The 72,089-nt window shown below is 40.7% G+C and overlaps 1 protein-coding gene across 6 annotated transcripts; it reads left to right on the top strand.

Annotated features, from left to right (window-relative positions):
* The first annotated feature begins 41,830 nt into the window (after positions 1-41,830).
* LOC117540977 lies at positions 41,831-67,066 on the top strand. 6 transcript variants are annotated; one of them, XM_034207985.1, is made up of 6 exons: positions 47,815-48,017; positions 48,756-48,785; positions 54,073-54,132; positions 54,211-54,349; positions 55,351-55,522; positions 64,484-67,066. In XM_034207985.1, exon 6 carries the CDS (start codon positions 64,739-64,741, stop codon positions 66,521-66,523), a length of 1,785 nt encoding a protein of 594 aa, XP_034063876.1. In that variant the 5' UTR covers positions 47,815-48,017; positions 48,756-48,785; positions 54,073-54,132; positions 54,211-54,349; positions 55,351-55,522; positions 64,484-64,738; the 3' UTR covers positions 66,524-67,066. The 6 variants fall into 6 exon arrangements, with proteins under 6 accessions (XP_034063878.1, XP_034063876.1, XP_034063875.1 ...); XM_034207987.1 differs by lacking the exons at positions 47,815-48,017; positions 48,756-48,785 and adding an exon at positions 41,831-41,937; XM_034207984.1 differs by lacking the exon at positions 48,756-48,785.
* The last annotated feature ends 5,023 nt before the right edge of the window (positions 67,067-72,089 follow it).

Genomic DNA, 72,089 nt, shown 5'->3' with positions numbered 1-72,089 from the left:
TTGTGCACAACTTCTAGCTTAAACCTTTAATGTCACTTCGTAAAATAGCAGCAATTAGCTTGTTATGGAAAACGTCTAACTCCCTCCTTTCACATCATAAATCATCTTCTTACTGTATCTGGTGTAAAGGCACTTGTTCTTTTACAAAGTATAAGAAGGATTAAACTATCTGAAAATAGCTAAATATTACTCTTTATTAGGGCCCGAGCACGGAGCGCTAGGACCCGACGGCGTCCTAGCACGAAGTGCGAGGAACCTATTGTTATTGGAGGAATTCTTCTTCTTATTATTCCATATTTCAATGCTTATTTTCAGGCCTTTAGGATGCTTCAAAAGTTGTATAATTTTGCACGGACGCCAGGACCGGTAAAAAATTCAATATTCTGGAGTCAATGGGTTAAATATTCCAACCTGCTCACTAGCGCCACCTATCAAAATCCCATTTCGGAATAAATGTACAAAGTCGCACCGTAACTCCGAATGACCTGACATTTTGCACACATATCCGAGAGGACCTGCTCTACAAATAATCCTCTTGGAACCCTAAGCTCCGCCTACATTTAAAAAAAAAAATTGGCATAATTTACATAAACAGTTAAATATTCACTTAAATTTCAATTTTCAGTTTTTCAACACCAAACTTCGTATACCGCATCGGTGGAGGGTCCGACACATTACCCTAGGAGATGAGCATGTTGAAACGATAAATATTTCCGCCATGAATTAAAACGTACTCGCAAAAAGGCGGGGCTTAGAAAGAAATGCTCATAACTCATCAACAATGTATCCAAACATCACAGATTTTGGTAAATAGGTTCATTCTGTCTTGGGGAATAGGCACACCAAAACATTTTCATTTTGGACAAAACACCACCAATTTATAACTCAAGAGCGGATGGACTAATCTTTTTTTTTTTTTTTTACACACTCTAGGGGCGACTACGAACTCAGATTGAAAGTGTCGCAACAAATGCAGAATGTGGGCGTGGCCTATACATTTTTTTTAAATTGCGATAGCTTAAAATGAGCTTCGGACGCAAAACTTGAGACACACGTCAGAGCCCACGACCTTTTCGAGAATGTAAAAACAAAACGTAATTTTTTTAAAAAACTGCTCACTAGCACCCCCTATTGTGTGGTAGTCACATATAGTTTCTCAGAACTTCACGAATTATGGCACAGACATTCTTCATGGAATTGCGGACATATTTGTACATACATTCCATTAGCCTCGCCAAGAAGTCGGTCATTTTGAAAAATGTGCGTTTTTCATGCATTTTAAGCACATTCTTGCGAACTCCTCCTAGGGGAATGATCGGAAAAATTCCAATCCAGGACACGTTCAGCCCCTATCCAATATGATGCTAAATTGAGAAGAATATTTTTGATAGCTCAATCGTGGAGGTCGTAAGCTAACAGCGAATACACCATTTTTAACGATTTACATGTCGCAAATTACTCCAAACTACTTGGATATAGTTATTCCGATATTCATGAAACGCTGTATACATATTGCTATTATGATTGCACACATATTTCACTTTGCCTTCCATTAGCCCCGCCCCCCAGAAAGTCGGCCATTTTGAAAAAATTGCGTTTTTCAGCCATTTTAAGCACATTCTTGCAAACTCCTCCTAGGGGAATGATCAGAAAAATTCCAATGCAGAACAGGTTCAGCCCATATCCCATGTTATGCTAAATTGCGAAGGAATAGTCGATCGCTCAAACAAGGACTTCGTAAGCAGTGGTGTAGTGGGGATTTTTTTACTGGGGGGACGCTATTTTAATTAGGTCATCCCAAACAATGCCACACAAGTGCGCATGCGCGCAGTGCACTCACAAAACGGGCAGACAGGTCCACAGAAACTACCGGTATGCTTCCTACTTTAGTTACTGTACTACAAAAAGCAGACGGCGCTGCGCTCAACAGACTCAAAACCATGGACACACTGGCACATAAGTTACATAAATAATTTATAGGCCTAAATTGCATAAGCTACAGTATTGCAACTAAGCAGACAGTGCTGCTTCTCTCTCTATCTCTCTCTCCACTTTCAAAATCTATTTGAAACTCATAACAAACAAACAAAATGTCCAAAGTTGTCCTGAAATTAACTTATTAAATAAACAAAACGAAAAATATACCCATACTTATGCAAACAACATTGAATCTGGACTTGAAATTATTCTGATTAGGCCTAGCCTACATTGCAAATAAGCAGACAGCGCTGCTTTTCACACACACACACACACACACACACACACACACACACACACACACAAACACACACACACACACACACACACACACACACACACACACACACACACACACACACACACACACACACACACCTTGGGTTTTGAAGACTGATACATCCGAAATGGATGAACAAACTTTGCAGCCCAGTTTCCCAGCTTTGCAGTCTATCCACGGACGCCTCTTGTTTCCTCCGCCACATCTCCTCCGTCCATACCTCTGGGAAAGGTGAGCTTGAGCTAGCCGGGGGACGTTGCTAGCGCAGCTAACGTGCACGTTAGCTAGCATTATCCACGTCTTTAGGCGGCTCTTCTGATGATGTATTACTAGCAGCTTCACTTGTAGCTTCGGTGCTGCTAGCCTCTTTCTTCTTGTGAATTATATTCTTTTTAGAAAATAAGTCAAGTAAAACATGTTAGCCTGCCATTATAGAGCTTTTTCGTTAGTGTTCTTGAGGGAAAGAGCTGCCGCAAAATCGGCGGGCGCGGCGAGCTGGCTCACCGTGGGTGTGTCAGTGACTATGGTCAGTGACCGCGGGGTCAGTATGAATCATACTTTTTTAAGGAAATCGTTTTTATTTTTTATTTTAATTACTGTGAAATGTATTATGTTTTCGTCATTATTACAACAAATACACACTTGCAACTGATAACACTGGCAATGATTTTATATTTATTAGACTTAAAAAAAAGATCATGCTCTAAATAAGTGAGTCCAACGCCCACTACACCACTGTTCGTAAGCGAATGGAGAACTTTCCATTTTTGACGATTTACATGTCACAAATTACTCCAAATGACTCCAAACTACTCGCGTATAGTTTTTCCAATATTCACGAAACGCTGTATACATATTGCTATTATAATTGCACACATATTTCAAATTGCCTTCCATTAGCTCCGCCCCCCAGAAAGTCGGCCATTTAAAAAAATGTGCGTTTTTCATGCATTTTAAGCACATTCTTGCGAACTCCTCCGAGGGGAATGATCGGAAAAATTCCAATCCAGGACACGTTCAGCCCCTATCCAATATGATGCTAAATTGAGAAGAACATTTTTGATAGCTCAATCGTGGAGGTCGTAAGCTAACAGCGAATACACCATTTTTGACGATTTACATGTCGCAAATTACTCCAAACTACTCGGATACAGTTATTCCGATATTCACGAAACACTGTATACACATTGCTCTTATGATTGCGGATATATTTCAAATTGGCTTTTATTAGCCCCGCCCCCGAAAAAGTCGGCCATTTTCATGCATTTTAAGGACATTTCTGCAAACTCCTCATAGGGGAATGATCGGAAAAATTCCAATCCAGGACAACTTCAGCGCATATCCAATTTCATGCTACATTGAGAAGGAATAGTCCTTCGCTCAAACGGGGAGCTCGTAGGCTAACGGAGAATGTACCATTTTTGACCAATTATATGTCAGATAAGCTACTGAGCCCTGCCTGTCTGCCTGGCACATCAACTCTCACACACACACACACACACACACACACACACACACACACACACACACACACACACACACACACACACACCTACTGTTAATCCAAAAACACCCTTTGCTGGCGGCATATTCATTACAACAGACACCTATACACTCCCTAACCCTACTGTTTATTTGTAGATATCTCCTGAAGCCTACAAATAAAGTGTGACATGTAGGCCTGTTACATTTATTATTGAGCAATATATATTATACACACTGTTCTGCTTTCTGCACTGACCTCAGCAGCTGTTCTCACTGTAACATCACCTAACATCCAGGGGAGATGTGATTAGTGAGTAAACAAACGGTAAAGGGCAGAAAGTCTGATGCACATTTGATCATCTCAAATAACTTATAATCACAACGGGAACAGTTTGCAGAGCTGTGCTTCGTTGACAGAAGTCCAGCCATGCGTCACACCTCTTTTAAACATCACTGTTGGCTGAAATCGTCTCAGGAGAATACTTCAGTGTACGCTCGGTTATAGCTCCTCTAGACACACTCCTCTCGCCTCTCTCCTCTAAATCAGTGTATCCTCGGTTACGGCTCCTCCAGACAGCCTCCTCCATAATCGATCCTCGACGAGCCTTTAGAGACATTTGTTTTCCTTCGAGACGGCGTGCCGACATCCGTTTCCGGGTCGTTGCCGGAGGACCTCGGAGTCTGGGACGCGAAAATTATAGAAATGAGAAACGGCTCATTTCCCAGGACTCACGCGCGTCTGCTTGACGCCGGGACGACCGGCTGCCCTCCCCGACAGGCGCACGGACGCGAGGGCCCGCTCATCACTGCGCGCACAAGTGCGACCGCAGTTTTAATTTACTTTTACTGTGTCTCTGGTGTAATTTATGAATCGCTTGGATCGTGTGCAGAAATCCCATCGATTGCACCTGGCAATACGGCTTCTACCTGTCTATTATCAAGCTGAAAAATGAATACAGAATTCCAACATACTGTCATCAAATGTCTTTCTATTATGAATTTAAATTAAATGTATATCCCCACAATGAACTAAACAATACAGTCTATGGCTTTTACTTCTAATTATTTAACAGGCTAGTTACAATATGTTGTCTACATTAAATTCGGTCTCATTACATTACTATGTTTTAGCTTAACTTAACTGTAATATGTTCTTTCTACATTTCAAACCTCAGTTACTCTAATGTCTGTTAAAATATTACAACATTGTTTCATTATCACAGGTCAACTTCTTCGGTATTCTATTCTGGAATTACAGCTCTCACAGTAGCCCCTTGGCCATTGATTCTGTGTTACCTGTTATAATTCAATCAATATTAGAGACATGTCAACATTCACCAAACAGTATCTTATCCCCAGATATGGAGCAGGTTCATTCTAAAACTATCATTCAATGCTCAGTTTGAACATCTGGGTTGGGGCGGAAGGTTTCTGTCAATCCTTAAAAGAAAAATTGAAATTGTGAATTTTACAGCCATGTTGACATTATACATTATACACACTCCCCCCTTTTTACACATTAACTCATGTGTAACAAAACCCTGTAATGGGGAGGGGGAAAAAAACTGTCAGGTAAATATAGGTTTAGGGACATAACGAACATTATTTACAATTTTACATCCATTATCATTATTTCCACAGTAAACACTTCAGTGAAAATAAGTGTTTCTCTCCGTCCTTCAGATTTTAGTTTTACATTTGCAAATCGCCAACTCCTGTGGGAGTAAAATATCAAGTAGATTAGAAACGGGTCACATGTGCGGTTTCCCCTTTTTGTGGAATTTTTAGGAATCCTCTCATTTCCCTTGGAGCTCCAAATTAATATGTTAGTCCAAAAACATGCTTGGTTAGTTATTGTTTTAGAATCATGCAGTTACACTGATCACATGCCGGCATTCATTCACACTCACACTGTCTGGTTGTCAAGTCAGGTTTGGTCAGGTACACCCCAGTCAGTCATTGACAGTTCTTTTGTCACACTGTCAGTCAGGGTCAAAGGTCATTTGGTCTCGGTCTTTTGGCCATGTCGTGCTCTGCAGAGTCTTTTCAGAGGTATTTCAGCATAGGCGGGTACCCTTTATCTACAAAAATATGTCATATGTGGAGCGCCATTCCTTATTCATTCACGATTTCAACTATGATTTTCAAGATGGTTCTAACTTTTCATTGGGACTTCTGCCTCCCACCTTTCCTGAAACTTGGTACAAAACTCACTTCCTTAGAGTACTACTACTACTGCAATTCATTTACACCTAATTAGTATTAAAATGTCTAATAGATCTATTTCAGAAACTTGTGTACATAACTATTATCTTGTGTCAAAACATTACTAGGATCTGTGTAGCTCTGCTATGCATTTCATAGCTCATTATACTCATTTATCTTTAATTCTGGTCTACTTAAAGAACAATGTTAAACTCTTTAGCAGTGTGTGGAACCTTGGGTGTCCGAACATGCAACAATTACTCCCTACTTTATCAAGGATTTAAAAACAGAAGTAATTTCATATTTCCATCTCAAAGCCCTCCTATGGTAATAACTATGCTACAATGGTGAAATCAATACTTTAGATTGGAATACTATATCTGGCTTGGTACCAGCTCTCCCTTTAACATTATCCATACAAATAAAGAGTTGTCTTATAGAGTGGTTCCTAAAACTATCCTTTTAATGGTGATCAATATTGTAACAAATGAGATCACTACTTTATTCACACGTGAATACAAACAAGATTTGTTAACATGATGTAAATATTGAAGAATATGGTTCTACTCTGTCATGTCTCCCCCTTTATCCCTCAGTGTGTTTTAGGATGATTCTCATATTACTTTAATAGTTTCCTCTTTACTGCTATTTTTAATTTACCAATTGATTAATTCATGGTTAATAAATATTTCTGTCTTTACGTATTTTTGAAGTTAAAAGTTCTTTAAATGTGTGTTTTGTGAATAAGTGTGTTTATGTGTAACTCACTCATTCCCGTTCTCCTTTTCTCCTCCTCTGGTTTTCTCAAGCCGTGACCCCGGCCTACTCACTTCTAATCGACCATGCCAACTCCTCTGATTCTGTCTTCTCTTCAGTCCATCAGCTGTTGAATCCATCTGCTGTAACTCTTTTAGGCAGCCATTGGCCCAGTTACATCTGCAGCCCCCATCATGCCACTGTTCTTGTACTGCTTTGCATTTCATCTCCTCCTTTACAGTCTCTCTGCTGTTTTTATGGAGGGCGGATTTTGCTCTCATGTCCCACACTTTGCTCTTGTGCCAAATCTCGTGGCTCAGCTTGGAACTTCATGCCCCATCTGAGGGACTGATGAGAGTATCTCTCTGTATGTCAGCATGCTGTTTGGTTCTGGATGCCACAGGTGGAGATAGTTCTGGCTGCAGTTCTGGATGTAGTCTTGTTGTTGTTGTTGCTGTTGTTGTTGTTGTTGTTGTTGTTGTTGTTTCAGCTCTGGTTCTCTGTCTGTTCGATGGAGAAGGAGGAGTCTCCTGTTGGGTTAGGTCTTTTGTCTGCTTGGAGGGTCGGGATCGTAGCCTTTCTAACTCAGAGGGGGAGTCCAGGTCTCGGGACGCATTACCTATAAGAAGTCTAGCACACTGAGGTTAAATAAATCCAACCCTTTCCACTCTGTCTCTTTCTAATCATACCATCTGTCTTAGTTGTTAAATGCCATCTAAACAACATAATTAATGTCTACTAATAATATTACAAAAACTCACTCTAAAAATTGTTCCATCCATTGTTACATATTTACCCAACACAACTCTGAAATACTTACATGTTTCCAGCATCACATATTCCACACACTATGAAAGAACATCTCCATATCTTCTCCAATATTTTAAATCCCACTGTTACTTAGAACAATAGTAAACCTGCAGAGCACACTAATCAGATCACAGTAATGAAATCTGAATCAAGTGTAGGCCTATGTCTACTTTCCATTATACTTATTACTTTTGCTGAACATTTATTTATATTGTCTAAATTCCTTGTCTATGATGTGCAAACAGTTTGAGTGTAAAATGTGTTTTTCTCAATGTATTTACACTGTACAGATTCTTGAGTTTACTCATCTCCTGGTGCTGTCGTTGTAAAAAAAATTCAATTCCTTATTGTTTTGTACCAGTTTTCCAAAATCAGTTCTAACTGCCGTGCCGTTTCAGGAAAGGTGGCGGTACGGCTACACAATGTGTAAGTGGGTGCCAACATGTTTCTTTTTAACTTTGATCCGGAGAGCATCTGCAGTGCGTTCTACAACTTCCCATGGTCCACTCCATACAAGTTGCAACAAGTTCATCTTGTGGATTTTTACATGTACCCAATCACCTGATCCAACAGAAATATTCATCATGGACCTGGCATATGCTTCTGCCTCAATTTTTTCTAATATCTAATACTGGTTCTCCTCTGTATTGTGAGGTGCTACCTTGTGGTGGATATTGCTGAGTGGGGCAATCTCTGGCCAGATGTCTACAATCTCCACATATGAAGCAGCCATTGTAAGAGAATATTTTCCTTTGATCTGTTTATAGAGTTTCTTATTGTTTTATAGAATCTGTGATACTGCAAACATCTGCTTGTAGTCAGTCAGAGACTCCTGTGTAGGTTGAGGCTTGTCTGGATCTCTTTGAGACAAGTAGACTATTGTCTCACATCTGCTACTAATTAGGTATACGCAGGCTTTCTGGGAGCCCGCCTCTCCTCGTGTTGGTTAGATGTTTTGTGTCTTTTGGGGCAGAGATTACCTTGGTGGAGCACAAGGACAGTGTGAAACTAGGATGATTTCCCGGCCGTATGTAATTGTCTGTCTCTCAATAAATATCAGTGTATCTACAGGTGAATCCAGTTTCCCTCATTTGATGATGCGCTCAACATTGCTGCAAAGAAGTTTTTACTTCACAATTGGCGTCGCGAACAGTTACCAACAAATCGTCGAGCTGGTGAGTGTAATTTCAAATCTATATTTTGACATTGCCTCGCCAGACTCTGTGATTGACGGTATAAAATTACCTGTGGAACAGATAGATGCAATATTTTTGGTTTCCTCTGTGTGTGTGCACGGCAAATATTCGGAGAGACCTTAAAGAGGGCATCAGTAATGTGGAACTTCAGTTTAAAAGCAATGTAAAGATTTGTACTGAAACGAATCGCCGAATTCTGGAGATTTCAACGGTTTAACTAGTTAAATCAACTCGCCTCGAAATCACCCTGTTGCTGCTGCAGGAAGAGGGTGTGGGTAATTCCCCTCCCCCCCCCCCCCCCCCTGTGGGGAGCAGCACACACGAGGATAAACACAGCACAGTGTCGTATCTTCTTAAATCGCACCATTATGAGTTTTGGAACTAAACAGAACTCTTATTAACGGGAAACGTGATACGAAATATTACGTCACGCTGTGTTTCATAAACTGAGGGGTTGTTGAATTTGGCTGTTGTTCAAATAAAGGGTACTGAATTCATTAAAAGTCTCTGCTCTCCGGATCGGGGAGGGCAGAGCACCACTAAATTAGCATAGTGGTTGTTGATTGAGAATAATGTGGTTATTACTCTTCAGCAGATTCCGTTCTTAGAATTAATTAAATTAATTAATATCTCTGCTCTCGGTCGGTTGAGCAGTTTTACCACTACATTTGCATAGTGGTTTTGATTGAGAATAAGGTAGTTTATTGCTCATCAACTGAATTAATGTTTAACAACACAGACTTGTATTTTCTGTTAATCACACCATAAGCTCAAGAACTAAATTGAGCTATTAAATGGGAAGGGTGGTGGCAGAATATTACATTCACACTGTGTTTAATAAACTTACGGATTATTGAATTGGATTTTGTTTAAAAAAAAAAATAATTAAAAAAAAATTAAAAATAAAAACAATAAGTAAAAATAAGTACTGATATTTCCCTACCCCCGCTGAAGTTTCCCTAATTCGGATTAAAATTAAACTGGATGAGTTTAGCTGTCACCTGATATTTGTTGCGGGTTCATGTTTGTTTTGTATAATTGTTTCGTGTTTGTTTGTATACCTGCCGTCTTGTGCATGTTTTTTAACAACTAATAATTAATCAGTCCACAGCCAAGGTCAAATGAATCTAAATTTCCGCAAAAGGAAAATACATTTTAAAAAAAGCCTCTGTTTTACACCCGGGAACCTCAGAGGCATAACTGCGGGTCATCTGTCTGCTCAAATAGGTCAATGTTGTATTATTTGTTTCATTTATTCTTAATCTATGTATTGTATGGTAATAATGAAAATAAAATAACCTAATGTATTGAACACATTCCGAAACAAAGCAGATAAGACAAGACTTAGACACAATGGTGATTGAACCTTTTTGCACGATTGATGCAAAATGAAAACTTTGTCATTATCTGTTTCCAACTGGCCACTGGAATCAGATAATGGATATGAGTTGAAGTTCAATTACAGTTTTAAATATAGTTCAACATCCTTTTCTATACTCTGCTTGGTGCTGCAGAAGAAGAAAATAAAATAAAACGCAAGACACGGGGTCAGAGACAGGCGTGACCTCTGGAAGGAGAAGATAATCTGAAGCAGACCACGGCGCGACCCATTGGGGGTTTTATGACCACAGCACAAAGAGGAACATCTAATTGCAGCAGTCAGTTTTTTTTTTGGCAGAACTTTTGAGCATTTTGAAAATGTCTTTTCTTGCCTCTGTGCAAGGCTTAGTCTTTCTATCTGTATAGCCACTGGTGTAAAGTAACTAAGTTCATAAACTCCACAAGTCCTATACTTGGGCACAATTTTGAGATACTGGTACTTTATTTGAGTATCTAAAATGTTTTGCTGCTTTATTTTTCTACTCCACTACAGTTCAGTGGTACATGGTGTACTTTTACTCCACTACATGTATTTAATACCTTTAGTTACTTCACAGATGTGGATGAATGATGTGAAATATAACCAAGTGTTGAATCAGATTTTAGTTCCACCTGGAGTAAATCCACCAGCTACCCTGCAGTATACAAAGTCATTCAAACTAGCTGCACCTTTACCAGCTTTGAGAACACTTTAATGATCAATCATTATAAAACATATCATATATATTATTCTGAAATGGACCAATCTGCACAACGACTACTTTTACTGTCGCTATTTTCACTATATTTTGATGACAATACTTTTATACTTTTACTTGAGTAACATTTTGAATGCAGTACTTTTACTGTAACTTAGTATTCCTACACTCTGGTACTTCTACTTGTACTCAAGAACAAGATCTGAGTACCTAAGCTAACGTTAGCCAGAAACCTTCCATTTTGACACAAAGAACAATGGGGTAATTTCAAAGTAATTCGAAGTAATTCACACAGCCTCTTCCCTATGGGAGGAGCAGCAGTTTCAGCTTCATTTAAATATGTCGCGTAGTTATAGATGGATTTATTTTTTCCTCTAAAAGAGAGAATGTGTATTTTATGTTAGTATTTCAAAAATCTCCTGGGGGAGAATCCCCCCAGACCCCCTGCGGGGGTTGGGTTTTCAGCATGTGAACTCTTTCACTTGTGAGGAAATGGCAGGATTGGCTCCAGGTCGCCTTTTTATTTACTACAAGACAAATGTTTTTATTTTATTTTAATTTCATACAGTTCAATTTGGATTGAGACAAGGAAATATTCTAAACCTCATGCGTGGCGTTTCACTGACAAGGGGGCGATATAGCGTGTATGTAATTACATTTCAAATACTGATTTGAGCCCCACCACTGTATGGGTTAGCCCTACCATAGATTATCTAACACAAATACTCGGGAGCCGTTAAGTCAATAAGTTGCTTATCGCGACAGGCACACAATAAAACAGTGGAAACAAACATGTGTTTGACTTTCATTATTTAATGAAACTGTGTGCCCTTTATAGTCTGTGTCCAATATTGTGTATTTGTATATATATATTATATATATATATCCTAAGTATATGCTAAGGTCCCGCTACGGACACGATAGCAGTCGCTTCGTGCGCATGTGTGTAATTAAACCCATGATATCAAAATCTCACTCCAGCCAGGTACCCAAAGTTAGCAACCCTGTCCATACCCCAATTATATTTTATTGATGACAAGTTTGCATCCCTGCCTGTTATCGTTTTCATCACGGAGCTGGAAAAATGGTGTATTGATTACTGATCTGTGCAAGTCCAATTTGTTAACTGACTTTGGTTCTAATGTTAATGTTAATTTGATTTCAACCCATAAGTAATTATTTAAATTACTCAACATTCCACATGATGGATTAGTGTTCCACATTTTTCCCACTAATTTGTTTATGATTAGGCCAATGGTAAAGAGAGACTTGATGACCCTGTGTCCTTTTTGTTAGCACGTGGTTCCATTTTGTCTAATGGCGTTGGACAGCTTCACTAAGAGTCACCCAGTTCTACCCTGCTACAGTCCGGCTGAGTGCAGTCACAGAGATGCTATGGCTGCTCTACATGACATTAATGGTTTGGTCCGAGAATGGACACCATTTCCTGCTCCCAGAGAGAATGACGCTCCTCACACTGAACAATACAGCCATTGACACTGTCTCACGTGGGTCTGCTCCCCCCCACCGAGCCATGAACTGGAAGCTGGAACACTTGGAACTGTCACACCAGCACCAACCCTTGGGTCAGTTAGATGAGACTAACGGCTTCACTTAGGGCATATGGGTCAGAAATATGACTCTCGTTACCACGGAGTGGGTTGTTTGTTTTTTTAAGGCTATTCATACTGCTATGCAGAGTGAAGAGCCCCTACTATTTTAACAAATACGATGTCAGGGGCCTCTTACTGTCTACTTCTGCATGTATTCACATTATATGGACCATGTTTACACCTGTTGAAACTAGGGCTGCACGGAACTCAGGCTACAATACAACCATTTTGTTCTGCTCTAACGATTCAATTTATAAATTCTACATCAAAATAGTTCGTTTTTATTGTTTCCAATGATAACGTCACCTTAAGTGGAGGAATGCAAACCTGTTTTAAAATGTAAGGTTTTGAATTTCTTTGACATTTCTCAGTAATGACACCCTCAGACGCCCACTATCATGCCAGTGGTTCCCAAACTTTGTTGTGCCCAAGGCACACCAAAGGACAAGTAAAAAAAAAAATCTCAAGGCACACCTATTGTGAAAAGATAGCCCTTATAACACGTGTTATCACTCATATTATGTAAAGTATCTGTAAATGTGCATAATTATTTACTAATGCCAAATAAAATGTGACAAAGACAACTATATTACGAAATATTTCCGAAATTAATTTGAAACTTTATCAAATTAGGCTTCATCAAACCAGCAACACACTCATTTACACCAGACAGGTCACAAAATAGAAAATGAGGCAAAGGAAACTCAGCAGAAATTCAGCACAGACAACTGTCAATGCAAGGAAGCTGCATTGTCCATGGTCCGGAACTACAAATTATAAATGTATTACTTTAAAAAAATGTAATATATTACACTACTTCGTTACTATCTACATAAAGTAACTCGGTACTTTACTCGTTACTTTCCTCGCCGAGCACGTACAAACTGCGCATGCGTGAGTGGCAATAACTTTTCTTACCAGCAGGCGGTGGTAGTCAAGCCCCCAGGTAGTGCGCCGGACTCAGATGAAAATATTCGTGCTGGCCATACGGCGGTACTACACTTCCGGTTTAGTTGCCAGGCCCGGAAACACTTTTCCCATTGACTTACATGGGGAAAGAGTGGTCTGTAACTCGTTGGATAATTGTTTTAACTAAATAAACTACCCAGTATGAACACTTGTATAGCCCTTATTAAAAAACATTCGTTCCTCAAGTTGTAAAACATTTGCTAATAACGTTATTCTGAGAGTTATTTCCCTCTGCATTATGAACGCGCATCTAATCCACGGGACCGCGCAGCCCGGCACAGGGAGGGTGCTGGAGCCAGGCTCTGGCTGGAGCTTTTGGAGCTACAACGAGCGTTAAAGGCAGAGAGTGAAATTCAGTGAATACACGTAGTTTACAGAGATGCTGTATGAGGAACCAATGTAAGTTGCGTTTATCTTTACCCATGGATGCACAATGGGAACGGATCCATATCGTCTTACTGCCATCCCACGGAGCTGTAATAATGGATATATTGCACATGTTTGCTGTAATTCATTGTCATACTACATGGGCTGTATGATTGAATCTTGTACCGTAAATGTTGTATTAAATGGAGTTAATATTACCGATATCACTACATCATTACTAGCTTGCCGCTAGCTGCTAACTGCCGCCTCGTTCATATCAAATCCATGGCGGTAGTGTGTATTTGTCATTTAATACAGGCAACAACCGGAAGACAGAGAAGAAGAATAGACTGCGTGATATAAAAATAATGGGCATACCTCCACCCCTCGATAGTTATCGCTGACTCAGCCATGTTTAGGCAGCACTGCACGTGGAGATGTGGACGCGCAAGTCGCGCAGATTACGTACATAAACCTACAAAGTACTGATATAGTAAATTGAAAAATAAATGATTATTTTTGTGTAGTTGTATATTGAAAAAATAATGTATGGTTGTCACAAAATCCCACGGCACACCCGGATTTGCCTCACGGCACACCAGTGTGCCGCGGCACATCGTTTGGTAACGGTGGTAACTCAGATGCTTACATGGACTTGTATGTTTTTCCTTCATATCTAACAGAAATAAGAGATAAAGAGATGGGAAAGTGAGTAAAGAGGGATAGGAAGGAGGAGAGATATTTGCGAGTTGCATACTCACTCTGAGTTTTCTCGATTAATAGCTTATATAGACAATACCATGCTTAAATAGACTCCTAAGTTATTATTTCATATGTGACAATATGTAAGAAAAGGGAGGGAAGAGTCAAATTATATTGAGAAATTGAGAAATTGATTTCATATTGGAACATTCATTTCTCAAACCTATGTTTTATGGAAGAGGAAATGTACTTCTGATAAACTAATCCTTGATCAAACGGTAAATGGTGAATTAATATAAAATGTATAATCATTGAGAAAGGGTTATTCCACAGGGACTAGCTCACATTTAACTTCAAATAACATTTCTCTGCTTTGGACTGATGAGTATATGATTCTTGCATGTTAAATGACTAACACAAACCTTACATTTATAATGTGCATGTCTCAGGAAGGCTCCCAAATCATTCTGAGGGGGCCTATCCTATTTTTGTAATTGAATGATAATGTGCTAATCCATTACCTTGAGTTGTCTGCACTCAGGAAAACATCCCTATCAAGTGTTAACCCAATAACTAGGACAGCTCTGAAGGCCAAGGGTCAGAGAGAGAGGATCACACTCTGCGGCTGCAGAGAGCAACTTATCCACGGGCAAGGAGGTCGTTCGAGATGAGAGGATTCTAATCTTCAACTTTCTGATGAGATGGGATGCTTCTTCATTTTCGCTCGCAGGACGAGCGATGGCTTCATACAAGGTTTCTATGTTTCTTGGAGGAGCAGATGTTTTCATAACCTCTCCCATCACAGGGGGGGGCATCTGGAGGTGCCACTTGGAATAGGCAGGTGCACTGCTCTCAAGCAGATAGCAGAAGGAATAGCAGGCAGATGAGCCTCTGTTTCACTGGGAGATCATAAAGTGCTCACTGAATTGAGCCACAAAAGCAGAGCAATTGGGGGGGATTGAGACATGGCGCTCTGATGAAGAAGAGTTTTGAGCCAATCAGCACCTCAGTGCTAATCTACAGATAATTGAGTTATGGCGCTCTGATGAAGAAGAGTTTTGAGCCAATCAGCACCTCAGTGCTAATCTACAGTATCAGGATGCCTTTACACACCAGACATTCTGTGTCATAAAGAGAGGAGGAGAACATGTTCTTCTAGCTCTCGTACAAAGATAACATTTGAATTGAATGACCAGATGATTACAGATGTACAATTAATGATTGTTTTTATATTCCCAATGAACAGATATGTGTTAAATAGTGGTGATAAATATATTTTATCAGATTACACTTTCACACTAAACTAATTAATTAATTGATATTTTCAGATTTATAAGGTATTGAACAATAAGATATTTCTAATATTATAACAGACAATGTTACTATCCTTAATCATTACCAGGTAAAACAGATGTTTTGATATTGATCTCAGTTGATGCTCTGAATAAAGAACAGATGTTTTGATATTGATTACAGTGATGCTCTGAATAAAGAACAGATGTTTTGATTTTTTCCTTTTCAGGTTGTTATACAATAAAATGTTTGATTCTTCAGATTGTTAAACATTTTGAGAATTGTTTAGCTTTCCCTTCAGATTTTGAAATGACATAATGATTGATAGTTGAAGTAATGTAATTAATTAAATATCATGCCTTACTCTTGAATAAAGCGTAATGAAGTAAACGTAAAGTAATGTTAAAGATTGAGGACACTGTAACTTTACAGATGACAGATTGATCGATTCATCACTGTGAATTTATACCTTAACTAGGAACCTTAGCTGGATCTCTCATGATTCTGATTTAATACCTCAATTGGATTTATTATAAATCCTAAATTCTAATTGTGTTTTAATAAGTAATTGCCTTAAAGTAAATCTTTGAGATGTAAGATGATTTAGAATTTGTGTTTGATGAATGAGATTAACTGAGTGATAAATGATAAAAGATCTTATTTTTGAAACATATATTTTGCTATAATATTGTTGTATTTCATGTGTTTATTATTGTGCCTTTTGACAAAAGATGCCAAGCACTGAAGAGAGATGATTTTTATTATGATTGACTGTGTTCAATCATGGTGATTGAAATGTTTTCAATCTTGTTCTATTTTTAATGTAATGAATGTATCTGAGCCCACCCAACTCTGAGGACGCCTATTGATTTTAAGTATTGACTGAAATATTCTTAGACTAATGTTAATTGGTTATCAATAGATTGATAAAAAGAGTGAATCTGTAAGAGAATATTTTCCTTTGATCTGTTTATAGAGTTTCTTATTGTTTTATAGAATCTGTGATACTGCAAACATCTGCTTGTAGTCAGTCAGAGACTCCTGTGTAGGTTGAGGCTTGTCTGGATCTCTTTGAGACAAGTAGACTATTGTCTCACATCTGCTACTAATTAGGTATACGCGGGCTTTCTGGGAGCCCGCCTCTCCTCGTGTTGGTTAGATGTTTTGTGTCTTTTGGTTCAGAGATTACCTTGGTGGAGCACAAGGACAGTGTGAAACTAGGATGATTTCCCGGCCGTATGTAATTGTCTGTCTCTCAATAAATATCAGTGTATTGACAGGCGAATCCAGTTTCCCTCATTTGATGATGCGCTCAACATTGCTGCAAAGAAGTTTTTACTTCACAGCCATCATCCCTTCTTCCTCTCCATTGTCCCTTTTGTTGATGCTGTATGGGAGTGTATACCTGTGCTTGCGGCTGTACTTGGGTAGGAAGATACACAGGTATTTTCTGTTGAAGATACTGTGGTGCTTGTGGCTGTACTTAGGTAGGAAGATACACAGGTGTCTGCTGTTGAAGATACTGCGGTGCTTGTGGCTGTACTTGGACAGGAGTATACACAGGCGGTTGCTGTACTTGGGGATAATACTGTTGTGTCTGAGGTTGGAATTGTGTAGGATTGTATTGTAGTACTTGTGGTGGGTTTTGTATTTGTTGATGCGGACAATCTCTGGACCAATGGTCCATCTGACCGCATGTGTAACATCCCACTTTCTTGAAACCCTTTCCTCCGCCTTTTCCTCTGAAACTTCCTCCACCTCTTTGTTGGTACTGCATCTGATTTTCTGGCACCACCTGAGCTTGAACTGTTAGCGGTGCCTGCATTACTGTCTCCGTTTCTATGGTCTTCTCTGCTGTAGTTGCCATTTGCCTTGCCGCTTTCTTGTTTTTATCTTCACGAGTCTCCTTGCTTGGATTTTATCGTCCTCATCAAGTCCCGTTTTTTCTGCCTGGTGTCTGATATCGTGGTGAATGAGATGTTGTCTCCATTGTTCAGCGGGTTTATTGTCCAATCCCACCACTTCTTCCAGACGTGCCTGCACTGCTAGGGGAAGGGCTTTAATGACCGAGTTCTTCCACACCATTTCAATAGCTGGAGAAAGATCATGTCTTTCACCAGTGCAAGCCTCCCACACTTCTTCACATTTCTTCAAGAATGCATGCATGTCTTCCCCCGGCTTCTTCTTCAAGCTGCTGAGAGCATGTAAACTGCGTGTTGTCGGGTAGATGTGACGAATAGCAGCCCAATAATTCGACCTGATGTAGTTGAATGGAGTGTCATCTGGGTCATTTGTGCAATTGGCCTCGGAATCTATTGCTCTCGCTTCAAGTCGTCCTTCAATCCGTCCGAGCAGGGCCCTCATGTCTCCCAAGCACAGGTGGTCTTGGGCTGTGTATCTCTCCAGATCATTCACCCACTTTTGACCTCCTTTGGTGAGTGGAGGTAGCTTTGACACTAATGCTTCCATGTCCCTGTGAGTCCATGGTTGGTATTGAAATCCTCTTCTTCCAGCCGCTATCAATGGCATGGAGGTATGTGCACCGGTCTTGGTTCTTCTGGTTTTGGGGCATGTCCCAGGGTAATGTTGCTCGTTTTTGTCGCTACTATTATTCTCAGGAGGAGATGCAAAACTGCGTTGTTGCTGTGACTGTTCATGGTATAGGGAGTGTCTACTGGTTTCAGACTGTGTACCGCTGTCGTCATTTTCATCTCCCTGTCCATTGGAATAGTCAGGAGAGTAGTTTGTTCGGCGTTTTCTTTGAGTTCTTCGTTCTTCTTTTTCTCTCCTTTGTCTATCTGCCATCATGTCCTGGAATCTTACATCTTCTTGTCGTCTTTCCGCCAGAAGTTGTTGGTATTTATCTTCCTCCCTTTGTCTTTCTGCAATAATGTCATTATGGGCTTCATCTGCCTTCCGTCTTTCTTCAATAATGTCATTATGGGCTTCATCTGCCTTTCGTCTCTCTTCCATTCCTCTGATGAGTTCTGCTTCCATTCTTCTGTTGAGCTCCTCTTCCATTCTTCTGTTGAGTTCTTCCATTCTTCTGCCGAGTTCTGCTTCCATTCTTCTGTCGAGTTCCTCCATTCTTCTGTCGAGTTCTTCTTGTCTTCTGTCGAGTTCTTCTTGTCTTCTGTCGAGTTCCTCCATTCTTCTGCCGAGTTCTGCTTCCATTCTTCTGCTGAGTGCTTCCTCTCTTCTGCCGAATTCTGCTTCCATTCTTCTGCTGAGTTATTCCATTACTGGCAGATCTTCTGCTGCTACCACATGTAAGCTGTTTGTCAATCCCTGGCTAGTATATTTTAGATGGAGAATCAGATTTGCAACCATAACTTTTCATTTTTCAGCTTTTTTCATAGCGTTTCTAGCAGGTCCATACCGAGGGGGTTGTCCGGCTTTGATCCATGCTTTTTCCTGTTGTAGGTATTCAGCATTCTCATGTTCAACTACAGCTTTTCTATGGGCTTCCGTTGGTCCAGGTTGATCATCTGCTGGAATCAATCCTCTCGTTTGCCACTGCTTGAACAGTTCCTCTATTTGGTTCCATGTCTTCTGTCTTTTAGTGGGAACTGTCCCAACATCTGACCAGGTGTTTACTCTCGCCTTAATATTTGCAGTTGTGCCTGGCACTGCGAGTGCTCTTAACTCTGGCGACATGTTTCTTAAGTACACGGATAATATTATTAAGTTATGAAACATGAATTACTAATCCTCTGAATAGTACCCTTGTATTCTTTATAAAGATATCCTATGTCATCTGAACTTAACTTTAAAATCTGGTAATTTTTTTTTGTTTACAGAATTTGGAAAAATAAATTTAAATGTTGTGAAACTGAGATTGGAAAATCAAAATTAGACAAATTAAATTAAAATTTTGAAATGTTGCAAATTTTAAAAATCTGAATAAATAAATAAAAATGAACAGTGTATGGTTTTGACTTTGTAATATGAAAATTGGAATATGGTGCAAATCCAAATAAACCGTGTACAGTGTATACTCAAGTTTATGAAATTATGCAAATGTCATAAAATGTGTTAACTACAATACTTCAATTCAAAGAAACCACATGTAATCTTTATCTGTTTTCAGAATAAAAGTATTAAGTTAATAGTTAGTGAACTTCAGGTTTTTCAGAATAAAACTGATTTAAATTAAATAGTGTATTTAATTCAAATTGCGCCATATTTACATTGATTTTAATTTCTAACAGTCCACAGGGGGGCTAGTGGAGTACTTCGTGACCACAGAGTGTGAACGTTGTGATCAGCTGTTTTAGCGCAGTTCTCCAGTGAAGGGGGGGAGTCTCCCTCCGCAACCGGTTGGCGTAGTTTTGGCACAATTCCGTTGTACAGACCGACGTTAACAGCAGCCCTGTCTGTGCACACGGAGACCGACTCTGTCGTCCGGTGATCTAACCGCCTTCTGGAAAAGCTTCACAAGTACGTCGGTACGCAAATGCGCTTTGTGACACAAGTGACGGTACGCATTTCAGATTACGCACATAACCTGCGTACCAGTTATGTGCACCCCTGTACTACAGCAAAAGTATTCTCCGTCGGGACTTCCTGCAACAACACCACGCCGTTATCTTGATTCTGATTGGCCAGAAGACAGTCATTATCAAAGATGTTCTATTGATTACATGTCACTTGTTAGACGCTTTTATCCAAAGCGACTTACATACTCAATGCTGTGGCCAATCCCCACAGGAGCAATTTGGGGTGAAGTGTCTTGCCCAGGGACACAACGACATGCTGACTGCAGTGGGGTTTGAACCTGTGACCCCCTGATCCGAACACCTACGGACCCACTACGCCACACACACCCCTATTGAGAAGACGATCACTACGTGACAAAAGTTTTCAAAACCGTTTCTAGTCTTCAGTATTTCCAGACAAGTGGCTACTGAAATCAATCTTACTAACAGCTGTCTGTGCAATTTACTCCGCGCGAGTTGGCAGACTTTATTTTGCTTACTTTAGCATCATTTTTCATGGTGGGGCTAAGCCATTTCTTGGTATGGGTGTAGCCTACCCCAGCCATACCCTGGCGCTGCCACTGGTGGCATGTATGGGGCGGGCCATTCTGCACATGCGTTAAATGCGTTAAATATTTTAACGCAATTAATTCAAAAAATGAATTACCGCCGTTAACGCGATAATTTTGACAGCATTAATTAAAAGTATAATCAGGGTTGGGTTGTAACGGAATACATGTAACGTTACGTAATCAGAATACAAAAATCAAGTAGGCTAACTGTATTCAGCTCGCGTTACATTTGAAAAACGAGTAATCTGATTACAGTTACTTTCGTAAACCTGAAGTGAATACATTTTGGAATACTTATTGGAATTATTGGTGGAAAGATTTCCTCACAACATTTAATATTCATTACTAAAGGTACAGCCAAATCATCACAGCGCACAAAACCTATTACCGCCGCAGATGGACCAAAAAAGGGAGCGTTTGAAAAAAAAAGGGGCGGGTCCGCTCAGTGAAACAATAACAACGAAACATGGAGGAACAAAAGTCTGTGTTTAAGTCGTGTGTGTGTAAAGGTGTGTGTGGTTAAAACACATCAGCCTGCGGTCGCTCTTTAGCCATATGATTCTGAAGGTAAACACAGCGAAGGCGGTGCGTGAAAGGCTGTGCGTGAAAGGCACTGTGCGCTCCTCTTCTCAGAGGCTGAGTTAACCCTCCAGCTGCCTCCTGGTGCTGCAGAGATTTCATGAAGTGAAGGAGGTTTTCCTTCTATAAAACAGCTGTGGGCTGTGAGAGTCACAGACATGAATACATAGATCAAGACAGACAAACTCTCCTGTTTTGCCGATCCGGTGCTTAAACAAATATAGCTCTACACCCCTGGCCGAAATATCCTTAAAATGAAGTCCGAGTTCGACATTTTAATTTATGTCCTGCCAACACTGGCAGGACAGAAGGCGACACGCCCATTCTAAGGCGTGTCCCTCACTCCTCACATCTTAAACTGCATCCCCAAAAAGTTAATTATGTTGTTACATCGTTTCAGATGCTATGTTTCAGTTGTGCTCTTGATAAGCCATTAAAACAGTAAAACACGTTCAGTTTGCTTTTTGTGTCTCCTGTACACCAAAACATACCATCTGTGATGGAAAAAGAAAGTAATCCAAAAGTAATCTAAAAGTAATCTGATTACGTTACTTTTTTAAGATGCGTAACTGTAACTGTATTCAGATTACTTTCAGAGCCATGTATTCAGTAATCAGTAACGGCCCGTCCACACAGCGGCGTGCGTTGACGCTTGCCGGCGGGCGTGTCTGACACTCGACCAACAACCAATCACATGATCCGCCCCTGAAACACAAGCAGCGGTTTGATTGGCTAGAGCTTGTACTGGCATATGATTCGATTGGCTGACGCTTCTGCCGAGGCGTCAAAAGTTGAACATTGCTCAACTTTTGCAGCGAGCCATGCCAGCAACGCTCCGCGTCGCCTCCCACGATGCAGTTCGGCTAAAAGTGACGTCACCCCATTCAAAGTGAATGGGCAGAAGCTTCAACGCACGCCGCTGTGTGGACGGGCCGTAACTGATTACATTTACAAAGTAACCCTCCCAACCCTGAGTATAATTAAGTAACAGCAAAAAATCAATAACTAAAATAATGCACATATTTGAATCTTTGCTGGGTCCACTGTTGAATTTACCACATATTATATATTTTAGCAACCTGAAGGCATTTTAAGATTTATATGCAAGTATTATCTGAAAACTCAATACCTTAGATTATTATGGAAAGTTTTGCTGAATAGTTTCATGTTCACTTACCTTAGGCAACGTAAAATGTGCAGACCGGGAGCAACAGATGTAGGTTAGCCAGCTAGCATCACAGAACAGCAGTGCTGAGCATGTTAGCTTAGCTTGGTAGCCTCAGCTAGCTCTGGAACTTCCAGCTCGGTGGCAGCAGGTCCCGCCTCGGCTCAGCCTCTTTGCCCTTTTTTGGATCAGGCTGGAGCAGGCGGGAGTTAGACTCTGACGCAAGGCCGTAACCATGGAGTCAACATTGGGGGGGACCAAAAATGCAATCAAAATTTGAATACTAATTTCCTGCCATTCTAAAGGAAAATATATAAAAATGCACTAACACATGGGATACTTTTAAACCTGTTAAACCCCATGCCTCCGCCCGTTGGGGCAAAAAACAGCAATATTGACAAAACTGTGTCTCAGGCATGGGCGTAGGAAGCATCCTCAATGTGGGTGGGACAATTTGATGGGGGGTGTGGGCAGGTGGTGGACCTAACCTCCTCTGTGTGTGTGTGTGTGTGTGTGTGTGTGTGTGTGTGTGTGTGTGTGGTGTGTGTGTGTGTGTGTGTGTGTGTGTGTGTGTGTGTGTGTGTGTGTTGGTGTGTGTGTGTGTGTGTGTGTGTGTGTGTCTGTCTGTCTGTCTGTCTGTCTGTCTGTCTGTCTGTCTGTCTGTCTGTCTGTCTGTCTGTCTGTCTGTCTGTCTGTCTGTCTGTCTGTCTGTCTGTCTGTCTGTCTGTCTGCTTTCCAGCTTAAAATATGGTATAATACTTGTATCCACTGATGCGATGGTGATGGCTATACACTTCTTAACCAAACAGCCATGTAGTATATTTTTTGGGTAATTTAAACATTTCCGTAGCAAATGAAGTGGTCACAGTCGTCATGGCGATGAAGAGACCACTGTCATTAGTTGACCCAAGGTATATTGACATGTGGGGTGGTGGTAACCCTGGCTCTATGTTGACTCCATCACATACTCTTCAGCATCACTTTCCCATAAATGTTGGATTTATTGAACACAACACAAATATGTGTAGTCTAGGCTGCAGAAGGAACATTTGCTTATTGCTAGATGTGGCTTAATGCATCTCTTTTTAGAGTTAATCTAGGTTTATGCATGGTCCTTGTTTATTAGAGATTATCTTTTTTTAAAGACTTCCTCACTCCCAAAAAGGGAACATGAAGTTGGCCTTGCAGGAAGTAGGTAATGGTGAGATAAGACTCTTCCAGAGAGACATTCTTCAGTGGTGTGAGCGCTACAAATGGTATTGCATTGATTGGTATAGAGGAGGAAACAGAAATCACAGAGACAGATATATGAAACAACCCAAAGCTATCCGCACAGCTACATTCAACGACAGACCACCTCAGTCAGAATGCTTTGTGGGTCAACGGACCCTTTAACATTTTTGCTCAATGGTCACAACAATGAACAAATGTCTCCATTGTGAAATAATGTATGTCATTCAATTCATAAGACATGTTCTGGTAATAATTTCTAAAGGCACGGGCACCGAGGTTATCTGAAATCCACTCATTTGAGAAGTGAAATGTCCATCTGGGACAAGGACATGATTTCTCGTGTTTATTGTATCACCACAATATGCTCACTGCATCAGAATGGAAATCACAATCAGCTAGGACTATCTGGACCCCCCCGCCCCCCCAACTTTTCATTTGTGTTCCCCATTAGTAATCCAATCAGGCACACTCGCTCCTGCCACTGACGTCGTTTTTTAATCATTAAGCCTTTCAACTCGTTCAATTGTTTGTTTTAAACCGCCCAGCAGCTCGGTCTCTGCAGGACAGAGGAATGACACTTTAGCTAATAACCGACAAATTGAAAATGAACAGAAAGATTGGGGGGTGGCTGCTGCCAGCGTTTCTCCTCACAGGCTTTCTGGTCAGTGCATACTGATGTCTTGTTATTGTGTGTAGGGTCGATGTTTAAAACTCAGTTAATTCAGAGCCTGATGTACACCTGAGGAGGCTCCACACTCAATTTGGATTCCAACTCTACATTCTGTAGGAGTGGAAGTCAATATTCCCACAGTTCCCGAGGCTTTGAGCAGGGGAAATGGTGGGAAATGTTGACAAATAGATAATCAGTTAAAGGCTATATGCAGCGAGCCTCACATGGATCTCTGCCGGCTCAGATAAGAATCCACCAAGTGTAACTGCCGTCGAAGATAAGGGGGAATCTCATCTCCTCCCCATCCTATTTTCTGACACACCAGCATCAATTTTTCTCTCCCTCTCACTTTCGGTCTCCCTTGCTTTTTTCCTTTCACTATTCCTGCAGCAGCTCCCTCCCTCTGTAGCACACATCTATCAATATAATAATTGAACAGCAAAATCTCTGAGAAGAAACATTGTTTACATTATTGAAATAAAGATGACTGTTCCCAGTGTTCCATTCACCTCCACTGTAACTACAGCAACCATTTCAAACACATACATCTCAAAACATGCAACAAAACCAACCCGCGCTTAGCTGGAATATATATTATATATCCCTGTTTCTGTCTCAGAAAGGTCTTCCCTACTCTAATGCTAGAGAAGCCAGAATATGTAAGACAGCCATCTAATAGAACACATACGGACACAGGATGACGGGTGGAAACATTTGCATCACTAATGAAATGCAAAGTGATGTGTTGGCAGTTCTCTAATGCAGGATGGTATGAAACTCAGTCATGTATTTTTCACCATGAGATGGAGTGGGAGTTCTTCACGAGCTGTAAGGAAGAGGAAGGCTGGAGGGCTCCAGAATAAACGTTGTTTTGGAGCAGATGACACACTGCAGACTGAACGTTGGCAACCTTGAAGAGGACAGTCTGACAGATCTCTTGTCTCCTTCTTCCTTCTTCTTTTAATCCTCCTCCGCTCTTGCACACTGTCTGATTTATATGATGGGGTGAAGACAACACTCAGAGAGGAGTATGGGAGTTGAGGAGGAGATATTTCATTGGCGTCACCACTTTCCCACTCACTTTCCCGGGCTGTGTTAAAGTGGAGTGGATACAAGAGACGCCGAGGGCTGAGACTATAAACATCCAGCATTGTCCTTGGAGGCCCGACAACAGCTGATGAGAGATGACCTTTGACCTTGGAGATGCCCTGCTGAATACATATTGTCTGTAGGCATGTGTTTTGAAAAGGGACTGGAAATCTGATGAGAAAACAGAGATTGGTAAGCAATTACAATTCTTATTTGCAATAGTTTTTAAAAAAAAGCAGGTTTCAATAGAATGTAGTAGGGGTGTAACGGTTCACAGAAGTCACGGTTCGGTTCATACCTCGGTTTGGGGGTCACGGTTCGGTACGGGTTCAGTACAACAAGGAAAAGCAAAGAAAAGTCCCAAATGCATAATTTAATTTTGCTGTTATTTATTTGTAACAGTAGTGCAAGTTTTGGTATGAAAATAAGGAACTCTAACATTTGGAATCATTAACTGTATTACACGGTTAAAAACAAAACACAAACAGTAACACACACACTCAGATGGCCATATTATGTATAATGGCTGATGTGAAACAAAAAGGTTCAATAAGCTGTACAACTAAAAAGAATATCTTGAAAATATTAAAATAAATAATAAGAAAGTGTTTCAATCACAATCAATAAAAGGCAATACAGAACTGTATAACATCTCCTGATGTCAACATATAAAATAAATACAATGATAAATATAAAAACAAAATAAAATCTGTACCTTTAGGAGCAATGTCTAACATGTGTAATTAACTTGTGAGTGTGTGAGGCCATTATGCCTAAATAAAGGTACTCAAGCTTTACTCTATTTTCAAGTTGTTCTTCAAAAAGATGAGTTTGTCTACGTTGTCAGTAGTGAGGGCAGATCTGTTGGCGGTAACTACCCACACGGAAAGAAAGTATATGAACATAAATATTTTTAATATTATATGTCACATATATGTTTATAGGTTTCACATATATGCACATATAGAGTGCACATATAGGTTTCACATATATGCACATATAGGTTGCACATATAGGTTTCACATATATGCACATATAGGTTGCACATATAGGTTTCACATATATGCACATATAGGTTTCACATATATGCAGATATAGGTTGCACATATAGGTTGCACATATATGCACATATACAGTATGTAAAACATATATGTTTATATAAGTTTCACATATATGCGCATATAAGTTTAGCCTATATGTGCATATATGTTTATTTACACCTATGTTCAAGGGTTATACATAGCCTACCTACATAAAAAAATACAACACACAAAATGTATAAGTCATTAACATAATTTATTGTCCATTATTTAGTCTGCTTTTGGCGAGCCCTGAGCTCTGTCAGCTTGCTGTTGATGGCTGTACCCAGCTGGCCCTTTGTTGTGTGTGGCCACTTCTTCATTGTTGCCTCTACAGAGAAAAGAAAAGGACATAATGAGATGACAGTGTAAAAATGCTCCAAGTCTTCTACAGACTCCAAGCATTCCACTCCAAAGTGTTGCCAAACCACCTGGTGTAGTGTACACGAGCTCCCCTGTGAGTTTATTGGCAGATAAAGCCCAAAGCCTTTATTCAAACAGATGATCTATTTTATTAGTGATTTGTTTCATATATCATTACTATTATTTTTGAATTATCTTTGAAAAGTCAGTGCATTTACCAAATCTGTCTAAGAAGCTGCTAAGTTTACAATTATTAGTTAGAATTAGGTAAAGTTTGGCTTTTCAAAATACTGTTTAAAAAAAAATGACATCACATGAACTTCACTTGTATACAAACAACAGAGATCATCAGCACAGGTTGTTTACCAGAAGAGCAATAACATATGCATTGCAATCAAGAACATGAATTAAAGACATGATATGTATGGCACAAACACAGTACAAAGGGCATGGTCATTGATTAAGGGTGAAGATGCTGGTTATTTAACACTGCAGAGGAGAACAATTAGTGTCATGGGGTTATTAACGACTTCATATTCTATAACACAGAGGACCACCACAGTGGAAGCACACTAGCCCAGAAAATGGGTTCTATTAGAAGAGAGCTGTGATCAAGAAGTGCGCAATTGAAAATGTAGTGATCACCCTACAGTAGGTGCTAATCCGTGCAGATACCATTAATGGGTGTCCTCACCAGAGGTTGCGCTAGACTTTTTCGCTGCCCGTCATTTTGACGGACAGGATCGTAAAATTTCCGTCAAAATCCATTATTACCCGTCGGTCTGTACCATAGACTATATATAAATGGACGTAGGGTCCGTGACGTCACCCATAGGATTCTGCAGAGTTGCCGTGAAGCCCTTAGTAGGCGGAGTCGGCCACTAACGGCTCAACAGTGACGTCAGAGTTCAACTCCCGCCTTCTCCAGCCTGCTCCAAATAAGGGCAAAGAGGCGGAGCCGAGGCGGGACCAAGCCCCCAGGAAGTGCGCCGGAGTCTGATGAGAATATTCGTAGTGGCCAAACGGCGGTACTACACTTCCGTTTGGTTGCTGGGCCCGGAAATACTTTTTTCCATTGATTTACATTGGGAAAGAGTGGTCTGTAACTCGTTGGATAATTTTTTTTTTAAACTAAATAAACAACCCAGTATGAAGACTTGTATAGCCCTTATTAAAAACATTCGTTCCTCAAGTTGTAAAAATGTGCTAATAACGTTATTCTGAGAGTTATTTCCCTCGGCATTATGAACGCGCATCTAACCCACGGGACCGCGATGCCAGGCACGTTCATGTGATGTGACGTGTTCAGCACCTCCCCCTTCACACGCGGTCACGTTCAGTGTTCACTGTCAAGTCACTGAGGCAAAAGAGACAACGCTTTATATATACAGTCTATGCTAACAACCGACAACAGTTTGCTCCAAAAGGTAAGATACGAAAACATATTTATTTTCTAACCTGCCTCCTTAATGTCTGTATGTAATGTAACATGTTCTCATATAAAAGAGTAAAATAAGCCAAACCACTCATCAGCAACCGCTACTGTGGCTAAGCTAATGTTGGGTGTTCGCACAGTAATTTTCCATACTTTTCATAGTTAACCAAAATGCTAGAAATGTATGCATGCCAGCAGTTCTGCAATGTTAACTTTGTATGCATTAGCTAACTTTCTAGAAACCAGACTTTGCATTTATAATTCGTTTTATATATATATATATATTTCTATTTAAAATCTATAAATGTGAGATGAAAAAACTAAAAATGACATATATTTTTCACAACTAATTTCCAATGCAATGTTATGGAAGCAAACAAGAGACAGAAGTATTTGAATTTGATCAGACACCGAATTTATAGCATTGAAAATAATTACTTTGAAAATCATGTATCTGAATTTTTTTTGCTCCGAATTTACCTATGTGAAATAAAAATGTAAAAATGCAAGTGAAAAAAATTCGACGTCAAATATTTCGGTGTTTAAAATTCGATGTAAAAAAATTCGGTGTATACAATTCGACGTAAAAAATTGCGATGCAGCATCATCCGGGCTACTCAGACAGTATAAGCAATCGAGTCCGAATGCAATCAAACCGACTTCTGGCCTATCAGTTTTATATATACAGTCTATGGAGCCAAGCGGCAAACCCCGGGACAGTGCGGTGAAGCCCAATGCTGCAAACTGTAGGCGATGGATGCAGATGGGAGCAATTCCCGTAGATCCTATGTTAAAATGTCCAACTTAATAGCAGAAAATGAACATGTTTCTAGCCTGGATCCACAAAAACATATTCTGTACAGTGTTTCCCACAGATATGAAATATACTTGGGCGGGTGGTGGCAAGGAGGGGGGGGGGGGTGCGCGAAAAAAAAAATTATTTATTGACTTTTCATTCCGGTATAATCATTTTGCGCAAAGATGGCACTGTTTGTCAGAGCACTTCATCCTTCTGGGATTTCATGAAGAACAGCTCCAACGCCTGTGTGTATGGGAATGCCTCTGGTGCTGGTCCATTAACTGCCAGTGTTTCCCACAGATCTGAAATATACTTTGGGGGGGTGGTGGTAGCGGGGGGGGTTGAGGTGACGTGCAACAACATTAACCTTTCTGTTGGTCGCTTGTTAGCAGACCCTTCACGCGATGGCAGAGCGAACAGGTACAGGCAGGGCCCATAGTGATAGCCCTATAGTTTAAATCTACTACCCACACATGAACATATGGAAATGGGCTACTATTTAAAAAAATAAATGTATTTATTAATGTATTTAGGAACCTATCCATGTGATTTTTAGTGGGGGTCGACCTCAAATCCTCTAGGGGGGTCCAGGGGCATGCCCTCCCGGTAAGATTTTATTTTTTATTTTGGAGTTAAATGCATCAATCTGGTGCATTTTGAGGGGGAAATAAAGAGACTAGATCTATGGAAACACCTATATGAAACAGAACTGTATACATTTCAATAATCATAATATCAAGGCCATAACCAATAACATCCCATTTCCAATATGAAAAAAACACTGAAACTTGTTAATTTATTTTTGGTTCATTTATAGTTGTGAGTGTGTCTGTGCTCCTGAATCAGCCTCTGCTGTCTCCCTCCTCTCCCCCTGCTCCTCTTTGAGGCAGCAGCAAAGACTAGTTTTCTCTCAACAAGTTTTAAAAGTGTATCTTACCTTTTTTCACCTAGTTAACTTTTTATTTATTTATTCATGCATATTTTACAAATCACATTACATTTCATTTAGCTGACGCTTTTATCCAAAGCGACTTATAATGACCGATTACAGGGACATTCTCCCTGGAGTAACTAAGGGCTAAGTGCCTTACTCAAGGGCACACTAGTGGTGGTGTTCCTGGCGGGATTTTAACTCACAGCCTTCCGATCTTCAGCCCACCTCACTATCCATTAGACCAGGCATCCTCAAACTACGGACTCCGGTCCGGATCCGTACCGAACCACCACTGTCTCCGGACTCTGAGCTAATTATACTTTTAATATGTATTATCTCTCTGTATTATATGTGAGACATCGCCACATCGCATTCGCAACGAGTCAAAAATTATCTGCTATGCAAACAGCGCTCTGCATGTCTGACTGTTCCACTATGTTCCACCTGTGTGTGTCAACGCTTTGGTCCAATCACATTCAGCATCCAGTCAGCGTTTTTTTCCCCTAAACAATCTGCGAATCAGAGGCACAGTAGGGCGGGTCTTCGCGGAATACGGGTGGGAAAAATGTGTGTGTCTCTTTCAACCTGTCTGAGTCAGAGCGAGAATTAAAACAAAAAAAATTCAGAGCGAGAGTTAACAGCTCATCTAGTTCCATCTATACTGTAGCTAGTAGCCTAGTTTCACCTACCGGGGTGGCAACTGACACAATAAAAATAGGCCTTGCCACCCCAGCTGCCACCCCAGTTGGCAGCTTTGTTTTGAAAGAAAAGTTGTGGCTCATCGGACATTTATGAGAGAAAGTCTCTAATGTCCGAGTGCAAGTGAATGCAGCACAAGATGCACGTCATGTAACCCCTCCCCCGGTCCTGGCGCGAGCGTGGACATATGATTGGCGGCGATTTCATTTTGAACTGGACGGCGCAAAACGAGAAGCATTCGGACCCAAGCGCTGAAGGAATGAGGTATTTGCGGTCTACACTGACAGAGAAGAGACTGTCAGTTTGAATGTACTCTGCATTGAATCAAAACGCACTAAAGCTGTTGATCTTAATACGTTTGTGAGGCGTTTTGCTGAACAAAATGGTAATCGCCGCATTCAGCTGTAATAGACATGTCAACTGAGAAAGTCAAATAAGACGGTGTTTAAAACTACACTGCCCAGCCAAAAAAAAGTAACCACTTTGATTGAACTAGGCCAGTAGGTAAGGACTTTCCACTGGATAATAACTGCGGTATAAAAGAATGCATGACTGAAGTGATGGAGACCATGTTGAAGGCAAACAAAAAGAGGAAATAACAGGTCAAATCAAGCAAATCCCCTCTCAGATTCCACAGCAACCAGAAGAACATAAATACTGGCTGGTGATTTGATTCATCAGCTTTGTGATGGAATAAAAAATGCACAGTGCATTTCCTTAGCTGTGGGTGAGTCCACTGACACCACTGACAATGCTCAGTTGCTGCTGTTTGAGAGTTTTTATGATGAGGCAAAGGGGGAGTTTGTTGAAGATGTGTTGGGCCTGACGAACCTCAGTGGACACACAAGGGGGAATACATTTATAAAGCAATAATGGGAATGCTGAATGAAAGAGGGTGCAGCTGCCTTTATTCATAACTGTGCAGCTCTTACACTGCGACTCTGAGGCGTCAAGCACTGACACAATAACAATGAAAACTGCTGCATACAGATTATTTTTGTTTTTGCAACCTCGTGTTAAGATTCTTGTTGCAATTGTTTAAAAGTTTGAATGACCGTAATAAACGGACCTTTGTCTTATTGAAACATTTATTTTGGACCTTTAAGATTTGTATTTGAGTACCCCTGCATTAGACCAATCACTACCCTCTCAAATGGAAATATGTGTTTACATAAATGGTGACCACACCGTTTGAGACCCACTGAGAACTTAGACTAAGTTAACTATCTAAACACTCAGAGAGTCCTTTACCTCACCTGAGCTGAGGTTATCCCGAGCTTGAATGACACACAGAGACCAATCAAGGGCTTTGATTTATGATCTGTATGACAGTGGCCATGTCGGCATCATGTGGACAGCCAGTCACCCTGTGTGAGGCAGGCCACTTAACAGGCCAGAAGGAGGCGAGATCAGAGCAAGGGAGCGAGGGATCATTGTCTACAAGTTAATCGATCGCAGATGGCGTCGTGGTCACGGACGAATACAAAAAAAAAAACATTACAAAAAAAATTTAGAAAAAAAAAAAAAAAAACTAAATGGGTCGCGAAATATACTTGGGCGGCCGTTAATATACCTGGGCGGCCCGCCCAGGTATAGTCTATGTGTGGGAAACCCTGCTGTATATAGTTAGATTCCCCCTTCATGACAACGGGACTGCTGCTCCTAGCTCCTCTCTGCTAGCTCCGTTAGCTCCGTGATGCTACAGCGGCTCAGCTCATGAGGAGAACACTACTTGAACTCGGAACGTGTTTGTTGTGTTGGCTCCTGGTGGACTATTCGTCCTGCAAATATAGGATTTATCTGCGGTTAAAACAGACCGTCCATGAATGCAGTTTCTTCGGTAAGTGAAGCCTGCGTACTTTATGTTATGTTACTGGTGTTTTTATTAAGCTAACGTTAATGAATGTTTAGAGTTGGGTTAGCATTTGAGCAATCGTAGCTCCATCTGTGCTAACGATGCTATGCGTAGCATCCAAGAGTGTAAAACATTAAGTGGGATGCTACTGTATACTAAAAGGCTTCTGTGCGAGGTTGTTAAAATAAGGTCATCCTTGTACGTTAGATAGTTAAGTTACTGTATGCATTGTTAAGGTTCATTTAAATTCGCTATGCTCTACTATAGCATACAATAGACTAGCTAACGTCAACGTATTGTTGAAGAGAGGTTTAGTGTATATTAAATCAACCTCACAATGAAATGTGTGTATCTTTAAAATATGAACGTCACATTTCAAGATGGTCCAGAAATAACGCTCCCTTAGATATTGTAATATGATTTGATGAACTGGAGTTAGTTATTGCAGCTAACCGCCTATCCGACGAACGACCCAAACATTGTTGTTTTTAATATTATTACCAATGCCTCTTTTAATTGTATTATCATCACACTTGAGAAACAGCCTCATGGTGGCTGTAGAACAGAACATGTAACTTAATGCCTGCATTTAAGGACGATGAATAGCGTAGTCAATGCTTTAGTGACAAAGAAATGATTTGTTTAAATATTATATATGACGTTATCTGTGACTTCAGTGGAAATGAAGCTTATCCATTGCATTGCATTTGTTCAATAGGTTTGTGTGTTACCCCTATGTGTGTGATGCATATGAATATGGCATTTGAAAACAAATTAATTTGACTGACTCATGAAAACCTCATCCAAAGTAACAGTAAAATAAAAAGGACCTACACAATCAAACTGATACAGTATAAGGACTGTGATATCCAGCCATTTCTTAAGTATAACAATAAGATTATGACCTGTTTTTAAAAGAAGATAAAAAGTTGTTTGCATGTAAAGAAGTCTGTAAGCCACGCATGTAACTTTACATCTGTTTGTTCAAAGTGTCCTTAAGGTGATGCAGACAGGCTGGACCAGAGGAGGAGAGACAGATCTGGAGTCCTAACAGCAGAGAACTTCAGCACGGATTCCAAGGTGCATATACCTTTTTCATACTTTGCAAAGAATGCATAAAGTAATGACTCTAATACACTGATAGACATGCCATTAAACATGACTGAGTGAATACTAGATCACCTACACATCAGTGATGTTGAGTGGACTTTCTTAGCAAAACGTTACATTTACATTTTACCAAGCAACATCACTTTTTTGTTCAACTTTTACATTTCAATGTATTTAAGGCAAATATTATTGAACATAGTGAGAGCTGCGACCCTTTGTCTTTCAGTGAGACAACCGGACAGAGCAAGCTTCTACAGTTGCACTAAGTTTTGATAACCGTTAAATATTAAATACATTTATTTCAATGTTGATGAATTTAGAACGGTTTATTCATAATCTGATTATCTTTGTAGTACACTGTTGGATTTAAAAAACACATTCAAATAAAAAAAATCATTATATTTATAGCCCCTGAAGAAACAAACACACCTCTATCTCAAATAACACACTTGCTCTGCAATAATATGTTTCTTGATATTTCTGTTAGGAAAGGACACGCCTGAGAGACAGGACTGCTTCACCATGTTCTCTTTCTCTGAGGGTCCAGAAGAACATCCAAGAGGGAAAGGAGAAGCTGATGTTATAAGATTTAAGAGCAGTACAGGACATTCACTAAGAGACACTTGTATTGTAACACAAAGACCTGCACACTGACTAGTTTTGTAGTCTAACAGGAACTTCATTTGTGTGTTGTTTTGTGTTTTACGTTGCACCTCAGAGACAGTGTGATTATTGTCAGGCCTATAAAGTTTGGCAAAAAAAAAAAGTCAGCTGATCAAATGCATTTGCCTCACTTTATGAGCTTCATAATACTTGTGCCTTGTACCGCGGAGTTTGCAACGTCATAAATAAATGGTGCCAATCTTCATTCAGATGTGAATGTGTGATCTAACAGTTTCAGTAAGAATAAAGGACAAAAGGAGTGCAAATACAATTTATTGAAATGTGAACTAAAAGTTATCAAGCATGAACTATCACCATTTTTTTTTAAAAATAAAAACGAAATAATATACATAAGTTACACTAAATGTTAATCTGTTAATTGACAGGCTAGGCCTGTGCAGGTGGTAACAGCTATGCCCAGCATGGGCTAAGTTCTGTAGGTGCAGCTGGTGCAGGTCCTCCTCCATCAGGCCTGGTCCTTCTCCCTCAGGCCTGGTCCTCCTCCCTCAGGCCTGCAGGGTCTTTCCCTGCGAGGAGGACTCCTCGCAGGGAAAGACCCTCAGCCCTCTCTGGCCAACGCAACAGACAGGAAGTTCATAAATCTGAGGTTTCCCCCAAAGTCTCTAATCATCCATCCTGTGAATATGAGAGGGGAACAAATAGTGTAATAGTCTTTGAGTTTCATGAAAAGCTATATAAAAGTCCCATGTATTATTATTATTAGATGCTTTGGACAATAAGAAATATAAAGTTAACTGTTGAGTTGCTCAGTTTTTTAGATTGAAAGGGTTTAATAATACAAACAAAAGGAGAGGCACCGTCAAATAAAGATTGGTTTTTCAATAAATTGTGTTGATTTTGTCTTTTGAATTATTTGTCTAAAGTCAAGTAGCTAGAACTGTTACTTATAGTTTGAATGATACAGTCTGGTTATAATGTTTGGAGGAGGCATCAGAGGTAAGAGCACCATTTGTTGTGTTCCATCCACAACAGATTGATGTGTGTGTATTTATTTATTTACTATTTCTTGAATCATTACTGTCAGTCCAAAACAAGAGATTTTGTTTTAGTAACATTTAAAAAAATTAAAAAAACATTATCTCTTTTTCACTACACTATCTTGAATACTGTAGTTTTTACGTCACTACATTTATCTAACAGCTTTAACATTGTAAAGGTGTCACTTCGGACTCTGGGTAATTATGACAGCATGTCCTACTCAGAGCCCTAGAGTCTCTCGGGCTCTGGTCCTACTATTTTGAGACTTTGAACAAACCAGACCTTCATCTATTAATGTAGAAAATAGTCAGCACATTAAACCATTATGAAAGTAATAATTAGTTAGCTCATTGTTCAAAATGAGCTCCAACTACAACAGTTAAGTCAACTCGTGCATCGGTAATAACAATAAATAAAATAATATAATAGTATAACTTGTGTCTACTTTAAATACTTTAACAACACTTTCCTAATTATACTAGCATACTTTTACTAAAGTAACATTAACATGTTTAAATGCAGGGCTTTTGTAAGAGAGTATTTCGTATAGTGTAGCATGGTCTACTTGACTTATCTAACCGAAGTGATCGTTACGTTACTTTGCAAACCGTCACCCACCCCCCCCCCCCCCCCCCTCACACACACACACACACGCACACAAGGACACGGTAACGTTGTGATTCACTTCAATTAATGCTAACTACGGAGCTTGCTAACAGCAAGGCACAAGGCTACTTCACTCATTTAGCTAATGTAAGATACAAATACTGTCGAGCCCTCACTGCTTGTAAAATAAAGAGCACAAACTGACAATTTACCCGAGCGGCGAGCCCCGCTGTTCTCCGTCATTTTTCTCCCGGGTTGTTGTGATCACATGACTGACAAAGCCGTGCTCTGATAGGCCAAGTCAGTTTGATTGCATTAGGGCTCGATTGCTTATCCTGTCTGAGTAGCCCGGATGATGCTGCTTCGCAATTTTGGACATCGAATTGTATACACCGAATTTTTTGACGTCGAATTTTTGGGATCTGAATTTGAACATTCGAATTGTTTTCACTTGAATTTTTACATTTTTATTTCACATAGGTACATTCGGAGCAAAAACATTCAGATACATGATTTTCAAAGTAATTATTTTCAATGCTATAAATTCGGTGTCTAATACAATTCAAATACTTCTGTCTCTTGTTTGCTTCCATACAATGTCCCTACCATTGTAAACGACGATGCATACAGAATCTTCAAGAACACATATTATTTTAAAGAGGCGTGAAGAGCTAATCATTTGTACTTTATTTATAGATGGCAGAAATAGCCGGATCGACATCCAGAGAGGAAATCCTGAAGGAAAGTGGGCCTCCCGCCATACTTGGACAAGGTGCTGTATAGTTTTTATAAGAATTTTTATTCATTTTGTTTCAGTAATTTTTTGATTGCATACCCTTTACTTTCATATGGCAAATATATTGTACCTTATTTTATATCTGATAAGTGAAATCAGTTGATTGTGACCTTATCACAAAAAGTCAGTGACTTGATACATCCTGCTTCGTAATAATGCATGAAATCGTCATGCATTATTTAATGTAATATTAATATATAATCTTAATCCTTATAAAGTTTCATCATGATTCTATATAAAAGTATAGAGTTATATGTAATATAATATACAAATTAGGGCCGGGACTTTAACGCGTTAATTAAGATGAATTAATTACACAAAAATTAACGCGTTAAAAAAATTAACGCATTTTAATCGCACTTATTTTTGCACCGCGGAACGTTTCTCACTGGATGAGTTTCAGGCGTACCGATTATACTGGAGCACCAACTAACGTTCATGACTTCAGACAACAACAAACCACAGTGAACAACAGTGGGAAATGTTGTTTTAAAAAACGGACGGATGGAAGCGTCGATAAGAGCACGGTTGTGTGCAAATTATGCAAAAAGGAATTTGCATATCACCGCAGCACATCAAGCCTCAAGTATCACCTCAATGCAAAACATATAGAAGCTAGCGTGGAAGCTAGCGTGGACGTTAGCCTCTTTTATCGCATTCACACCATACAGTCTATGGTTCACACCAAAAAGAGCCGGTACTAAAATTAGTTCATGAGAACCTTTTTACCCCCACGAAAGTCCCTGCTAGAGAGCAGAGAGCTGCTAGAGAGCAGGGACTTTCGTACGGCTCTCTTGTGAGAAAAGAGCTATATTTCTGATTGGCTGGGCGGATTGCAAACCACGCCCCGTAAAACTCCCAAAAAGTTTGGTGAAGCCACCATTTTATTATCCTCGCATTAGCATTATTAGCATTAGCATTAGCCCAGCGCAGAAACGCAGAGAGACTAACTTATGGCAACACAAAATAAAACATGGGAGCGGTGGAGATGAGGAGGTGTCGGCGTTCTGGCGATTTACTCGGAAGGCTTCAGTAGAAGCTGCTGGGACTCCCAGCAGCTTCTACTGAAGCCAGTCCCCAACTCCGGGGACTTCCGGCCGGGGACTTTGGGCGGCAGTATACGCCGTGAAGTGGTTTGCGGCCTGCCAGTAAACCCAAAGCAGAAGAAGAAGAAGTGACGTCAGCGGCTTCATTTGTTCTCATGAACTAAGTTCTCATGAACCTTTGTGGGAAAAGTACTGCGGTGTGAATGCGCCTAATGGTATACTAAAATCCATGTGAAAAAAATTGCTTCTCACTGTTCTCAGGTCAAATATTTATATGCGATTAAAAATGCGATTAATTTCGATTAATTAATTACAAAGCCTCTAATTAATTAGATTAATTTTTTTAATCGAGTCCCGGCCCTAATACAAATTAAACTTGTGTAGTCTTAAAAATATGATGAAAATGATATGACAACTCAGGCTACATGTACCGCCTTTTTCTAAAAGATGATCACCAGTAACCACTTTTTCCTTTTTCAATATATTTTATTCTATCTAGGTCCCAATGTGTGTATAATAGGGAGCAGCTACGTTAGACGTGGGGAAGAAAGAGCCAGACATACCATGGGAAGCAACCTGGGTCTCAATTGCCGTGTGTGGTGGTTTGGCAAGGGTGGTCTGAGGTGGAGGAACCTTCTTCCCTTTTTCTATTAGTCCTTGAGAGGAAGAACAGTCCCGGATGTTCTGCTCATCCACTGTGGCGGCAACGACCTTGGCAACATCAAAGGTGTGGAGCTTGTCACAGCGATGAAGCAGGACCTGCTTTCCCTCAGTGACAACTTCTCAGAGATGAAGATAATTATATCTTCTATCAATGAGAGATGTCACTGGAGGAAAGCCAATCCGGGAAAGCTGAACAAGGCCAGAATGTGGGTGAACAGAGAGATGGGTAAATTTGTTAGTGGTTTGGGTGGAGAGAGTGTAAGGCATCCTTGCATTAAGTTTGACTGCCCTGGCATATTTCTAAGAGATAGAGTTCATTTCACCAATTTGGGAAATGATATGTTTTTAAGTAACCTTAAACAGTCCCTTGAGGCTACATTCTAAAGTGGTTCTGCATTTTGGATTCTAGCCTCAACAGGATATCTATATTTAACAAGAATAACTTTTAAATTTGACAGGGCAGTCCTCCTTGTAAGGATGTCTTCACTTACTCACACTATTTTTTTAAAATGTGTAATTTAATTAAATTGTTCACTCACATTCTGTGTTCTTCCTCTCTCTTAAACTTTAGTCCCCTTGTCTTTTCTCTCTTTCCCTCACTCATCTTAGTCCCCTTGTCTTTTTCTCTCTTCCCCTCACTCATCTTAGTCCCCTTGTCTTTTTCTCTCTTTCCCTCACTCATCTTAGTCCCCTTGTCTTTTTCTCTCTTTCCCTCACTCATGTTAGTCCCCCTGTTTTGTTTCTCTCTTTCCCTCACTCATCTTAGTCCCCTTGTCTTTTTCTCTCTTTCCCTCACTCATGTTAGTCCCCCTGTTTTGTTTCTCTCTTTCCCTCACTCATCTTAGTCCCCTTGTCTTTTGCTCTCTTTCCCTCACTCATCTTAGTCCCCCTGTTTTGTTTCTCTCTTTCCCTCACTCATCTTAGTCCCCTTGTCTTTTGCTCTCTTTCCCTCACTCATCTTAGTCCCCCTGTTTTGTTTCTCTCTTTCCCTCACTCATCTTCCCCAGCCTCACCCAGACGACGAGACGGCGTACAGAGAGGAGGTCGAAAACCTGACATCTTGGTGCCAGGATAACAACCTCCATCTCAACATCAGCAAAACCAAGGAGCTGATTGTGGATTGCAGGAAGCAGCAAAGAGAGGGACATGCCCCCCATCGCCATCAATGGGACTACGGTAGAGAGAGTCAGCAGCTTCAGGTTCCTCAGTGTCCATCACGGACACGGCTGCATCACGGCCTGTTACGGCAGCTGCACCGCCCTCAATCGTAAGGCTTTCCAAAGGGTGGTGAAAACTGCACAGAACATCACCAGGGCGGAGCTGCCATCCATGGAGGACCTTTACTCCCAGCGGCTCAGGAAGAAAGCCCTCAGTTTATGTTTATGTTTATTTTAGAAATGTTTTGGCACATTTGTTCCAATTCTGCTAATGGTATATTGCAGGATATTTAAGTCTCCCATGTACTTTTTAAATTAATAATAGTATGTTCATCTTGATGTTTAACTTGTAATATTGTAATCATCTTAGTTAGAAATGCTGTTTCCACCCCATCCTCTGCTGTTGAATGATTTTATATATTGTTACTTAAAGTGCTTGTCTTTGATATTATAATGATTACACCAGAAAGTCACTCTTTGTGAGATTTATTTGTTCACATTTTTCCCAGCCACAAGATTAGGGCTGTGCGATTATGGCAAAAATCATAATCACGATTATTTGGTCAATAATTGATATCACGATTATTTTGACGATTATTCATTGACCATTTATTGAACTTTAAAACAAATAATATTTTACCAATAAACAAGATCAATAAATGTGTTGGAGCGCACTTCCAAAACCATACTAAACATATATTAATATGATAAATAAAAATGGGAATCTCCCCGCGACCCTTCTTTTTAACTAGTTGCTGCTCTTGTTCTGAGATCTTCGCTTGCGTTGAACACTCACAACACATGTCACTCCCACGTGGCCGAGTGGGCTTTTAGGGAGGGGCGAAAGCGCACCCAGCAAAATAATCGTATTTTGTCAATTATGCTGTTTTCCTAATCGTCGCAAGCCATAATCGTAATCGCGATTAAATACGATTAATTGCACAGCCCTACACAAGATGATGTTCATTCATTGGAGGCCTCAAAGCTGAGTGAAGGTATTGATGCACGGATCAATGCAATCCTTTACAACAGCATTCCACTATGGTTGGGGATGTCTGTAAAAAAAGGAGAAATAATCTTAAACCAAATAAGTGTCGCAATATAGGGAAACAAACTGACAAAAACATCAATTAGATCAGAATACATTTACATTGTTACAGCAGAAAAGAGCCAAAGACAGCCTAATGTTACTTAAAGTATGCATAAAAGTATTAAAGATTCAAAACAAGAAATTATAATTAATAAAAAATACACATTTCACAAAATACACATCCAGCAACAACAGTTTGGAGGATTTAGCAGCCTGGTATATTACACAGTTTTAGCGGCATATTTATATATATATATATATATATATATACATATATATATATATATACATATATACACATGGTTGGTATTTAACAACAAGGGGTGTTGTACTGTGATATTGGTATTTATGGGAACATTTTACACCTTTCCTTCAAGTATTATACGTTTTAGTTACTTGTGGGCTACTTAACATGAATAATCACAGTTACTATCCTTTTACTCCATCACATTTAAAAAAGAAATAGGATATTGTTATTTTAACTCCACCACAGTAATCCATCATCAGCTTTACTTTTTAGATAAAGTTTTAACTCACAATTGATCATAACAGGCTTCAACATATACATTTTTATATATTACCAAGTGGTTTCATGTACAACCCACACAAGTATCATGCTAAATGAAGCTCTGTTGCTTGGATATCACTAGATCCTGATGTCAGCGTAATATAAAAGTACATAACGATTGATGTGTAACATAGCATAATTGACTAGCTAGCCGCTAGCTGCTAACTGCCGCCTCGTTAATATAAATCCAGTACCATGCTGTCATGGTGCTGTTACGTGTATGCAAATTCACGTGCTTAATGTGAACGAGCCTTTTGGGTGGCGTGGTTAAAGTTGCGCATGCGCTATGAGTGCACATACGGGTACTTCTCAGGCATGCCGGGTAATCTGTGACGTTTCGCTCTCTCAAAAGTTGGGCCATTTTGTCATCATGCGCTAATGAGTAACTCTCATAGGAATGAATGAGGCCCCGCCTCCCACGCTGTATCCAGTTCTTATTATACATCCATGGACGGGACCTGCTGCCACCGAGCTGGAAGTTCCAGAGCTAGCTGAAGCTACCAAGCTAAGCTAACATGCTCCCCATCTGCACGCTGCCGTCGCATTTTACGTTTCTAAGGTAAACGGACATGAAACTATTCAGCAAAACTATAAATAATAATCTAAGTTATTGAGTTTTTAGCATAATACTTCAGAATCTTAAAATCCCCTAACGTTTGTATGCAATTGTGCTAAATTCAACACTGGAATCAAGCAAATATTAATATGTTTGCATGACATTAGTTATTTATATTTTGATATCACTTAATTATATGTTTAATACATTTAAGTCAAGCTAAGGTACATGTGATGGTAGCTAGTTAGTGCTCTTACCTGTGAGGCCTCCTCCAAACAGCATAATAACCAGACTGTATCATTAAAACTAAGTACCAGTTCTAGATCCTTGACTTTAGACAAACAATTCAAAAGAAAACATGTATTTAAAGACCAATCTTTATTTGAATGTGCCTCTTAACCTGAGATATTAGTTATACAGTAATAGTATTGACAATCTAAAAAAACTGAGCAACTCAACAGTCAACTTTATGTTTCTTATTGTCTAAAGCAGTGGTTCCCAAACGGTGTGCCGCGGCACACTGGTGTGCCGTGAGACAAGTCCGGGTGTGCCGTGGGATTTTGTGACAACCATACGTTATTATTATTGCAATATACAACTATACAAAAATAATTATTTTTTAATTTACTATATCAGTACTTTGTAGGTTTATATGTACGTAATCTGCGCGACTTGCGTGTCCACATCTCCTCGTGCAGTGCTGCATAAACATGGCTGAGTCAGCGATAACTTTCGAGGGGTGGAGGTAAGCCCATTATTTTGAGTTCGTCCGAAGAATAGACAGGAATGTGACGGTGAGGTGCAAACTGTGTCCAGGCCAGAAGCTGTTATCCACTGCTGTAAACACCACGTCAAACCTCAACAAACACCTGCAAAGAACACATGCTAAGGTGAAGCTAACGCACACGCTACTTGTTGTTTGTTTTATATCACGCAGTCTGTTCTTCTTCTTTGTCTTCCGGTTGTTGCCTGTTTTGAATGACAAATACACACTACCGCCGCTTGCTGGTAAGGAAAGTTATTGCCACTCACGCATGCGCAGTTCGTACGTTCACATGTATCTCACTAATTTGTAAGTCGGCAAAAATATTTACAATAGCACATGTTTCAATGCTGATTGCTGAAATGTTACATTTATAATTTGTAGTTCAGGACCATGGACAATGCAACTTCCTTGCATTGACAGTTCTCTGTGCTGAATTTCTGCTGAGTTTCCTTTGCCATTTTGTGACCTGTCTGGTTTAAATGAGTGTGTTGCTGCTTTGATGAAGCCTAATTTGATAAAGTTTCAAATTAATTTCTGAAATATTTCGTTAATACATATTTAATGAGTAATATAGTTGTCTTTGTCACATTTTATTTGGCATTAGTAAATAATTATGCACATTTACAGATATTTTACATGATATGAGTGATAACACGTGTTATAAGGGCTATTTTTGCACAATAGGTGTGCCTTGAGATTTTTACTTGTCCTTTGGTGTGCCTTGGGCACAAAAAGTTTGGGAACCACTGGTCTAAAGCATTTATTATTTTCATTTTCCCCCTCTCATATTCAGTGTGGACGGATTGAGACAGCATGGTGTCCAGAGAGCTGCAGAGACTTCAGGGAGAAACCTCCGTGTGATGGACGTCCAGTCTATTGGTTTGGAGAGGACTGAGGGTCTTTCCTCTGCGAGGAGGACCAGGCCTGATGGAGGAGCCCATGCTGGGCAAAGCAGATACCAACTGCACAGGCCTAGTCTGTCACTTTATTTGACTAAATGTGTTTACTTATACATTTAATAGGTTTACACCTTCTGTCCATATGTGCTTTTTATTTAAAACATGTTTGATTAAGTTTTGGTTCACATTTCAATAAATTGTATTTGTATTTGCACTCCTTTTGTCCATTATTCTTACTGAAAATGTTAGATTACACATTCACATCTGACTGAAGATTGGCCCCATTTATTTGTGACATTGCAAACTCTGCGGTACAAGGCACAAGTGATGTGAAACTCATAAAGTGAAGCAAATAGAAATAATCAGCTGATGGAGTGTAGATGTGGAAATAGCTGCATTCGATCAGCTGACTGTTTTTACAATAAAAGTAGTTTCTTAGTGAATGTCCTGTACTGGTCTTAAAATCTCATAACATCAGCTTTTAATGTTCCTCTTGGATGTTCTTCTTGACCCTCAGAGAAGGAGAAAATGTCGTGTCTTTCAGGCATGTCCTTTTCTAACAAAAATGACAAGGTTTGGGTTCGTTCTTCAGATGACTGTGACGTTAACGTGTAAGCTCAATAATGAACTCCAGCTCAACCAACCATATTGTAATATCTAAGTAATCATCTTGAAATATGACATTAATAATTGTAATATACACATCTTATTGTGAGGTTGATTTCAAATACACTACTTCGACATTAGCTTGTCTACATACTTGAGCATAGCCAATTTAAATTAACCTTAGATGCATACAGTTCCTACCTACATAATAAAATATCTCTAAGTTACAAGGATGACCTTATTTTATCAACCTCAAACAGAAGCTGTTTGTTCTACAGTATTATCCCACTTAACGCTTAACACTTGTCTATTTCGTTTTAACCTTTATATATACAGTCTATGATTTGAACTTGGAGGCTACGATTAGCATCGTTAGCACCGATGTAGCTACGACTAGCTTACATGCTAACCCAAGCCTTACCATTCATTACGTAGCTGATTAAAATCATTAACACATAAATAAAGCACTCAAATTTCACTTACCGCATTCATGCACCGTCTGTTTTAACCGCAGAGCGAGTCACAATAGTCCGATATATAAGCATGAAGAACAAACAATCACGGCCGGCTACAAGTTGTGTTTCCTGGATGAGCTGAGCAGGCAGAGTCCCTGTAGCTAGCTTCATGGAGCAGGTAGCAGAGAGACAAGAAGCTAACAGTGGCAGTCACTTCACAGAGCCGTCACTCTACAAGAGAAGCAAGATGAATTAAAGGGGGATGAAATTATTTTGTAGTTAGCTTTCTATGACATATGACTAATTTGTCCAAGGTTTTTGTCCATTAATTTGATTTCCATTATGATATAATACACATGTGAAAGCGGAGGTTCTTGGCCTGTTGGCAATGAACAATTTGGCACTGATGAGATTAGCCCTGGACAAACACACATTTGTAGACTATTGCCTCCTACAGAGTCACACCATCAAATATGCTTCCTTAGAACAAGAAAAATGTTACTCACCTGCAATTGTTTTGCAGATGTCTCCACTAAGACCTCCACAGAGGTTGCTGCACACTTGTTAGAGAAGGAAGACAGTAAGTTATAATTTTTGAACAATTAAAAATACAAACAGCAGGTGAATTGCCCTAATCAGCCCAACATCATAAAAATCTCCTCCTCTGATTAAGTAACAAGTCAAATAAAGTGATACAAATAAGAGGAACTTACTCTTCTAGCAAGCGAGGCAATGTCCTCCTTCATTTGAGGAATATCTAGTGTGGGGTTGTACAGAAGGGAAAAAATAAAATCACACCAATTACAATCATCAGATCACCATAGCTGCAAGCAACTTGGATGCTATTTGCATCCAAGTTGTAACACGGTCCATTGACAGCACATTTACAAAACAGAAAAGTCCTATCCAATTGTATTAAACCAATATTGCAATACAATAATACTTACGCTTTATTATGAGGTCTTTCAAATGATCATTTTCAATTTTTAGGGCCAAGTTTGCATCCCTCAACTCCTGAATTGTTGTCTGCATTTTTTTCCTCTCCCACATTGAAGTATCTTGCTCCCTCTGCATCTCACTTGCAGCCTACACACACACCACACACCACACACACACACACACACACACACCACACACACACACACACACACACACACACACACACACACACACACACAAACACACAAGTTGATTGTTTACCTTAAACAGTTACTGTTATGCAGCTACATCTAAACTTACTTTTACAACACGCAATGGATGCAGTCAGTTACCTTTTTCTTGGAAATAGGTCTCTCCTCTTCGTCCAGATGAGCCCTCTTCTTAGCAGGACCCTTCTCCTCCTCCTCTTCATCACTGTTGACGTATTGCAAATTGGGCTTGGTAACCCGTTTAGAGGTGCCAGCCTCGTCATTGGTCTCCATCTCACAGAGTATTTTTTTCAGGACTCTTCTCCCATTCTGGTGCAAGATAAATCAAACATTACGTGACACAGTAGCAAACACTGTACTGCTATTTGCTGTTATGGTTGCTCGCGCCGAAAAGCGTAGCTGGCTCAACATATAGTCTACAGGGGTCTTCAACAGGGGGTCCGGGACCCCTAGGGGGTCCCCAGAGTTACTACAGGGGGACCGCCAAATCTTTGTGTGATAGGATCATGTTTTTACATGAACCCCAGCATTATTTACAACACCATTTTATACAATATGTAGTTGGTGTCCCTGCTTCTTCTCTCTCTCAGCCAAGGGGTCCTTGGTCTGAAAACGTTGCCTGGTTTACAGGCTTTTGTTCATTTAATTAGTTACTAAAGCTAAATAAATATGGATAGCGTGTACATACTTGCAACCTTGATGATCCTGGCTTGATACACCGGCCACTGTCTATTAGCTCCCTTGCGTCCATGGTGCCATTCCACCAAAAACTCCTCAGGAGTTTCTTCGTCGCCATTCAAGTAATTCAGTTCATTAAAATCTCGAACACAGTCAATCGGCAGAATGCTCCTAAGTCCCCTGTCACTACCCTTCTGTCCACTCCACCAAGGCAAACGTGCACATGGTGTAATTGAATTTGTATGTTTGTTCTGTCGTGTTGTGTTTTCCTGTATCCGCGAGCGTTTGGAATTAGAAAGCGCGTGCACATCAAGCCCCCAGGAAGTGCGCCGGAGTCTAATGAGAATATTCATTGTGGCCAAACGGTGGTACTACACTTCCTTTAGGTTGCTGGGCCCTGAAACACTTTTTCCCATTGACTTACATTGGGAAAGAGTGGTCTGTAACTCGTTGGATAATTTTTTTTAAACTAAATAAACTACCCAGTATGAACACTTGTATAGCCCTTATTAAAAACATTAGTTCCTCAAGTTGTAAAATGTGCTAATAACGTTATTCTGAGAGTTATTTCCCTCTGCATTATGAACGCGCATCGAACCCACGGGACCGCGCCGCCCGGCACGTTCATGTTAGCTGTTCAGCATACATGCGTTTATCTTTACCCATGGATGCACAATAACAACGGACCATATCGCCCTACTGCCAGCCCACTTGCACTGTGTATATATATATATATATATATATACAGTGCAATAATTCTTTCATGCTAAATTAAGCTCTGTTGGATATCACTAGATCCTGTTGCAGCGTAACATAAGTACATAACGATTGATGTTACATTAGCATATTTACTAGCTAGCCGCTAGCTGCTAACTGCCGCCTCGTTAATATCAAATCCATCATCCATCATAATCCATCACAACCCAATTGACGTGCTTGATGTGAACGAGCATTTTGGTTAAAATTGCGCATGCTCTATGAGTGCACATACGGGTACTTCTCAGGCATGCCGGGTAATCTGTGACATTTCACTCTCTCAAAAGTTGGGCCATTTGATCATTTTTATCATTTTATCATCATTTATACATTTTAAGAATGGCGTTTATCTTTTTTGAGAATTAGTTCTTATTTTATTTTATTTATGTGGTTCTACAACAGATGATACAAATGTTTGAGTCAGTAAATGTGTAGGCCTACTAACAGAGGCGGGGGTATGTGTAACGGGGACAGAGCTGGCTGCTGTCAGACGATCAGCTGTGCAGTGTCATCACAAAGCTGCTTCGGACGTCACATGTCACGTGATTTGAAGCAAGCTTCGAATCACTGCTTCTATGGAATAGGAAGTCCAGGGTTGAAGCTCCGTTCGAAGCTTCAGTGTCAAACTGCCAACACTAGTAAACAGACAGTCAGTTGCCAACTCGCCCGTTGCCTCAAACAGTTTAAAAATGGATCGACTTGTAAGATATAAACGATACCTCGTCGACGACGAAGCGGCCATTCCACGCACAACGAGGAAAAGATGGAAAAAACAGTAAGTAATCGTTCATGAAAATGTTTGCTAGCGATGCTAATGTTAGCATGCCAACGTCAACATCGAACGTTATAATTAATGTCATTTTAAAAAAATAAATAATTTGACACTTGCCGTGGTAATGTAAACGTATATTTTCTAATGTCAATATAGCTACTTAAAAGTGGAACAGCTAGGGGCATTAGTATAGGCTGGGGCCCATGGCTGTTGAAGTAGCTAACATAAACATTTTTGGAATATGAGGCAAACAAACCATGCAAACGGCTACATTCTGTTGTTGGGCACAAACCAGTGGTGGAAAAAGTACTCTTACTTGTATCAATACTGCAATGTAGAAATACTCTGTTACAAGTAAAAGTCCGATTATTTACTTGAGTAAAAGTACAAAAGTATTGGTACAATTTTTGTTTTAACTTAAAATGCCAAGTAGGAAGTACTCGCGATGCATTGTGAGCTTGTAGATCTGCTATTTTCATATGGCCAAAACGTTTATAAGCCTTTTTATAAGTGGTTAATGTATGTTTTGTAAAAGTTTTCAAATAATTGTAGTGGAGTAAAAGTACAATATTCGCCTCTGAGATGTAGTGGAGTAGAAGTAAAAATACTAAAAATTGGAAATACTCCAGCAAAGTAAAAAAGTACCTATAATTATATAAATTGTACTTAAGTACAATACTTAGTTACTTTACACCACTGGCAGAAACCTATAAACATATGTAATAATCCCCCCCTTTATAGGCAGATACACTGACACGGACCACTATTGCGGTAAGCATGTTGTAACTTCCGGTTGTTGTCATCTCCGGGTATCCCGTGTGCCCGTTCTGTTGCTGATAGCTTATTATCTTAACTTAATCGATCGTTTTAAAACTCTTGATCACGGCAACTGCCTGACGTTGTAATCACACGTTACTATAACTTAAGCTCTCACAACTCTCCTTCTCTTCGCGACTGTAACTCCACAGTTGCCTACACTCTTTTCGGGTTTGCTAATGGTAGCTACTTTAGCTTGATAGCTAGCCATGGCTCTTTCCCCACCCTCGGGTGCTATTTCCTGCTCTAACTGTCTTATGTTTGGTTACTTCCCTACCTCCTTTACTGGTACCGGTACATGTGTTAAATGTAGTATAGTTGTTAGGTTGGAGGCGGGAATCATAGCCATAGAAGCCCGGCTCCGCATCTTAGAAAGTAACTCAGCTACAGTAAAGCCCATGTTAGCCGGTGCGGACCGGCAAAAGGTAGCTCCTATTAGCCGTCCCCCAGCAACTCCCGAGCAGCAGGGAGACTGGCTGACTGTAACGCGAAACCCGCAGGTCCCCACCAACCCGTTCACGTATCTAACAGATATTCCCCACTCAGCGAGACACCCGCTGAGAAGCCAACTCTGGTTATTGGTAGCTCTATTATGAGACACGTGAAATTAAAGACCGAAGCCTCCACAGTCACATGCATTCCGGGGGCCAGAGCGGGCGACGTTGAGGCGCATCTTAAACTGCTGGCTAAAAATAAACGTAAATACAGTAGGATTGTTATTCACGTCGGTGGTAATGATGTTCGTATACGCCGATCAGAATGCACCAAACTTAATGTGGAGTCGGTGTGTAGTTATGCTAAAACAATGTCGGACACCGTAATCTTCTCTGGTCCCCTCCCCAATCTGATCAATGATGACATGTATAGCCGCATGTCCATCATTTCAGCGCTGGGTTGTCTTGGTGGTGCCCAGCAAACAATGTGGGCTTCGTAAATAATTGGACAGCCTTCTGGGGAAAACCTGGTCTGATTAAGAGAGACGGCATTCATCCTACTTTGGAAGGTGCACATCTCATTTCAGCAAACATTTCAGGGCTTTGTGGACTTAATCCATGACAAACTGGAGTTGAGACCAGGAGGCGGAGTCGCAGTCTTACACGCTTCTCTGCGCTCTCTCCTAGGCAGTCATCCATAGGAATCCCGAACCCAATAAAATACCCAATATTAGCGGTGTGTGTGTCTGCCCAAGGACAAGTTAAGGTAAAACCTAATAGAGGTGTCATACATAATAACCTAATCAAAGTAAATGTAACAACTACTACAGTGCAACAAAACAGGAATATTAAATGTGGTCTCTTAAACATAAGATCTCTAGCATCTAAAGCAATATTGGTAAATGATTTAATATCAGATTATAATATTGACATATGCTGTCTCACTGAAACTTGGTTGAGACATGAAGAATATGTCAGCATAAATGAGGCCACTCCACCCAGCCATATCAATACTCATATTGCCCGAGGCACGGGCCGAGGAGGTGGAGTTGCAGCCATCTTTGACTCAAGTTTACTTATCAATACTAAACTAAAATTAAATTATACCTCCTTTGAAAGTCTCGTTTTTAGTCTTACGCATCCGACCTGGAAAACTTTGCAGCCAATTTTATTTGTTACAGTGTACCGTGCACCAGGTCCTTATTCAGAATTCTTATCTGAATTCTCTGAGTTTTTATCAACTTTGGTACTTAAAACAGATAAAGTAATTATCGTAGGTGACTTTAATATTCATGTTGACGATGATAAAAATAGCCTTACTGTTGCATTTAACTCTATATTAGATTCTGTTGGTTTTTGTCAGAGTGTAAATAAACCAACCCACTGCTATAATCACACTCTCGACCTTGTTCTGACTTATGGTATTGAAATTGAGCAACTATTAGTCGAACCGCATAATCCTGCTTTATCCGACCATTTCTTAGTAACTTTTGAAGTACTGTTACGAGACTACAAAGCATTAGTCAAAAGCTCCTGCAGCAGAAACCTATCTGTTAGTGCTATAGCCAAATTTAAGGAAGAGATTCCACCAATACTTAACTCGATAGCATGTCTGCATGTAAGGGAGGAAACTTATACAAATGTACACCACCCCAAATTGATCATGTTGTTGATAGTGCTACAGATGCGCTGCGAATAAAATTAGACTCTGTTGCTCCTTTGAAAAAGAAGAAAATAAAACAACATAGACTAGCTCCATGGCATAATGCCGAAACCCGCAAATAAAGCAAAAGTCGAGACAACTTGAAAGGATATGGCGTTCTACTAAACTTGAAGAATCTCGTTTAATTTGGCATATTACTCTCAATGAATATAAGAAAGCATTGCGTAAAGCGAGAGCAGCTTACTACTCTTCATTAATAGATGAGAATAAGAATAATGCAAGATTTCTTTTCAGCACTGTAGCCAGGCTGACAGAAAGCCACAGCTCGATTGAGCCTTCTATTCCCATAGCACTCAGTAGTAATGATTTTATGTGCTTTTTTAACGATAAAATTGTTACTCTTAGAAACAAAATTAATGACCTCTTGCCTTTGACCAGTATAGTGTTATCAACAGCTCCCGGAAACGTAAGTTCTAATATTACACTAGATAGTAAACTAGAATGCTTTTCAGCCATAAACCTTGAACAATTAAATTCAATGATTCTCTCTTCTAAACCATCAACGTGCATTTTAGACCCAATTCCAACTAAGCTGTTGAAGGAAGTTTTTCCATTAATTAGCACTTATTTATTAAATATTATGAATATGTCTTTATTATCAGGCTATGTTCCACAATCATTCAAAGTAGCAGTGATAAAACCGCTTCTTAAAAAGCACAACCTCGATCCAGAGGTTTTAGCCAACTATAGACCTATTTCTAATCTTCCGTTCCTCTCAAAAATTCTTGAGAAAGCGGTCGCAAAACAGTTGTGTGATTACTTAAAAAACAATGATTTATTTGAAGCTTTTCAGTCTGGCTTTAGAACACATCATAGCACAGAGACAGCTCTGGTTAAAGTCACAAATGACATTCTAATAGCCTCTGACAAGGGACGTGTCTCTATTCTTGTTTTGCTCGATCTCAGTGCTGCATTTGATACTATCGACCATGATATCTTATTGCAAAGACTAGAGCACTTAGTTGGCATACAGGGAATTGCTTTAGACTGGTTTAGGTCCTATCTATCTGAACGCTCTCAGTTTGTACGTGTCAATGATGAATCTTCCACGCAAACCAAAATTAGCCATGGAGTGCCACAGGGCTCAGTGCTCGGACCTATTTTGTTCACATTATATATGCTTCCGTTAGGCAATATTATAAGGAATCATTCTGTAAACTTTCATTGTTATGCGGATGATACTCAACTATATTTATCAATCAAGCCTGATGAAATTAATCATCTAAATACAATTCAAGACTGCCTTAAGGACTTAAAAACGTGGATGACCTTAAACTTTTTGATGTTAAACACGACCAAAACTGAAGTTATTGTACTTGGCCCGAAGAATCTACGAAACAAATTATCTAAGGATATACTAACTATGGATGGCATTAATTTGGCCTCCAGTAAGACTGTAAGGAATCTTGGTGTTATATTTGATCAGGATTTATCCTTTAACGCCCACATAAAATCAATTTCAAGGACCGCCTACTTCCATCTACGTAACATTGCAAAAATCAGGCATATCTTGCCTCAAAACGATGCAGAGAAACTAGTCCATGCATTTGTTACTTCAAGGCTGGATTATTGTAACTCTTTATTATCAGGGTGTACCAAGAAGTCAGTCAAGTCGCTTCAGCTGATTCAAAATGCTGCGGCTCGTGTACTAACCAGAGTTAGGAAAAGGGACCACATTACTCCTGTTCTGGCTGCCTTACACTGGCTCCCTATAGAACACAGGATATAATTTAAAATTCTTCTTCTCGCCTACAAAGCCCTTAATGGGCAGGCGCCATCTTACCTTAAAGAACTCATTATACCCTACTGTCCTACTAGGGCATTGCGTTCCAAGAATGCAGGGTTGTTGGTTGTTCCTAGAGTCTCTAAAAGTACAATGGGAGCCAGAGCCTTTTCTTATCAAGCTCCACATTTATGGAATCAGCTTCCAGTTTGTGTTCGGGCGGCAGACACCCTATCCGTTTTTAAGAGTGCGCTTAAGACCTTCCTTTTTGATAAAGCTTATAGTTAGGGCTGATTAGATTCAGCCCCTAGTTTTGCTGATATAGGCTTAGTTTGTCGGGGGACATCTTACTTCTTCCTTCTCTCTGTCTATACCTGTGTACTCTCATGTTCCGATTAACCCAGCTTCCCCAAATGTCTTTCTTTTTGGTGTCTATATATGCCGGGATCCGGAGTCATGGATGATCCTGCGCTCCTCTGTCCTGGATCGCGAGCCCTGGATCTTGAGTCGTGGCTGTGGTCCTGGATCATAGGTCCTGGATGGATATCCTCGTGGATTCATCTTCCTATTATACACACATGCATTTCTAAACATTTGGACTACCTATGTTGCAAATGTATTATCTTTTCAATTTACACACGGCATCTATTGCACGTCTGTCCGTCCTGGGAGAGGGATCCCTCCTCTGTTGCTCTCCCTGAGGTTTCTCCCATTTTTCCCTTTAAACTGTGGGTTTTCTCCGGAAGTTTTTCCTTGTACGATGTGAGGGTCTAAGGACAGAGGGGTGTCGTATTGTCATACTGATATTTTGTACAAACTGTAAAGTCCACTGAGACAAATGTAACATTTGTGATATTGGGCTATATAAATAAACATTGATTGATTGATTGATTTATAAATGAACCACATGAAACCTGGCATTCCTGTATATGCAAACATTCGATGGACAATAATGGCACAAATAGCTGATCTGATCGACCATAATCTTAAACAATTAAGGCTATAATTACTAACTCAAAAAAGGGATGCCAGGCTATAAGTGGGTTAGTCTGTCTGTGGGTTTTATACATTTTTAACCAATGAAAAGTATTGACCATTTCATTTTTTAAATAAAATTAATACATTTTAAACACCTTTTAAGCATCTTTACATGTTATGTATAGGTTTACACACACACACACACACACACACACACACACACACACACACACACACACACACACACACACACACACACACACACACACACACACACACACACACACACACACACACACACACACACACACATTGTGTGTGTGTATCACACTACAAAGGCTAATCCTAGAATGAGGCTGACCAAACTATTTTCTCTAATCTCAGGCATTTCACTGAAGATGTGGGCAATGGTGAAGCTGAGGCCTCTACTGCTTCTACAGCACAGTAAGTTGCCAACACATGGATAAACATGCAGTCTGTATTCTTGAATGGGAATGAACAAACTATTTTCTCTGATGTTAGGCATTTGACCACAGGTGTGGGCGACAGAGATGCTGAGGCCGACACCTATACTGCTTTGAACGACAGAGATGCCCAGGCCGCCGCCTATACTGCTTCGAACGATCAAGATGATGAGGCCTGTACTGCTTCGAATGACAGAGTAAATTACAAAAAATGGCTAAAATATTCAAATGTCTAAGTCAGTGCTGCCTTGAATTGTTTTTTTGTGTCCTACAGAGTGTTTGTTAGTGACGAGTATCCCTGTCTCTCTAGCTCTTTAATAAACAGATAATTCATTTTCAGGTGGGTTGCCAAGTTCAGCCAGTAAGGAGAGATTACCCGTTTATCGGGGGAGACTCTGTTACTGACCAACACTTAATAGCAACTATTACTATCAGAATATAGAGCTAGTTTACACACACATCACTTGCTATACTGTTATCAATTATTAAACCATGGGCCAGACCAGGAATCTTAATCTAGTCTGTGATTTAGTAGAAGGATATGACTATTTAGACATTAGTTTTGATTTAAGGTTTAAGCAATAGGAAGCTTGTGATGTACTAGTCAAACTGTTGAGACATATTTTGTGCACTTTGAAACTAATAATCCAGCAATGGCGCCTATTGACTTCATTGTAGGGCGAAACAGTTCTAAAAGTCTCTTTTAAAGCTGATTCTTAATATGAATACCATCACAAAAAACGTTTTTTTAAAGAAAAAAAATGCAAACTTCCTATTGATATTTTAAAAGCTGGATCCGTGTTGCCAGTCCGGGTCGTCTTCCTTTCTCGACAGCAAATTATAAAATAAACATTAGGTTGATATTTGAAAAGATGGTAATTAAAAAAGGCACCACAGGGTTTTGTGATGTTATATATTGTGAAAATGTGCTTTGTTTGCGTTCGTTTATGTGCTAAAAGGATGGCTCAGAGCTGTTTGGCCGTACAATGGAATTCAATGAGTAGCTATTTTAGTTATTTATAAGCAATGGAGCAATCACCAGCTTACTAGTTACATTATCTCAAGTTAATTACACAGCTCAAACATCTACCAAGTGTCCTATTGCTTTAATCCAGGTGGTTGCCTACCATCCGGAAGAGTACATTTGTTTGATGCAGTCTTGCACTGAGATTGCTAATCCACTGTTTCAAATTCACAGATGAACCAACCACCTGTCCCAAGCGCTCCACCTGAGGAGCCAGTAGAGGGACGGCTACAGGACAGTCCGACATCAGACCAGATCCCATCGAAGGAGCAAGTCGAATTACTGCTTCTGGCATTAAAACTCAAACATGGAATAACACACAGAGCTTTAGAGGACGTTATGAAAGGTATTAACTTTAGTGGTGGTCCTTCAGTTAGTGGGTCCATGTACATGTTCTACAAGTCCTTTGATACAGTTAAAGACGTATTGGAAGCAGGGGCGGCGCCAGGGGGGAGCTAGGGGGTGCTGAAGCACCCCTCAGGATTGCCAAAGCACCCCCTAAGCACCCCCAAGAAATATGTGTGTTTTTTTATTTTTTATTATTATTATTATTAAATTAATTTAGAAATATTATTGATTACATCAATGCAAATGTGAAAGAAACACATTTTTGACCAAAAACATAAAGCCAACACAGGTGATATGATCAGGCCAATGGCCAGCACCCATTCCATTTTTGACCTACCCATAGGCTAAATTACTTTGTGACACTTGAGTGACTTCCTGTTAGCTAGAGTGCCAAATTATTTGCTAACAGCAAAGTGAAAAATGTATCATTTGTTAGTCCTTAAACGTCCACGTGTGGACACTCAATCAAAACCACCTGAAAGCGAGAGGGATTCTGCACATAATAGCATAGCCTCGTGAGTACAAGTAGCTTACTTCTGGGTCTCTGTGTTTAATTCAAGCTCTGCTCTGTGTGTGTGTGACACCATTTTGTGTGCGTGCGCGAGCGAGCGAGAAAGAGAGCTCGCGCACCGGTGGGTATCTACTGGAGATCGTTGTGGTTAGCATCTGGTGCTAGCTAGCCAAGCTAACGGATATAAGGAGCTTTTTCAACAACAAGGTGGAGCGAGAACTCTCTCCTGTCAGACTGAGAGTCTCAGATAACCTCAGCTCAGGTGAAGTAAAGGACTCGCAGTGTTTAGATAGTTAACTTTAGTCTAGTTATCTCAGTGGGTCTCAAACGGTTTGTTTTAAAAGGGGAGTGATTTGTAAAATATCTATAAAGAAATAGAAAATCTGTTTACAGTTCTGTTTCATATGTATGTTGAGAGATACAGTATATCCATAGATCTCTTAATGTTGCTCTCAAACAACACCAGATTGATGCTTTTAACTTCTAAGGGGAAGCATGCCCCCGGACCCCACTAGAGGAGGTGAGGTCCCTCCTAGAGGAGGTGAGGTCCACCCCCCACTTGTAAAAATAGCACTTTACCCCTGCTTACACCTATATGCCGTGAGCTGATTATCGAGCCTTCATTGTAACAGTCGCGGGTACACTGTGTGTGCGTGTGGGGAGTGTTGCAGTAGAAAATTCAACTGTAGCGCTGGTGCATTAATGGGAAACCCTTAATGTTTGAGCACCCTCTATGAAACGTCAAGCTACCCCACAGCACCCCCTAGAGAAAATCTCTGGCGCCGCCACTGATTGGAAGTACACTATGTGTGCAAAATCTGCAACCTGAGCATGGAGGAATCTCCTGACACCGTCAAGTGCCCAGTCTGTGACTAGGTCATCTCAAAAATAGATGCACAAAAAGATCAATGCTTTTTATACCTGCCTCTAAAAAGTCAAATACAAAAACTGCTACAGGACCATCACTTATGGAAACATTTAGCACACCGGTTTGAGGAGAAGGACCTCTCCATCATCAAAGATGTGTACGATGGACAAATGTATAAAAAACTATCACCGCTTCACCAGACAACATATCGCTGGCTTTCAGCTGTGATGGCGTGCCGGTGCACAAATCAACTAAAAGCAGCTTGTGGCCAATTCTTTGTACTATAAATGAACTGCCAATACATCTTCGTGGAAAACATGTTATGGTCTGTGGGCTGTGGTTTGGTCCAAACAAACCCAATATGAATATTTACATGAAACCATTTGTTGATGAATGCATTGATTTATATGAAAATGGTCTTGCATGGAAAAGTGATAGTGGGAAAGTGGTCTCAAGTAAAGTACTTGCTCTTTTCTTGGTGGCAGATTCAGTTGCTCGACCACTTGTTCAGAATTTTAAGCAATTTAATGGAGAGTTTGGATGCTCTTTTTGCGTGCAGAAAGGGACTACTGTGTTGAAACGCAGGGGGCGTGTAAGGGCATATCCCTATGAAATTGCAGAGTTGAGGAACCCCTCTCAAACCGAGGATTTGGTAGAACAGGCTCTCTTGGGAAAGCCCACAAATGGAGTGAAAGGGCCTAGTATTTTATCTTGTCTCCCCTATTTTGACATCATTGATGGCTGTGTTCCAGATGATATGCACAGTGTGCTTCGAGGTGTAACTTGAAGCCTAACCACACTGTGGTTCAATTCGGAAAACTTTCAATCTCCTTGGTACCTCGGACGCTCAATAGGACAGGTAGATGAGATGTTAACTTCAATTAAACCCCCCTGTAATGTTTCCCGTGTTCCCCGCTCACTTACAGAGAGAACATTCTGGAAAGCACATGAGTGGTCCATGTGGTTGTTTTATTACAGTGTACCAACATTGAAGGGAGTCTTACCTGAGAAATACCTTAAGCACTGGTTCAAGTTGGTTAAGGGGGTCTCTCTTCTGCTTAGTGAGGATATAACAGCACTGCATTTATCTGAATCTGAGAAGTTGCTAATTGAGTTTGTCAAAGAAATGGAGCTCCTTTATGGGACCAGTAATGTAACTTTCAATGCACACTTGTGCCTTCATCGGCCCAATACTGTGAGGAACTGGGGTCCCCTCTGGGCACAGTCTGCATTTGTGTTTGAGTCATACAATGGGGTCATTTTAGACATGATAAAGAGCAGTCAGAGTGTTTCTCAGCAAATAATAAAAACTGTTTGGCTTCAGATGGCATTGCCATCATTTGCCAAAAAAGCCATGGAGGGAGCTTCTGATGAGTGCTTGGCTCTCTTCGAGTCTTTTTCGGATGAGAAAAAAAAAATGCAAGAAGTGAATCACTCTCATGGTGTTACCTCTCTAGGTGGGCCACAAATAAGTACGATCAAAAGGGATGATTTTCTGGCCTTGAATAGCATCTGTCATGTTGCACGTAGAGTCCCTGTAAGGTATTTTAGCAGAGTTGTTGTGAACAGTGAAATTATTCATTCACAAAACTACACACGTGCTTTCCGTAGAAATTCATATACTGTCATGCTCCATGATCGTGAGGAAAGTATTTTCTCTGTGAAGACGTTCATTGTCTGTGATCTAGGGCAGGGGGATACATGTTATGCAATAGGGCAGTACTACAAAAAAGAGAAACATGACATTTATGGTAAATTGAAGAACCCTGGTTATTTCATCCCTGTGGGAAAACTGCTGGGACATTTAGCTGCTATTCAGGCATCACAGATAAAAGCCAAGTGTTTGTTCATTAAAACTGAGAAGATGAAGGTAGATTTTGTCTTCACATTCATTAACCACAGTGAAATGCTCAAATAGACAGACATGGGGGTTTAACAAATATTTTTTTCTTATTTGAAAACGAAAATCTAAGAGAACTAAGTATGATTATTATAGTTTAACATTTTTGCGTTTTGTTTTGACTTTGCTTAAATTTGCTCAATTATTTTACATGTTTGTGTTTTATTTTATATAATACAGTATGTTTGTTGGGGTGAGATTCAAAATGTTCAGGGAAGAGTATTGTGTAAACATCATACAATTTTAACCCATTAAGACCTGAGGCCCATTCTACAAATGTCTTTAAATCCTAAGTTTTCTGAAAAAAAACTGTTGCTATATCAGTGGTTCTCAAACGTTTTAATGTCAAGGACCCCCAAAATTGTATATATTTGGCCACCGACCCCATCTCAAAATATTTTGTTCCAGGGACCCCCAGAACCAAAGATTTTAGTTAATAGCGCGGCATGAAGTGATGCGATATGAGCTTGCATATCTGCTATTTTTGAATAGCTAAAGTATAAAATATGGCTGAAAATGACAAAGATGCTTTCCTGGTTTTAATGGGTTAAAATGACACTGCAAAAAAGAAAATGGAAACTAGAGGGGGGGTGCGCAAAAAAAAAAAACTCACTGTTTGTCAGAGCACTTCATCCTTCTGGGATTTCATGAAGAACAGCTCCAACGCCTGTGTGTGTATGAGAACGCCTCTGGTGCTGGTCCATTAACTGGCAGTGTTTCCCACAGATCTGAAATATACTTGGTGGTAGCGGGGGGGTGGGTGGGGGGTTGAGGTGACGTGCAACAACATTAACATTAACCTTTCTGTTGGTCGCTTGTTAGCAGACCCTTCACGCGATGGCAGAGCGAACAGGTACAGGCAGGGCCCATAGTGATAGCCCTATAGTTTAAATCTACTACCCACACATGAACATATGGAAATGGGTTACTATTTAAAAAATTAAATGTATTTATAAATGTATTTAGGAACCTATCCATGTGATTTTTAGTGGGGGTCGACCTCAAATCCTCTAGGGGGGTCCAGGGGCATGCCCCCCCCCCCCCCCCCCCCCGGTAAGATTTTATTTTTTATTTTGGAGTTAAATGCATCAATCTGGTGCATTTTGAGGGGAAAATAAAGAGACTAGATCTATGGAAACACCTATATGAAACAGAACTGTATACATTTCAATAATCATAAAATCATGGCCATAACCAATAACATACCATTTCCAATATGAAAAAAACACTGAAACTTGTTTATTAATTTATTTGTGGTTGATTTATAGTTGTGAGTGTGTCTGTGCTCCTGAACCAGCCTCTCCTGTCTCCCTCCTCTCCCCCCTGCTCCTCTTTGAGGCAGCAGCAAAGACTAGTTTTCTCTCAACAAGTTTTAAAAGTGTATCTTACCTTTTTTCACCTAGTTAACTTTTTATTTATTTATTCATGCATATTTTACTAATCACATTACATTTCATTTAGCTGACGCTTTTATCCAAAGCAACTTATAATGACCGATTACAGGGACATTCTCCCTGGAGTAACTAAGGGCTAAGTGCCTTACTCAAGGGCACACTAGTGGTGGTGTTCCTGGCGGGATTTGAACTCACAGCCTTCCAATCTTCAGCCCACCTCACTATCCATTAGACCAATCACTACCCTCTCAAATGGAAATATGTGTTTACATAAATGGTGACCACACCGTTTGAGACCCACTGAGAACTTAGACTAAGTTAACACTCAGAGTTCTTTACCTCACCTGAGCTGAGGTTATCCCGAGCTTGAATGACACACAGAGACCAATCAAGGGCTTTGATGTATGATCTGTATGACAGTGGCCATGTTGGCAGGCCACATCATGTGAACAGCCAGTCACCCTGTGTGAGGCAGGCCACTTAACAGGCCAGAAGGAGGCGAGATCAGAGCAAGGGAGCGAGGGATCATTGTCCACAAGTTAATCGATCGCAGATGGCGTTGTGGTCACGGACGAATAAAAAAAAACAATTATAAAAAAAAACAAAAAAAACAAAAAACCTAAATGGGTCGCGAAATATACTTGGGCGGCCGTTAATATACCTGGGCGGCCCGCCCAAGTATAGTCTATGTGTGGGAAACCCTGATATTGTCTTTATACATTGAATTGTCTTGGGCAATCCGCAAACCTCAATCTGCATTGAATGGAAATAAGTACAATGATTAATTCATGTAGTTATATAGAACTTTGGAATAATATGCACATTACCACATTACCTTGCAAAGACCTATATATATGTAGGCATTCTGTATGACATATATGCAAAAACACAGATATATGAGCTATATATGAGGCATTCTGTAGGAGATATATGCAAATATATGAACCTGACTTTGGCATATATGTGGAAATATATGAGCTATATATGACACATATATCTCCTATTAATCCACATATATGAACATATATGAACCTGAATATGACATATGCAACATATATTCTGCATATATTTGCCATATATTGGCATATATGTTCATATACTTTCTTTCCGTGTGGGTATGTCACCTTCCGTCGAGAAAACCCTCTCGCTGGGGACTGAGACTGACTCGGATGTGATTGAGCATGTTTGACGTGTTACCACCAGCATACCGCACTGCTGTCGAACAACGCCGACACACCGTCCTCGTCCGATCCACAACTCGCCCCATCATTGCTGTAGTCCACAGGGAACCCGAAATGTTCCCACACACCTGATTTAAAAGAAGCAGGTGGGTCTTCTAGCTCCTGTGTGTTGTGTGAACTCGCCATAGCTACTAACTGTTCTTCTTCATGTATTGTGTTCGTTTTGTTGTGTTTTGTTCTTCATTTGTTATTTACGGGCGGCTGGCTTTTAGGCGCAATACAACCCCCTGGATTATAAATAGTGTAATACTGCCCTGAGTGACAGACTTTTTTTCCCACTCGTAAAAAAAGGCGTATTCGCCATGTGACTGCATGTGCCGACTGCTCTCCTGCCGGGGGTTCTGCCAACTCCATGTCCTGTCCCGTTGGGGGTCCCGCCGACTACTCTTCTGCCGGGGGTCCTGCCAACCCTGTGTCCTGTGCCGTTGGAGGCCCCGCCGACTACTCTTCTGCCGGGGGTCCTGCCAACCCTGTGTCCTGTGCCGTTGGAGGCCCCGCCGACTACTCTTCTGCCGGGGGTCCTGCCAACCCTGTGTCCTGTGCCGTTGGAGGTCCCGCCGACTGCTCTCCTGCCGGGGGTCCTGCCAACTCCATGTCCTGTCCCGTTGGAGGTCCCGCCGACTACACTCCTGCCGGGGGTCCAGCCAACCCTATGTCCTGTCCCGTTGGAGGTCCTGCCGACTACTCCTCTGCCGGGGGTCCTGCCAATCTTATGTCCTGCGCCGTTGGAGGTCCCGCCAACTACTCTACTGCCGGGGGTCCTGCCAACCCTGTGTCCTGTGCCTCTGGGGGTCCCGCCGACAACTCTTCTGCCGGGGGTCCTGCCAACCTCTTGTCCTGTTCCGTTGGAGGTCCCGCCGCCACCTGTCTCGCCGGGGGTCCTGCCAACTCCTGGTCCTCTTCCGTAGGGGATCGTGCCGAAGCCTGTCCCACCGGCTCTGGTTCCTGCCCGGCCTCTGGAGCTGTCCCGTCAGTGCCTTTCTGCCCGTCCTCCGGAGTTGTTCCGTCGCCGCCTGCTTCGCCCTCGAGTCCGGCCCCCTGAGAGCTGCGGTCTTCGCCTTCGAGCCCGGCCCCCTGAGTACAGCGGTCTTCGCCCTCGAGCCAGGCCCGTCCTCCTGACCCCCTCCACCCACCCTGGTGGTCCTAGTTTTAGCCAGCATGTGTAGTTCTGGGGGGGTCGTTCGAGTCCAGTTTTGAATAGTCTGCCGTGGTTTCGTTCCATTTCAAAGAGCTTGACGCTCGGCGTAACCTTGGCGTACTGCCACTCCAACATCCAATCCCAGAGCTTGAAGATTAATCACGGGGTTTGTCGCAAAGCGGACAGGCGTCCTCACAACAATAGCTGGGGATTGTGGGTAGTGTAGTCTAGTGATGGCAAAATGAAGCTTTGAATAAAGCATCGAACCACTTGGACAATTGTGTCGGAAATAGGTTCATTTCTCGAAGCTTCAGTTACAGAGACCTCTCCTGGCGAAGTGCAAGTCTGCAGTGGGTTTAACGTATCTTTGACTTGAAATAATGAACTGAATTTTCAATGCACACTAAGACTGAATATCATGTTCTATTTGCAATTAAAGATTGATAATTGTGTGTATTGGGTTATTGAGAAGAGACTAGAGCAGGGGTCTCCAACCTTTCTTCACCTGAGAGCTACTTTGAAAAAATGAAAGTGATCAAGAGCTACTTGCATCACATCGCTTACATTTATTCACATCGCCCTCATCAGTTGAATTAAGCTACTTTTATACACGTGTGAAATTGCAATACCTAAAGCTTATAAAAAATCTTAACTTCGCATCAAGGTCCAAGACAACGAAAATGTCTCACATATCATTATGGCCCACATAGTAAGTACATCACTGAAAATGCACATAAATGTCCCTAATCACTAACTGACAAGCATGTTATGGTACATGTGTAAAATAAGTGCATTCACTCTTTTTCACAGTCAGTGAGATGAATGGCACTGCATGGAGTCCACCATAGAGGTGTATGCTGGAGTGTACCCACTTAGGTTCACTCTAATAGAGTCATTTAAATGTCCATCAGTCAGTCTTGTTCTGTATTTAGATTTCATGACATTCATGTCAGAAAAAGCTGCTTCACAAAGGTCTGTAGAGCCAAATAAAGCAGACGTGTTCAGTGCTGCTTGGTGAATGTTCTTATAGTTTTCTGGGTCTACAAGGCTCCAGAAATGTTGTGAGTTTTGCTGAGACCTAGGCTGAACATGATTTTGGAGATTTATAACCTCCATCTCCACAGGATTGACACTGACCAGTTCAGCCATTTCATCTTCTTCTTCGTCTTGACATGAAATGATAAACCATAACAAATCAACTGTATAGGTCTAGCCTCCCTATATCTGTGTGTGAAATTGTTCCATCCTCAAAAACAAAAAACTAATACTTCTGCAGTCTAGCTGCAGCTTCTAGCAACGGTCTTCTGTTTTTATAGTAATGTTCTGTTACAGCTAAGTTGACTCTTGTTTGCATTTTCTGGGCTATTCTTTGTGTGCCCATTGTGCCTAGTCGTGGTCCCTTTAAGAATCAGGATGACATAATCAGATGGGTGTGTCAGGTGATCATTAGAGAGGAAATAGGCAAAGCATGGCTCTGTGAGCAATGTGTTATTGTTTGTTAGAAATCCAGCTACATCTGCATACGTCTTAATGCCTTTGATCGCATCGTATGTAAGTAATGTTTATGTTTGTGTTATTAACAATTACAGATGATTATTTTTAGGAAATATTGTATTCTGTGGTGTTTAATGCTGGAGATCTTCCGAGTTGTCTCAATATTGTACAAGGCTAATGCAAGGAGAGTTAAATGAACAAATGTACAAATGGCTGATTATATGTTTAAAATATGATGCCATTTATAACTGTTTAAGTTCTAGAATTACAATAAATACATTAAAAAGCTTACAGTAAATATAACAAGGCAATTCAATTAATGTTAAAGCTGTGTTGATTTATATCCATTGTGCATATTTGTGTATGTAGAAATGATCAAAGAATTGATTATATTTTGTCTTGTTTATTTTTAGTTTCACACCTTCCTTATATCATTAAACCTGTGGGCAAAGGATTCACGTCTTCAGAGTCTTGGTGTACGGAGGGAGTTTATCTGGCTGTTAAGATATATACACTACATATACCGGGGACAGCACAGTGAAAATACGGCATTCTAGCGGGCAGGACAACGCAGTGTAAGCTGGCAGACAATGACAGCATCTTCACATACAGCCACTGGATGACCGTCAAAACAGTGTCTAAAGAGAGGTACACTATCAGACGGTGCCATGACAGAAAAGGCTTCTTCGCTAAACACGCGCTCCCGTGTTTCAGGCTCCCAACTACGATCAAGAGCATCATCAACTGGGTCCGCTGCAGTCAGGGCACGAGCGAGAGCAGAAGCAGCTAAAGCACGTCTTTCCTACGCCGAAGAGGAAATTAATCTAAGGCTGGATAAAGCTAAATTGGAAGCATCTACGGAAATGCTCAACATACAGAAAGAGACAGCTGCGGCTATAGCTGAAGCAGAAGTATTTGAAGCTGCTGAGGATTTAGACATTGAGAAAGAAAGGAGTAAAAACTGTTTAAGCTCTGTATCATTGGAAGCAGCATTACGCACACAGCAATATGTTGCTGACCAAGCCAAAATAACGGAGGCTAAACCTCAACTAAATGATCATTATGTACCAGCAATTACAAAGCCAAGTCCTGGCGACAGCATTTCACATTCACAGCTCAAACCAGAAGCCAAACCTTTCATTCTCCATCAAACCAATCCTGGATCTCAATCACCTCATCTTACCTCACAGCAGCCTGGCATCAACGGAGACGAGTGTGCTCGTGGTTCACGCAATGTAAAGTTTGAGAACAACCGTTGTACTCCTGGACAGTATTACAGGCCTCAAAACCATAGTGGTAATCCTTCCTCATCGCCCCATCCCATGTCTCCAAATTACAATCACGACGACTCAAACCTGAATGACTTTGTGAGATATTTTGCACGGCACGAGCTTGTTGCTACAGGTTTGCTTCAATTCAATGAAAAACCTCAGAATTACAGAGCATGGAAACGGTCTTTCCAGACCGCAACCCGGGGTTTAAACCTGACACCAAGTGAGGAGATGGATCTTCTGCACAGGTGGCTTGGTAACGAGGCAAGACAACATGTCGAACAGATAAGAGCAATACACATACATCACCCTGAAGCAGGATTAGCAATGATATGGGACAGACTCGAGCGAACATATGGCTCACCAGAAGTCATTGAAGACGCTCTGTTCAAACGCATTGACACCTTTCCTAAAATAACAAATCAAGATTATTCCAAACTGACAAAGTTAAGTGATCTATTAATGGAACTTCAATCTGCCAAAGCAGAAGGAGACTTGCCTGGTCTCTCCTTCTTCGACACAGCCAGAGGCGTCAACCCAATAGTTCAGAAGCTTCCATTCGGTCTGCAGGAAAAGTGGGCATCAGTCGGTGCATCCTACAAGCGGCAAAATCTTGTCCACTATCCACCCTTTAACTTCTTCGTGAACTTTATCAGCCAGGAGGCTATCATGAGGAATGATCCAAGCTTCAACTTCACCTCCCACACAGACACAGCGAAACAGAATGATAAGACAGGTTGGAAACCAAACAAATATCGGGAGGTCTCTGTCCACAAAACAGAGATCTTCCCCGGAGTCGTTACTGAAACCGGTGAGTCCCCAACGAGATCTGAGGACTTTGATAAAATGTGTCCGATACATGAAAAGCCACATCCACTCCGCAAATGTCGTACATTCCGAGCAAAGCCCATTGATGAGCGTAAGGCATTCCTAAAAGAGAATAATGTGTGCTTCAGATGCTGTTCTTCGTCATCACATTTCGCGAAGAACTGTAAAATGAAAATTCAATGTTTTGAATGCAAAAGTGAAAGACACCATACAGCACTTCACCCTGGACCCGCACCCTGGATGGAGGAGGTGGGTCCCTCCTCCAGAGCATGGCGGGGAGGAGGAGAAAACTTCACCTCCTCCTCATGTCACCACCAAATGCATAAACGTCTTTGGCGGAGATCTGGCAGGTAGATCCTGCTCCAAAATATGTCTTGTAAATGTATATCCATCAGGCCACAAAGACAAAGCAATTAAACTGTATGCAATTTTGGATGAACAGAGCAACAGATCATTAGTTCATTCACAGTTCTTTGAAATGTTCAGTGACCAAAGTCTGAGTGCTCCTTACACATTGAGAACATGTGCTGGAGTGAAGGAATCAGCAGGAAGAAGAGCCAGTGGCTATGAAGTTGAGTCTCTGGATGGAACTGTCCACATCCCATTACCCAGCCTCATAGAATGCAATGACATTCCTAACAACAGAAATGAGATCCCAACCCCTGATGTGGCTCTCAATCATGCACACCTCAAGTCAGTGGCGCACCTCATCCCAGACATTGACCCACAAGCCCCTATCACGCTTCTCCTGGGTCGGGACGTTATCAGAGTTCATAAGGTTCGCAAACAGATGAATGGCTCACACAACCAGCCTTATGCTCAAAAGTTAGATCTGGGGTGGGTCATTGGAGGCAATGTTTGTCTAGAAAGCGTCAACAAACCATTGACGATCAACAGCTTCTACACGAAAAACAACAGAACTAGAGTGTCCTATTCTCCAAGTCACTCAGGATTCAGATGGGAAAACCTCCTGTGATGCTGACCACCTTGGAAGTACTGTGCCCAATCTGGACCATTTGCCTTTTGTGCCGACAAATCAGAACCCCACAGATCATGCAACACGTTTGGTGGCTCCAGGTCATTTAAAAGACACTAACTGGCTGACTGGACCCAAGTTTCTGTCCAAGCCAAAGCCTAGTATCTCTGAGAGCACCTATGATCTTGTGGATCCGAGTCCAGACCCAGATATCCGGCATCAAGTGTCTACTTTGAGCACTGCAACAGCTCACAAGCAGCTTGGTTCCCAGCGATCTACCAAGTCCTCTTTATGGGAGTCACTCACTCCTTCTGTTACTCGCCTCTTGCACATCGCATGTGTGTTCAAGGCAACCCCAAAAAAGAACAGTTATCGTAAGGACTGGCATTGCTGCGAGGCAGTATTCACTGTTGAGGAATCCAATCAGGCCGCAGATATCATCATTCAAGCATGCAAGAAGTGGCAGTCAAATCACGTACCAAGATATGAATGGCCTCTTCGACTGACAACACAGACTTTTCCTAACAAAGACGGGAAGTTGCATCAGGTCGAGGTGAAGGTCATCGAACCAGGAGGGACTTCGCTCTTTCTTAGGCCTGTTGCAGAGATGGTGCCTCTTCTCCCCCCAGATGGCTAGGTAATGGAAGTGTTCTAGATTTGGGTGACGTGTATCACGCCAGACGGGGAGTGTTCTGTTACAGCTAAGTTGACTCTTGTTTACATTTTCTGGGCTATTCTTTGTGTGCCCATTGTGCCTAGTCGTGGTCCCTTTAAGAATCAGGATGACATCATCAGATGGGTGTGTCAGGTGATCATTAGAGAGGAAATAGGCAAAGCATGGCTCTGTGAGCAATGTGTTATTGTTTGTTAGAAATCCAGCTACATCTGCATACGTCTTAATGCCTTTGATCGCATCGTATGTAAGTATTGTTTATGTTTGTGTTATTAACAATTACAGATGATTATTTTTAGGAAATATTGTATTCTGTGGTGTTTAATGCTGGAGATCTTCCGAGTTGTCTCAATATTGTACAAGGCTAATGCAAGGAGAGTTAAATGAACAAATGTACAAATGGCTGATTATATGTTTAAAATATGATGCCATTTATAACTGTTTAAGTTCTAGAATTACAATAAATACATTAAAAAGCTTACAGTAAATATAACAAGGCAATTCAATTAATGTTAAAGCTGTGTTGATTTATATCCATTGTGCATATTTGTGTATGTAGAAATGATCAAAGAATTGATTATATTTTGTCTTGTTTATTTTTAGTTTCACACCTTCCTTATATCATTAAACCTGTGGGCAAAGGATTCACGTCTTCAGAGTCTTGGTGTACGGAGGGAGTTTATCTGGCTGTTAAGATATATACACTACATATACCGCGGACAGCACAAGTAATTATTGTCTTTTTGTTCACAACTTCTCCACATTTCGAAGTGTTTCCTGAGCCAGAACGACCTATCTTTCTTCCTGGCTTGCTGTATAATGATCCAATTCAAATGCAATACCAACAACAACTCAACAGCAACAACACAAACTACGACAACAACCCACACATTGCGCATTGTTTAGAGCGGTCATAAAGTGTTGAAGCACTCAAGTTTGAAACTGTTTCAACCTGTCACCTGTCAGAATCGAGACGAGGCAGTGCATTGAATCACCTGATTGGACGGCGAACCAGTGAGTTGATTCATTCAGGAAATGAAGCAGTTGCTGCTTCGGACGTCACATGTCACGTGATTTGAAGCAAGCTTCGAAGCACTGCTTTTATGGAATAGGAAGTCCAGGGTTGAAGCACGTATCAAAGCTTCAGTGTCAAACTGCCATCACTAGTGTAGTCTCTTTGGCGCTCCACATTTCAGAGAAAACAAGTTGTTTCTCAGAATCGAAGGGGAAAAACACAAAAGCATTGTACACAATTTAAACCTATCAATGTCGTTTAATTAACAAAGGTAATCTGGTGTTTTTGAGTTGATGAGTAGTGCAGATATCACTGTCAAATCAATCGACAGTAAGGATAATACTTACTTCCGGGTGTACAATTCTCCGTTATCCAATGGGAATAGACGCTCACATTGCCTTTAAGAGCTGCCGACATAAACGGATGAGTGCTTCCCTGAGCGTCAATTACCAGCCGCCGATGGGAATACATTGCAATCAGTTGAAAGCTCTTTGCGTCCGTTTATGAAGCTGAAGGAGCACTCGGAGCGTCACAAATGCACGAAATGGGGTCCCTGACCAAGCGTCGTTCCTGGACGCTTAGGGTGAGTGAGAGTGTCGTTGAACAGATGCATAACAGTGTGTGTGTGTGTGTGTGTGTGTGTGTGTGTTTTGTGTGTTGGTGTGTGTGTGTGTTGTGTGTTATGTGTGTGTGTGTGTGTGTGATGTGTGTGTGTGTGTGTGTGTGTGTGTGAACATGAATTGTTGCCCTGCCTCTCCATACTGAGCCCCTCAGGGAATAAACAGGTTGAAATACACTCGATCAGTTTAAATGCATTTTCCTCCCCAGGCCGGGAAAAGATTCCATCACTGATTCGAATGAATCAACTCCATAACCCTCACTTGTAGCTAACGCAGTGTAAACATCTAATGAAATGACTGTGTGGAAGAGTCCCTTTATACATCGCTAACAGGTGATAAAAGCAGAAAGCAAAGCGTGCCTGAAGGAGGTGGAGAAACAGGAAAGAGAGAGGATGAGAGCGATGGAATGGCTGCTGGGTGGGGGGGGTGGGGGGGGATTGATGTGACTGTTTAAACGCTCACAGACGCCCATGCGTGTCAAGACTGCCAATCCTCTGGGAAATCAGGGCCAGGGAAGCCGCCAGCCTCCTTGGAAATATCCTCTTTCTAAGCACAGGGATCTGACATTATGAAATGGGAGGCGGTCAAACCACATGCCGCACCACAACGTTTGATATGAGGCTCTGATGAGACAGAAGGGGATGGGAAATGGGTCTCTTTTGTTACATTTCAAGATTGGATTGCTCCTTTTATTCTCCTGTTTCCTCTCTCTTTCTCTCCAGATTCTTCATCCTTGAGCTACAACTATCAGAGGTGTCTAGGTATCTGTAATGAGAGCAAGCTCCTAGATATTATTGATCTATGTCTTCAATTACCTTCCAATTCTCAATTATTAAATACAGTTCCAGCGCCTTTACTTCCAGAAGTTGTTCAAAGGGAAACGGAGAAGGTTTAACTCTCCTCCTGGCGCAGAGGAAGTGTTTAAGTGCTACATGTCTTTTCTGATTTCTGCACTACTACTGCACAACATGTAAAAGTCTCTGTATATCTGAAACTATTTGTAAATGTATCATGGGATCATGATGTGGGTTGAGTACCCTCCAGAAGTCCAAGAGCCAAAGAGGAGGAGGGAGGAAACAGTAATTGAAAACAGAACCATATTAAACCAGGGGTACTGAGCATACTTGACCTTATGGAGTGAACTCTGGTTGCAGGCTCAAGACAAACTGAGTCTTTTAGGCATCATTTCTGTAGGATTTCATCTGGGTTTTTTCATCTCTTTCAAATACCCTGGGTCTTGGCATATTGTATAACAAGGAGGGATTTTGTGATTTATAATATCAAAATATGTTATGTGTATTGATCTGACTCACATCCACATGTTAAAAATGACCTCCTGCAGATTCTCTCATTTGCATCTTTCACAAGAGCTATCTACACCTGTAAAAGAAATTACAGCAACTGACTAATTTAGCAAAGCTTAATAATTATTCAAAATCCCAAATTCCCCCAAAGAAGAAGACACAAATACATGTTTGCATTTGATTAACCTCAAAGAAATGATTCACACTGTGAGGGGTAGGTAGAATACAGTAGGTGTTATCATCAGGAAGTCAGATTAATGAGAGAGTCAAGGGCATGTGGGTTAGTCACTTTGCATGTATTCATTTGATCTATTGTCAATATGTGTTCATAAAGGCAACACATGTGTTATTATATTATTACATGAATCAGTTTGCAGACTGATCATTGAAAAAAGGTCAACTTGTTCCATGAGACTGCGCCGTCTGGAGGAGGCGAGTTACCATGCAGCGGAGGTGGCAGCTGCATTGCAGAGCATTAATGCAGAGTGAGAACTTTACCTCATACACTACACACACACTGCAGCTCTGCTTTTAACACATTAAACTGTTAACTAAAGTGTGTGTACAGTTACCACATTGACACGGCTCATGTGTGTTTACACGGGTTATGTGTGTGGCATGCATGAACAGTATGCTTCGAAAAATATGTGGAATTGTTTTCCTAGTCTAGTTGACAGCATAGTGAACCTGGATATGTGGAGAGTGCCACAATTTCTATGTTAGAAATGTATAGTAGGGGGCCCCAGCACATAGAAACTGCCGGATGCTAACCTGCATATAATGGCATTTTGCACAATTGGCAAGTTCTGTTAATTACAATGAATGGCATTATAGCCTATGTGAACAATAGTTAAAAATAATTACTTGGCCAATTTGTACAATTGTGGGAGTTATTGAGGAGGCTGAATCCATTTCTGATATTTTCAGGATCAGGTTTTCAGAATATCCATTTTAACCAGAAAGTGGCAATCTGTATAGTCTGAGGTGAGTAGTGTTGCAACAATTTGATATAAAGAGCACAACAAAAGTATTGTCTCTGTGGACGATTATTTTTCAGTCCCCTAAATCTTCCAAATCGACCCAAAATGTATCTAAGTCAGCCCACAGAGAGTACAGATGCTTTTTCTGGTTAAAACAGAAATGTTTTATTCTGAAAATGTCAGAAATGGAATCGGCATCCTCGATTACCCCCATTTTGTCCAAATCAGCTAAGCCATTGCTCAACTATTGTCCACATAGAGCTATAATGTTAATTCATGCTGATTAAAGCAACTTATGCTAATTGTGAAAATTGCCCAACATATGCAGGTTAGCGTCCAGCAGTTTCTATGT

The sequence above is a fragment of the Gymnodraco acuticeps genome, unplaced genomic scaffold (assembly GCF_902827175.1).
Source record: "Gymnodraco acuticeps unplaced genomic scaffold, fGymAcu1.1, whole genome shotgun sequence".
Taxonomy (NCBI): Eukaryota; Metazoa; Chordata; class Actinopteri; order Perciformes; family Bathydraconidae; genus Gymnodraco; species Gymnodraco acuticeps.
This window is presented reverse-complemented; position numbering and strand designations above follow the sequence as displayed.

Coding starts and splice junctions, on each gene's coding strand:
- LOC117540977 (XM_034207987.1), top strand. CDS start 64,739: ATGACAGAAAAGGCTTCTTCGCTAAACACGCGCTCCCGTGTTTCAGGC.